This window comes from Pseudopodoces humilis, chromosome 1, assembly GCF_049639895.1.
Source record: "Pseudopodoces humilis isolate 2021_Gansu_Grassland_sample_001 chromosome 1, ASM4963989v1, whole genome shotgun sequence".
NCBI lineage: Eukaryota > Metazoa > Chordata > Aves > Passeriformes > Paridae > Pseudopodoces > Pseudopodoces humilis.
The window spans coordinates 63499983-63571852 of record NC_142200.1 but is presented as its reverse complement, the minus strand read 5'-3'; the positions used below and the strand labels follow the sequence as shown (position 1 = coordinate 63571852).

The following is a 71870-nucleotide window of genomic DNA, read 5'->3' as shown; positions in this document are numbered from 1 at the left end:
CCTCTGAACATCAGGAAGCATGGTGAGGGTGAGCAGGCACTGGCACAGCCTGCCCAGGGAGGTTGTGGAGTCTCCAGCCTCAGAGATACTCAAAGTCTGCCTGGACATGGTCCTGGGCAACCAGCTTTGGGTGGCTGGGCTCGAGCAGGGGGTTGGACCAGGTGACCTCCAGAGATGCCTTCCAACCTCAACCACACACTTGAAAGGAAAGAAACAGGACTGCTTTGGCATCCACTGCATTTGTAAATCAGTTACAAAAGATAATTGTTCATTGCATCTGGAATTTTTCAAGATTCTTTAGAACCTAAGAGCTCTCAGGAGCTAATGATTAGCATTTACTGTCTGCCAGAGAAGTCATCAGAGGTTGATTACTTGGGAACAGGCAGAGGAGGACAGATACCAGTGTGAATTCTGTACCTGGTCACAGCCTGTGCCTCCTGGCAGCCATCCAACACCACCTCTGCTGACCTTTGCAGGGACATTGTGGAAGATGGAGATATTTCAGTCTCATTTAATCAAAATCCCAAGTCAGCTGAGCTTCACGTGTCCAGCATCCCAAACTGCCTGGATATCAGCTGGCAAAGCTGTGAACCAGACTGTGTGGTGTCTGTAGAGAGTCTTCTCATAAAGTTGGCTCCTAAGTGGGCATCACCTTCAGTCTCAGAGAGGTTTTAGGATGTAACTCTATGTAGAACTCACCTGTCCAACCTTTAGGCAACAAATTCACAGTAATAAATCTACATCCAAGATGTACCAGGGGAGGAAGGAAAGGTTGAGTTTGATGCCATGTACTTGGATATATCTTGAAGACAAGAGTGTTGCAGTTACACAGTGTTCTGATTTTTTTTTTTTTCCAGGCATAGCATCAATGTTTGTATCTTTCCTGGTGGGCTTATATTATAATACTATTATTGCCTGTGTGATGTGGTATTTCTTCAACTCCTTCCAAGAGCCCCTGCCTTGGAACAGCTGTCCTCTCAATGAGAACAGAACAGGTATGTTTTATAAAATACTGTATTTTGTTTCACAGCACAGATTTCTAACAGTTACCCTAGATAAGTCTATCTGTGAAATAGCAGTAAGGCATGGCAGTCCTGTCAGGCACATTGCACTATTTGATACCTGTGTCTTGTACAAATTCACATTAAATAAAATGTGGCCAGCACTTAATCTCTGAGACAAATTTTGGTTTTTTATATGAAACTTCATGGTAGATTTTGACAGATGTGTTCATATACAGAGTATTCACTAAGTGCAGATCTAGTATAAACATTAACGCAGGCAATGTGTTTCACCTGTCTCTTCACCAGCAACCCTCCATTAGCACATTGAAAAGGAAAAAAAATGCATAATCCATTTGAAACACCTGTATCTCCCAATATGACAAGTCTACAGCTCCTTGGAGACCGCTTGGTAACAGCAGCTTTGTTTTCCACAGTCAGCCCTGCATGACACTGTATGAAGCAGGTTTTTCTGCTGGGTCTGTGAACAGCTGCTCCTCTCCTCCCAGAAAAAGCATGGAAGGCCTCATTTAAGGACAGGCCAGGGCAGAATATTGCACAGGACAGTACAGTGCAGGGAGCTGAGGATTCAGCGTGAGCTGACAAGACCTTGAACATTGTCCCACAAAACAGAAGACAAAATATTGCTGAGGGAGGTGTGGGAGGGGAAGGTGTGGGAGGGGAAGAGCCGCTGTATTAAAATACCTGTTAAACGGCTGTCATTTAAATCTCTCATTTTGCCATGGAACTAGCCTCCAAAAACCTGAAAATTTGCCAACAACAGATCAATTGGCATTAAGTGGAACAATTTAAAACTCTGATGTTTATTATTTAGCTTCCTTTTTTTCCAGGTAAATAAAAGGCATACAGAATGACAACCATTTTGTGGTTACAGATTATGTGGAAGAGTGTGCCAAGAGCTCTCCTGTAGATTACTTCTGGTACAGAGAAACACTGAACATCTCCACTTCCATTGAGGATTCCGGCAGTATCCAGTGGTGGCTTTTGCTGTGTTTAACATGTGCATGGGGTGTGCTGTATGTGTGCACAATCAGAGGCATTGAAACAACAGGAAAGGTACTCACTCTGTCTTGGTGGGGCTTTTTATGAGATGAGATTAATCATGATACCTTATTTACATAGAATTAATAATGCTGTACAAGCTGTCTGGTTTTTGCGTGGAAGCATGTCCAAAATTTTCTGTCATCATCAGGACCACTTTTTGAAGAATGAAGGTGAATAAAATGGAATCTGACTTGATTTGATTTATGTGGAGATTTTTGTGACCAATTTTTTGTGAGTCGTCCTTACAGGTCCTAGTAATACATTTTTAGGCATTATCACTTTAACACTAATATTAATCTTTAATGCAAGATGAAGGGAATCTCTTGTTATTAGGGCTATTCTCTTCAAAACATAAAGATTTATCTGTGTTTGTGCAAGTCCTAAATGTTATCTCTACGAAAGAGTGATCAACGTTCTTCTGTGCAGCAAAGCCCTAAGAGTCCATCCTTGCATCAGTCTGGTCTCAGGGTGTAGATTATTTTTGATGCTGATTTTGAATTATCTGAGTTGAATTTCAACAATGACAATTTATTTTAAATAGACTACTATTGCTAAAAAAATGCTTATTATCAAAATGTACCACAAATGCTATTTCGTTGAACATTTATTACTGTAGTATGCTAATTGTGACTCACTTGGAACTTGCCATTACTGTTAGTCACCACACTTTATTTTCTTCACTTTTTTTTTTTATTCAAGTGTTTTATTTGAGTGGTTTATTTACATTTCTTTGGGGTGCAGGCTGTGTATGTGACATCAACTCTCCCATACGTGGTGCTTACCATTTTCCTGATCCGTGGCTTGACGCTGAAAGGATCAACCAATGGAATTGTGTATCTCTTCACCCCTAATGTAAGTCACTGCTAGGGCCATTGCTCAATGAAACATGGTGTAGTTCTCTCTGTAATTAACAACTGATTGAAAATTAGTCCTCCCCACTGGTGCTTTTCTAAGTATCCCTCAGACAACTTAAAAATCTTGATTCTCTGAGGTGAATCCTCTGCACTGGACATAACAACTGTACATATACACAAATATTTTCTCTCTCTCTCCATCATTAATAAAAATCTGTTCTAACAGATTGAATGATCATCCCGGTGCAGTAGGGTTGTCATTTATTTGGCTTGATTTATTTTCCTGTATTCTACCTAATAACCAGCCTAAATTTAAAGCATAAATTATGTATTTGGGAGTAGAACCCACCTAATTGCCACATGAACAAAAAAACCTAAGAGAATGGCTTTATTATATGACAGTATTTAAAAAGAGGGATCATTTTCCATAAGCAGATCTCTGAATGATCATAATTAATGCAAAGTAGTAAACACCTTCTCTGAAAACAGGCATGGCAGCTGTCAGCTATGCAAAGCATTTTTTAAATCAATTTTCAAAATACTTATATAAAAACTTCAGATAAGTTTTCTTTTATTTAATAAAAAAGTTTGACAAAAATATTGACCTCTTTGTTGAAACTCTTCAAGAACAGTGAGTTTTACATGGTTAATGTTCTTGTTTTAATTGTTGTTTTAAATCTCTCATATTCAGTTTAAATAGCAATGTTGGATGTGCTTAAAGCTGTATGTCTGATGCTTCAGGTTACTGAGCTGGCAAACCCAGTGACGTGGCTGGATGCAGGAGCTCAGGTGTTTTACTCCTTCTCCCTGGCCTTTGGAGGCCTCATTTCATTCTCCAGTTACAACTCTGTTCAGTAAGTAGCCAGGCAAAACCCAAATTTTATGTGAATATTTCATTCTTTCAAAAGAAACATCTCTATTTTGCCCTACTATTGTGCTACTTGGGAGTGGGACAGCAGCCTCCCCTCAGAAATGTTAAGTGCATCTCCTCTGACTGCTCCTAGCTCTGCCAAACCAAGATCTCAGGTCCCTGTTCTGGCTAACTTCCTAGAGAAAGATGTGGTGATGCAAGACAGAAGCAGGGGACTGGCTGCTCACCACCAGCTGAGGAGCAGGAGCTTCCTCTGTGGGAGTGCTCAGTGCATGGTGATGCCCTTGGTCTCAGCAGGTGGTAAAGCACATATTTCAAATCAGTCCACAGAACACGGTTTAGAACTTTAGCTTTGAGATGAAGATATACATCTAATCTTGAAATTTAAATTCAATTCCTTTACATGTGTGCTATAGGGTCAGGGAGTGAGAAATCCCATCACCCAGAGACTGACTCAGCCTGCAAATTATGATGCAGTACTATATTCTACACCCTCCCTCATAAAATATTGGAGCAACCTCTTGGTGCCTGCCATCCCTTCAGCATTCTTGAAAGGAAAACTGTGTGGCATTCGCTAAACCTAATATTTTTGATAGACATCTCTGAATTAAGTTTGGATATGTGGTTTGGTCATGCATTCAGAAATCAGTGTTTCAGTTTTGGTTTGGGTTTGATTACACCACTGCAGCATTTCAGTCGCTGAAGAAGTTCCTTGCCACCACTCTTGAGTTCAGGTGTTTTTGAAAGGATCACCTGGAATTATTGGTGCCTGCAGGTCTCAGTGTGAAGTGTCAAGCCCTGCTTAAGGTCCAAGTCAATGTCCCACAGCCATGGGGTCAGAACTGAGAGCATCCACCTTTCCAAAAGACACAAAGGAAAGGAGCAGCATCCTCTGGATTTTCCAACACACAGGGCAGTTGCATTCAGGCGATGTTCTTTCAAAGCTCAGTGATTCATGACTTATGGAGGAAACTGAACAAAGTTATTAAACTCCCAAGGAATATAGGTAAAAAAATACCCATGCAAATTCCAGTGTTACTCTGTGGTGTTGGGCCTGCTGCAATCCAGCACCAGCTGAACCAGGTGGCAGTGACTCTGCCCCTGCATGGTTTGGGAGTACAAAAACATCAGAAAATACAATAAGGTTTCAATGCCATCAAGGATTCACTAACTCATAATGAGAAGGAGCTTAAGCATCTTACTTTCTCTAAAAGGAAGAAATGTTTTTCAAGCCTGTCGCTGAGAATCTTGTCTAACATTGCAAAAACTGACACAAGACTACAGCAAGGAATTTCCATTCAATGCCCTACAGCCAGCAGAATCCCATTTGCAATGCTATAAATGGGGAAAGAACACAGTGTGGTAGGTCTCGGTTGGACAGGTTTGTCTCTTCTCTTGAACATGCTCAGAAAATTAAATATGACAACATCAGGTTAATCTCAATACCCCTCCCTTGCCCAGGAGAAATAAGATATCTACTGTTTTACAGCCTTCTCTTAAAACCATTAACTAATTTAATATTGATATTTTATCTTGTCCCTCAGATGAAAGTCTGTTTCTGGCTCTGCAAATTCTTTGTATTAGCACATGCACACTGGCAAGAAGTGCATGAAGCAGAGGTGTTTCTACAAAGAGTTTTTCTGTCCTATCTTATCAGCATAAGGTTCACTGTTCTTCCAAAACTTGAGAACATTTTGAACCATCTTTTATTCAACAAACTGTTGAATAAAACAGTCAAAACTGTTCCCAAGTGCTCTTGGCTACTGCAATTTTACCATACTTCGGCGCTTCTGAAGAGTGAACTTCTGCTCACTTTTCCTGTCTGAGTATTTGAATTCAAGCCCAAATCTCTCACCTTGCAGCACAATACACCAGCAGCGAAGGCACAGCCCATAGCAATGTGTTTCTGCACACATCCACGACAAACTTGAAAAGGAGAGGAGTCTTTTGCCCCTCGTACTCCCCACAAGCCAAACATGAAAACACGTCAGAAAATTATTCCTTGTGAACAGGGTTATTTGAGAGGGAAAAAAACCCCAAAAGAAACCAAAACCACAGCTATTAAATTGCTCAAGGCACCAAGTTTTAGTTTACTAAATCTAACAGCATTATTTGTGTGCTTTTAGAGGGTACACTGATGTACCTATGCATCCTAGGCTACTTTTTTCCAAGTCTTGGTAGCCAGTTCTACTATTTATTTTGGGAATGTGATTGACATCCATTGTTTCTTGTCTTTGAATTGCAGCAACAACTGTGAGAGAGATGCTGTGATTGTTTCAGTGATCAATGGTTTCACATCCATCTACGCTGCAACCGTCATATATTCCATCATTGGATTCAGAGCCACAGCAAGATATGATGACTGTTTTGACAAGTGAGTTATTGGGAAAAAATCCCCACAGATTGTTTAGCTGAGGCAGCTCTGTTAGCCTACTGATAATGGATTTATCATTTATGAATAATTGCAGCTCTTCACCCACGTGGCATCAGAACCACTCATTGCTCATAAAAATACGGAGTTTTGTGGAACAAATCCCATAGAAAGTGATAATTGTTTAAGTCACCTTATCACCTACATAAATGTTGCATAAACAGCTATATTTTACATTATCCTCCATGCTGACATACGGCATGAATGTAATATTCCCTGGTTCCTGTGTTAGCTCCGTGTTTAGGTTTCCTCCTGGAGAGCTCAAAAGCTTAGCTCTCATTGGAGATGCTTCACTTTACCATCAGACTCTGTGGCTTCCAGTCTAGTTTCTCCACATTCAGCTGTGAAACTACATGATTCACAGCTGCAGACAACTCAGACATGCCATGTTTAGTCTGCAATGCTAAGACACCTAACTCCTGTGCAGGTTCCTGGAGTGTCCATCCATCTAGAGTCATCCATGCCATGAAAGACAGTGTTATATTCACCTTGGAAGAAGAATTGTGCGTGCACCTCTGCTGGACTTTCCAATGTCAAATCTGATCTTGCCATTGTACTCTTAACGACTTGTTTGATGATGTAAACGAATCCTGATGATGCTTAAAAATCAATAATTTCAAATTACTTATATTTCACTTTTTTCAGAAATATTCTTACTCTGATGAATGCATTTGATTTGCCAGAAGGTAACGTAACCCAAGATAACTTTAAACAAATGCAGCAGCTGTGCAACACGACCGATCCAGAAACTTTTGCAAGCCTCAAGTTTGAAACCTGTGACCTGGAAACTTTTCTGAATGATGTAAGTTTAATACCCTAACACATATTGGTACCTTAAATATAGAAATAGAATAAATAAATAAATGGAAATGTATAGCAACAATATAATTGCCAAGTCTAGTGACTACCAATGTAAATTTAAGTGCTGTGTGATGTTAATGAACCTTAATCTTCCCCAGGGAGCTGAAGGAACTGGCCTAGCCTTTATTGTCTTCACTGAAGCTATCACCAAAATGCCTGTCTCACCTTTATGGTCCATTCTTTTCTTCATCATGCTCTTCTGCTTGGGTTTGTCATCTATGTTTGGAAATATGGAAGGTGTGCTTGTACCGTTACAAGATCTCAAGATTATACCCTCCAGAGTGCCTAAGGAACTTGTTACTGGTAAGTGCTTGTTTAGAGACAAATTGATCTCCCCACCCCCCCAGGAGAGCAGCTTGTGTGCTGAAAAAGCAGCCCACCCTGCTTCTACCTTCAGATCTGGAATGGTCTTAAGACTCCCAGATAACCTACTGAAGATTTTCTCATGTTCCCCAATGGAGCAGCTCATGTGAGGCTCCTTCTGAGCCTGCAGGCAGCTGTTAACCCTTAGGCTTGCCCATCAGCCTGCTCCTGGTGACCACTGTCTCTTCCTTTGGGAAGCTGGAGGATCTGAGTCCTTCACCCAGGCAGGATTTCTCTCAGAGCAACATTATCCCATCAGCTATGAGGAAGAGGACCTGTTTTCTCTCCTCAGCTTTCTCCCTTTTTGTTTGCAACATCTGCCACCTGTGTAATGTTAGGAGAGTTTTACCCAAATAGGAGCTGGCCTCCCCAGAGTGCCATTAAAAAATAAAGTGGTGGCCTTCAGGCTGCAAGAGTTACTTTTCAAGCTTTATAGCTACCGGGGAAATACTTTTCTTTCTCATTTTGTTTTTGCTTTCTTTGCCTAAGAGTGCTGTTGTTTTGGTTTTTTCCCACAGGTCTCATTTGTTTGGTGTGTTATTTGATAGCTTTCATTTTTGTGCTGAATTCTGGTAATTACTGGCTGACTCTATTTGATGGTTTTGCTGGCTCTATTCCCCTCCTGATAATTGCATTTTGTGAGATGTTTTCAGTCGTCTACATATATGGAATAGACAGGTATGAAACACAGCTTAACCATCACTTGATATCAAGGTATAAAGGGATTATCCTTGTATAGATACAATCTTGCTGCATCTCTGTGCACAGAATTTCTGTTACAGAAATCAAGTAAATGATACAGCTGTAATTTAGGGTTGCTTCTACGTTTCAGGTTTCTTACAGAGTTCTCAGCAAAAAGAAATAATGCTTGTTAAGAATTTGTATATGAAAGATTTCCACTTCATTAATACGTTATAATAGATAATTATATTAATATTAATAGTATTTTATTTATTCTAATTATATTATTTTTAATTATCCTAATTAATTATAGCATATAATTCCCTTTAACAACCAGTTCAAATATCCCTGAGATATTGCAAGAATATATTAGGCATCAACAAGAGCCCTGGAGTGCAATAATGTGAATGAAAATAATTTATTTTTCTAATAGGCATCAGAATGTAGATATTTGCAACAGTTACAGAAGAGCCACTATAGCTCATTTGCCTTTCAAATATGGTGACATTTATAATAACTCTTCTTTAGGATAGTTGCATTAAACATTTAATTAGCAGAAGCAAAGTACAAGCACCTTGGCACTGAGCTGGAAGTTTAACACAGAGGTATATCCCAGGATTACAGGCAGTGTTTACAGGCAGTGCTAAATGATTCTGTCCAGCACAGGGATCTCCAGGCAGGCTGCAGATATTAGTTTACAGCAGCCTGCAAATCCAAAGCTCCTGAGATTTGTTCTTAGCTGATAAATCCAGGACTTTATCTGTTGTAGCAGTGAGTAATAATACTCTCAACTTTCTAGAGATGTAATAAACCAAGTATCAACATCTTCATGTTTATAATTAATACATAAGAAATGTGAAATAAAGGACAGGGAATTCAATCACCCACAACTTTTGCTTGAACTTGTGCCAGATTCAGCTGCTGCTCCTGGCAATGGGGTGAATGCCCTTGTGGCCCATTTTCCCATACTTTTATACTACTTGAGGAAGCATGAGTCAGGCAAATTAGATGGCATACCCTTGAAAAAGAATGTTTATTTTAATTTGATAAGGACAGAAAGGTCTATGTTGTTTCTTTCCCTTTAAGAACTCAGAACTCCTTACAAAGTAAATTAAAATTATTCCCAGGACAAAATATGGGGTGATGATAAAATAAATTTACACAGTAATTGAGATTCAAGTGGATTCAGAGTGCTGTTCAGTGTGTTGTTCATAGTTGAAGTTCATGACTGAATAGTCCCCTGAGGTTTATCCCCATAGGATATGCAGGAAATCCAGACAAAAGGACTAAAGCAGAAACTCCAAACTAGCTGGTTTTTAAGAAGTGTGAGCACAAGGTGTTGCATTATATGGAGAGGCCATAAATTGGTTCAGGACTGATGCAGGCAGTACCACTGTCAATGCAGGGCTTGTTTCTTCTTGTGGAAATATTTTTGGCCACTGACCACTGCATGTTCTTTGAATAATCCAAATAACGCAATTGTAGGTGTTTTTAAGAATGTGTAGTTACATATGGTTTCATTATTCAGCCCAAGAAAACTGGAAGATACCCAAATTAGGCAAACATTATATTATGATCTAATTATTAAATTACTTCTATTTGCTCTTTTTCTTTTTCAATATTGTGTCACTCTCTTAAATTTATGCAGTACTGAGATACTTATCAAAAAATTGTGAAGCAATACTGCAATATGTTCTGAGGGAAATCCATCTGCACTGACTCTTTCCTGTTGAAACTATTTCACATATGCCTCACAGACATCTTCAAGATAGTACATTTCCAAAAAATATTTTTCCGGACTTGCAATGTGTGCCTTAATTTGAACTAATGAGATCTAACTCCTGATGTTGTTGATTCTAGTCTCAAACTAACATTAGCAAATTCCTAGGAACCACAGTTAGGGGTAGTTTGGACTTCCCTGTTTATGAGCAGGCATTCTTTGATCCTGGCCAGCCTTTAAGTCTAGACTTCCTGTTTTTGTTTCTAGGTTTAACAAGGATATTGAGTTTATGATTGGACACAAGCCAAACATTTTCTGGCAGGTTACCTGGAGACTCATCAGTCCTCTCATTATGTTAGTTATCTTCTTCTTTTATTTTGTGGTGAAAGTCAACCAAGAACTGCTCTACAGTGTTTGGGACCCTAGCTATGTAAGTGTGCAAACCAAAATATTTATTTTTAATTAAGTATTCTTATTTAACGTAAGAGTCATTGTCAGTTATATTCATCTTCCATCTGAAACAGTTTTCTGGCAAACTTGCCACAAGACATGGAAATAGGACTGCCTTATTTTCTCCTCCTTTGCAACCTCACTTCCCCCTTAATAATGTTTCAGCCCTCCCTCACCCTTTGAATTCAGCCTTCCCACAAAAAGGCTGGTTATGCATAAGGCCCTGGTGTCCTGTCAGGTCCCCCGTTCCCACATTCCTTTGTGCTAAGGAAGCGTTCCAGTCCCCCAGTCACCCTTCCTGGCTCCTACTGCTTTCACACCATTTTCTTTACACCATTTCTAAGCAAACACAAGCCCAAAACAGCTGAGGCTGGAAACCCTTGAGCTGAAAGCTGCTGTGGAATTGCCAAACAGTTGTGCCATTATGGCCAGTCAGCGCTCTGATTACATTTTTGATCTGTTGAATTATTGAGTGTGTGCATGTTCCCAGGTATTTGCTCCTCATGACTTTCTACAACTTGGTTGTTTGCTCTTTCAGGAGGAGTTCCCCAAAACAGAGAAGGTTGAATATCCCCCCTGGGTGTACGCTGTCATTGTAATCCTTGCCGGAGTACCCAGTTTGGCCATCCCTACCTTTGCCATCTACAAAGCCATCAGGAACCGCTGTCAGAAAAAAAATGATCGTGCTGGCCTTATCACTACATCTGAGACTTCCATTAATGGAAACTTAAAGAATTCATCATAAAACCATTTTTTTTTTTTCAAATGTGGAAGAATGCTCTGTCAGTGAGGAAAGTAAAAAACAATATTTTTTTTAAGAATCCAGAGTTAATTTCATTTTCATGAAAAATGAAAAACCATGTATTGTTTCCAGGTAAACATTTCCTTAACAATGCCATGCACTGTGAAGAGTTGATGACCTGGCTCCTGGAAGCAAAACAGTGACATTTGCAAGTGATTGGGGCACCAGGCCATATCATGTGTCCTCTTTCTTTTTCTGAAGCCAGCTTATTTGAAACTGGCTTCCATCCCCTCTGCTTGGGGATGCACTGTGCATGAAACGCCATAAGTGACTCTTACATGTGTAATCATTCTGGCTGGGTGGTCACTATGAAGGGTAACTTAATGCTGTCCTCTCTTGCAAGTAAAATTGTTTTTACTTTACATGCCACTGTGTTGCACAAAGCCACTAATATTATTTGTCTCGTAGAGAAGTTTAAAATATTTAATAAAAACATTTCTAAGTATGAGAATGACAGCTTGCTTCATTCAGAATTTTATATATTTTATAAATTGCCTATAACTTCCAAGTTCCTACCAGATAGTGCTGCTTCTGCTGATGACAGCAGAGGTAATCTTGCAATGGGGCAGCAGCAGTTCAGGAAACAGCAAAATCTGCCTTCTGTGGCACCCATGAGCAAGGGGTGCACCACTTGCCTGGGGGATCCGTGCTGATGGGAAATCCAAGGTACACGAAGATGCAAATCTTGCAAATCTCCTCTGTTGCCATCAAGGTAGGTGGCTCTGGTTCACGTACACACACACACACACACACACACACACACACCTTACAACTATTTGAATTTTTTAACTTCCACATGGAGCTCAGTGAGGAGTCCCATTCCTCATGTAGCCACCAAAAAGGGAAAGGGGCAGAACGCCTGGAGCAGACAGTGTCCATGTCCCCTCTGGATGGGTGATCCTCTTCATCCACCTGCCTGTGTATATGGACAGTGGCACACTGGTATCGCCCACAGCAGTTCCTACACCCACCTTTTGAAATGAGAATGGACCCAATTTAGACCCTCATACTGGTTGTAATCGAAACAATCTCATAAAAGAAACTGGTACAATTAGGGTATATTTACTCCAGAATTTAGAGCAGTCTGTCTCCTCTAAACTGAGACTAAAGTGACAGACATCGCATGTGTGCTTCATGGAATCACAGAATCAATGGTTTGGGTTGGAAAAGACCTTGGAGATCATCCAGTTCCAAACACCCTGCCATGGGCAGGGACACCTTCCACTTGGCCAGGTTTCTCCAAGCCCCTGAACATGAAGATTTGCAGGGATGGGGCATCCACAGCTTCTCTGGGCAATCCATTCCAGAGAATCTGAATGATTAAATTAATTTACACTCCATTTTCAAATTTTTAAAATTATATTAATGTAAGTAACTATTTAAACTACTTGAAGATGTTGCTCTTTAATGGGAAGAATATTTCTTTGTCAGATTTTTCTGCTGATAGAAAGCTCACCCACCAGGTATGAGTAACACCACGCCTGAAGTGGCTGGCTGCAGATTCCAGGTGTGGAATTCAGGGTGTTGCTGGGAGGGCCCAAGCGCAGCCCAAGGCAACTCCTGATCAGAAGAGCAGCAGGGGAAGGAGCGATGGTGGTGTGTGCCCTTGTAACTGCTGACGTACTGCAAGTGCTGCCAAACCACCCCGTGTGTCCAGCTCGTGTGTGTGCCCTCTGAGACAACCCCGATAAGACACTGGGACGTTGAGTTGCTCCATCTGTGAGTCTGGATATTTGTAGAGGTGTAAGCAGATGAGCTGTGACAGCCCAGAGAGGAGGGGGGGGGGAAAATTGACCTTCACTTAGAAGCTCTTCCCATTTAGAGAGGGGAATCCAGGCATAAACTCTGATTTACTGAAGCAAGCAAGCTGACTGGCTGCTCTGTTTAGTGTGGAGTGAACTGATTTGGCATGCACACCAGTAAAACCCTGATATGACTGAAAGAAAACAGAACTCACATACTTTCAATTGAAGGAAAGCATGAAGCTCTTGCATTCATCAGTAACTATTTAATGAATAATAAAAATATTCACTGGGGATTCATTGACAAGTGGGAAGTGATTAACTTCTAGCACCTATTGTGAAAATGGACCAAATTCTAATGTCTGAACATACAAGGTCTAATTTTTCTTGGCTTTTATTCTTATTTACTTTTTGCATTTGGAAAAGATGCCTTCATTTATTTACTTCTATTAATAAACTAGGAAAGGAAATTCCAACGTTTTATTCACAGATTTTTACAGGTATTTTTCAATTTTAATTAGTCTGCTGCAAAGGTTTCTTTTTAATTATATTCAGTGTCACACTTCTCTGACAGAGTCTGAGAACATAAGGAGAACAGAAAATAAAAACCTGTTTGCTCCTGAGTTACCTATTAACAACATATTCCCAAGCTGTCTAACTATGGAAGGAGCTGCAAAAAAGGCAAGAGTGGTAACTTTCTATATAATAATAATTCCTGGTTTTGTCTTTAAACTGCAGCCTTGGCAATGACACGACCCTTTGCATTGGATAACAAGAAAGCTCCACCTCCCTTCCAAGATCCTTCTGTCACCCTGCATAAAACCTGTAGGAGAGACAGGTTTTGAAGCACCTTCCCATTTTTAGGGAAAGGGGCTAAGGAGCCACGGATATTTCATTAAAATGTCAAAAGATTTGTCAGCAACACCTGAAATGTCTAAAGAAGATGACAGACCCAAGTGGGACAATAAGTTCCAGTATATTTTAAGCTGTATCGGATTTGCCGTTGGCCTGGGGAACGTGTGGCGATTTCCATACTTGTGTCAGACACATGGAGGCGGTAAGATTGGAATGGGACTTTGCCAAAATACTGAACTGCAATTCTCATACAACTATACTAACTTCTGATGGGCATAGAAATTACATCATTTGTATCAGTTATATCCCTTTTTAAAAAACACTAATTGTCACTGATGTTTTGCACTGGTTAATTAGCTCTTTCTGTAGAAGCATATTTAATTATAAGATGATACGTTTGCTTAGGAAGACCAGACTGATGCTGACCAGACTGATGATAGAACAAATCTTGTTGAAGTTTTTATACTGCTACCACAGTCCCAATGGAAGCAGGAAACTGAATCTGCAGTTGGCTACCTTAAGGAGAAATGAGAAATCCTGGGGAGGCCTGAGGGAACTGGCCCCTAGACAAATGGCCACTGAATTTCCCTTTGGGTTGGTGAGTGAGTCATTCCCCTCTTTTGATACTCTTAGGAGCTACCTCATCATCTGGAATTGCCCCTGCACAAAACTAAATGGTGCTGTTGGTTGTCTGTGAGGCTGCTGAAAATGCTCAGCTGGTGCAGCAGCAACAGGAGCCTGCCAGGTGTCATGGACAGCTGCCTAAGCCTGTGCCTGGGCATCAGTTCCACAAAGAATTGCTGTAGAAGCAGACAATTTGGTAAATACAAATGGATCTGGAAAGAGTACTTGGTAACTCACCATTCACAGAAGCTTTTGAAATCTGCCACAGTAAGCTGTCTAAAGAAGAGTGAGTAAATTGTTTCAGACCCATATTATTTGTTATCTTTCAATTAATTGGAGAAACCAAAAATTCACACCTGGAGAAACCATCAAATGACAGAAAATATTGTCACAACCAAGTTTGTTTTACTGAGGTGTCTGTATTACTTGATGAACTATATATATTTCAATCAGCCAAGGAGACAAGAACGAATGTAGCCTGTAATGTAAGGTGTTTCAGAGAGAAGTAACCATTTAGGGACTATGGTAAGTGGCTCAATGAATGAGCTATAGCAGGCTGTATCAAGAGAATGAACCTTAGAAGATGTAAGCAGAACACTAGGAAGTAGGTAGAGATATTGCTGCCTATAGTAAGACAACTTCTGAATCTCTGACTTTTTCTGAAAATTCACTTTTCAAAGTCAACTTAAAAAATTAGACAAAATGCAGAGAAGCCCCAGCAATTTTTCAAGGGTTAGAAAGCTTCTGGGACAAGAAACAACTTAAGAATTCAATCTATTTTGGTCTTGAAGTTGAAAATTAAAGAGTTTGTTTATCATAGCCTATAAACAAAAAAATGGAAATTATTTTGCTGGCAAGGAGCTTTTTAAGGCTGAATATGCAACAGCTGAGAGTTGCAGTTACACAAATAGAAATAAGACAAGAAGCAGTAGGTTAGATTCCTCCCAGGACACTTGATGGTTTCCATTATTTATTTTAAAAATGTGACACCCAGTGAAACTCCTGCAGAAAAGTACCCTCACTGGGTAGCTAGGAAGCCAGGAGCACACACTGTTTGTGTTTGTCCATGGGAATTATTGGGAAAAAACCCTGTCAATTCAGTTAACGATATTGGCATTAATGAGATACAATGAACATCTTTAGAGAGACATCCCCATAGCAGATATGGCATGAGACCTGCAAGGAAAAGATTCTTATGGATCAGGAACTGTAGGTCAAATCCTCTACAGCATCTCAGGTGGCCTTTCTATCTTGGAAAGCAAGGGAAAAAGCATTCAGGATTAACAAATAACATAATAAAGCAAACATAATATGATGTTTTTGTAATGTAGTGAATGATTAACATAAAGTGCTCAGTGGAAAATTTGAAAATTCCAGGCAGGGCCATAGCAAGATGCAGGTCCTCCACACATTTCATTGCATAGAGAAGATTTTGCAGCCACCAGCTTCAAGAAGCTGCACAAAGTTTTTGCAAAATTGGGATTAAGATGAAATATTGTTCTACTGGCCATAAAAAGGCTCTCACACTTTCCTGTGAAACACCAGTTGTTGCTTCTCTGTGCCCAGCTGTGGCCAGAGGTTCAACATCTTCAGATTCCAGCCTCACTTCAGAAGACAGCAATGCTCATCTGCTCCTGAGGTTTGATCTCTCTCCCTCCATCTTCCCTTCTGGGGTCCCCTGCATCCCTACCCTCATCTCCCCAAGAGAAGCATGAGACTGACTGCAAGGAGGTCACTAATCTTATGGAGTTAACCATGCTCAGAAAGTCTGCTTGCTTTTGCATCCAGCTCCAGAACTCCACTATTTCCCACAGGAACTTCTATGGACAAAAAAGACAGGGGTACAACAGGTTCAAACAGAGTAAAAACAGGAAAATGCTGCAAGGGCTGAGTTGCTCTGTTGCTCCTTGAGTAGTAATGCTGCCAGTGAAAAACCAGCTTAAAATAGCCACCACACTCAGTAATGGCAAACAGCTACTTTGCATCACCACCAACAGTGGCACAAGGCAGTGGTGAATTAAGGTCAATGTATGGATGTGCAGCCTGTGTTTGGTCACTTGACTTCAATAAAGGGCTCCAAGAGCTCAATAGCAGGATGGACACTGTAAGAGTGCGCTGTGCGGTTTGTAAATAACTTATCCTAGAAAGCTGGTATTGGAAAAGTTGAGTGAGTTATGATGACCACTGAGAAGACAGAGCTCTTGCATTTACATCTGTGTGTAAGGTTGCTGTATTTTTCTTCTGTTAATTTAAAGCAGTGATGTGGTTTGGACTTGCATTTTCAAAAGCAAACAACTCAGATGCAAAAGCCCAGTAGATTTTCAGGGATACTGGAGCATGAATTCTGCACGTGTGCATGTGAAAATGTGCAAATGGGAGAGACCAGCAGCACTGTGTTTAACTGGGAGCCCTGAGAGGTGCCATGGCTTTCTGCCTGCAGCCACAATCACAAGCATGGAGAAACCAGGTATGGATGTGGCATGGACATGCTTGAAGGCTGAATGGCTTCTGGAGTAGTCTTACAGCTGGTTCAGGCAATATGCTCGTTTCTGCATCTTTTCAAAAACAAGAGATGAAAACAAGTGCTTGTACACTTCTCATGTCAGCTGTTCCCGTCAGACCTCCGGCCCTGATTCATCCCACATTAGCGTTACTCAGTAACTCATATCTAATATAATATCAGTTGTGCTGACATTTATCACCTGCTGCCGTTACTGATTATTTGGATTTATTGCCTGAGTTAAGTTAGTTATTTACTTTTCATGACTAATGGGTATGAAGGTTGTTTGGCATAGTTGGTGGAGACAAACACAAATGTACCCAGGCAACTGGGATTGAAAAGAAGTCTCTAAGTAGCCCAGTATAGAGTTTGTCACTTAAAATGGAGACACTAACAAGTGATGCATCTGTATGTGTACACACGGAGTCATCTGAGTATACTTAAGGAAACCAACCCAGTTCTAGCTAGAACTGAGTGCAGTGGTTTACTTTTGATTATAGCTAGTGTATATATATACATGCTTGCTAAACCCATGAGTATTCAAAATATGTATAGTGCCTGAGCCTAAAAAATGACTGAAAAATATCTTTAATATAAAATACAGTTTCCTTCTAGGAAAATAAATACACATGAATACTACAGTCATGCTATAAAGGGAGAACTGTTTACTTCTGGGACAACCATTTATAGACTTTCATAACTCATGGCCTACTTGACCTTTTACTCAAATTTGAACTACAGTGTGCTGTGAAATGCCTGGTTCACTGTGACCTCAAAAGAAAACAAAATGTAAGAGGAACAAATTGCACAACTGGAAAATACTATTTAAAAAAAACCAAACCAAACCAAACTAAAATCCTTAAAACAAACAAAAACCAGTAGCAACAAGAAAAAAACAAAACCAACCCAAACAAGCATAGCATGTTGGGAAGAGCAGAACTGTTCACTCTCTGGCAGAAAAATTGGGTCACAGCAAGTAACAAAATTCATTTTCTTGTTTGTTGCCATGCCTTGCTTAAACCCTTGGTGAAAAGCTGTGACATGCAGAGTCAATTCTTTCATAATTTGTTATATTTGATTGCCCTTTACAGCTCAGGTTGATGTATGCTTGTATTTGAAAACTGCCTGCTTGCACCCTTCACATTTCACAGGGAAGTTCACCAAGCTTATTTTATGAGTTATATGTGGGTGTTACCCATCTTCATGTGAAATGGCCATTGTCCCTTTGGTTTTTTGGGCATGGCCTTAGCTCCACCACTTGTTACTCAAGGACATATAGTCATTTAAGTGGGAAGTTGAACCCTGCCAAGTTTCAGTCAGTAAGATGTGTAATGTGGCCTGCAAGGCAGTGTCGGTGCCATCATATGGGTGCTGCACAAATACAGTCCTTAGAGTAGCCCATACCTTTCATCTGGATTGAAGCAAGTGCAGAAGACATAAAAGATGCCATGAAGTGCTATTTTCTAGAGAGAGGCCTGAGTGTGATTACGTTACTTTTCTTCCTATCTGATGTCTTGATGTGATTCCTTGCTGTGTTGACTATACCACACTGCTTAGCTGAACTGCCATGGTGAGAGTTGGGACAGGTCTGAAAATCCCCTTTCAATAGCTAATATCTTCTTCTCTGTATCTGAACAAGTAGTTCCCACCTATTGCATAACATTGCATAACTTATCACAGGTAATTAAATTCTTAGTCTTTTGGAAAAGTGCACCCATTGCCATTTCTCCTGTGCACCAACAGAATGGATGAAGTGGATCTCCAAATGCTTGCTGCATTTTATCACATTGAGATGTGCTTTCTGAATTTTTCAGACTCTACAGATGCATTTCCTTCAAAATCACTATTTTTCCACTTTCCAGGTAATTTCAGTCATTATCATAATTATTTTTTCTACTCTTAAATCTCTACTTGAAGGAAAAGTATTATTCATGTTCTGGCCTTCCAAATGCTGTTGTGTCTTTAAATCAACATTTCAAGTCACTAGCTTTTCTTCTGCTAGTTGATCCACAGGCACTGGTGAGATGCAAAATTGAACACATGGATCAGTCCTTCTAAGTTTTTCTCCACCATTTAGGAAGTCTTAGTATCCCAGTATCAAGCAAACCTACTGGGTCTTCTTCTCTGCTCCTCACTGTGGCGCATCAATTTCTGCTAGTCTTTGGTACACGTAGATTAGGAGGTTGCCTGGCTGATACTTCAAACTGCTTTACACTTCCCCTAGTCTGGTCTGTTGGTCCCTCTTTCCAAGTGACAAACTCCATTTGGTTGTTTCACTCTGCTCTGCTGGTTGCTAAGAACCAACTTTTGACTACACTCCTTCAGGAGGATCCAGGTCTCTGTGTCCTGTGGAGCACTGGCGGCTCTCCCCAGGCTGCCTAGCACTTCATGCACTTCCCAGCCAGACTGTCATGTGCAGGTGCTGTAGCAAAGGTTGTGCTCATCCAGTGTCATTTCGCTGGATATGGTCAGGCAGTTGCTATTCTGACCTGACTTGCCCGTGCATTGCAATGGAGGGGTCAGGTTTTAAAAAGCCTCTGTGTACCACGAGTGCACCTGCTCCTTTCTTTCCTACTGCTATGGCTGTGGAGCTGCCTCCACTACACTAGTTCTTCAGCAATCTTGTTACACACTGGTGTTCCTTGTCACTTGGGACTCCCTTGTTAATGACACCAGCTTACAGGTAGTGCAGTAGTTGCAGCTGTTGATAGCCTGATTTGAAAAAGCTCTTGCAGGCCTTCCATGGCTTCTCATGTGCACAGAGATTGTTCCATGGCTTTGTGATATCCTTGTGCAGGATTCCTTCCAAAAGAACTTTTGACTCTTGTAAGTTTTGAAGAGTTTGGGTTTTTTTTTTTCCTTTGACCTCCTTTTAGTACCGCATGTATCTACTTGCAGGATGGATGCTTTATGAATCTTCAGTGTCTTTCTGACAGAAGGAATGTTGTAGACTAAAACTTTCCTAAGTCACACCCCAGGGATGCAACTAAATCACACTTTGGCAATACTTTTGATTTTTATGGGCATTTCTCCAGGCTTTTAAAGTATTAAAAAATGTTTCAACCAGTATAATTTTCCTTTTTCACTTTTTGAGAGGAAAAAACTACTAAACATTTTTTTTTTTCTTTAGTAGAATGTGCAGATAGCAGATAATTTATTACTTGTGCTTTATGATTTTTTCTGCTAAAGTTTCCTTTTCCCATGCCCCATGGAAGCCAAAAGTTTTGCTGTGCCTGTGCTAAACATCGTATGGGTTCTGCTGGGGTTTTGCTATGCCTGTGTTTGAATGGTCTGGTTTGTGATACTTGCTGTGTCTTGAATTTTCTGCTTGCTTTCTCCATGGTTAGATTTCTCATGGCATTTTTAAAAAAAGGTACTTATATTTGGCCTTCTGGCACATCCTCCTTTATCTATTAATCAGAGCCCTCGACTATACAGTGTTAGAGGGTCCCTACTCACTATTCTGTAACTGATAGCTTACTGTCAATGTTTTTCCATGCTTTTCTACAGGCAGGGGATTTTATTGTGGAAAAGAGTAAGCTTCAACAGGCTGTCTGTTCTTTTCCTCTTTCTGTTTTGCCTAAAAGTATTGTAATGCAAAGGAATGAATAACTAAAAACTTATTTTACACTACAAGCCATTTACTTGAATTATGTTTGAGAAAGATTAGCTTCATAAACTATTTCTTGTTAACCCATTCTTTTGCCATATTTTCGTAGTTGCAGATTGATTATTTTATATCATTCTCATGGAAAACCAGTATTCTTTTTCCAATTGTGACATTATGTTTTGCCATGCTGTAAATATGCCTGAAGATACACACAAGCCAGCACAAAGTAAACATGCTTTTATCAGCAGAATGTCTAAACATGCTCTGCTGCCAGTGGTTCAACTAGCAAACAGAAAAGGGGAGAGAGATAACAGTTTGCACTAATTATTACGCAGTTATTTCCCAGGAGATATGATACGGGAGATAGGCTGGTCTCTTATGGAGTGCTCTGCTAGTGAGGGCTCAGCATGGATGGCAGAGAGACAGCTGCTGCCCAGAGCTGGTGGAGGGCCAGGCAGATGGATGAAGGAGTAGAGCGCTCCACACTGCAGTGCTCTGGTCACTTGCCTCAATGTTTTGCTCTTCCCAGGAGACAGCCCAAGGCATCAGACTGTCAGAAGGGCTGGGCTGGCACCCTCAGATGTGCTGTGGGAGAGGGATACTGCAGCAGGTGTGAAACAGACCACAGGACTGAGCATGGCAAGAGATTACTTCTGGAAGGAACCTCAAACTGAAGATTTATCATACTGGGAACTAACTGTGAGGTTCCTTTTTCAAATCTGCTTCTCAGTTAAAAACATTTTAAGAATAGAGATCTTAAGGTGAGACGTTTATTTCCAAGTTCGGCAGTTTACAAACAGTTCTTTGCTGCGAAGAGCTCTGTGATTTTTGTTCCTATGCATACCTTGATAAAAAGCTAAACCATCCAACGGCACACCTTCTCTGGGTGTCGTATGTATTTATTGCAGCGCCTAGCAAGAGGTAGCAAAGTTACTGCAATACAACACTAGCTCAAGAGATTAGATTTTATCTGCCCAGCCTTTTTAAACAGCCAGTGATTGCAGAACCCAGGCGCCATTCCAGGTGGAGACCAGAAATCCTCATGCATTCCCCCCACCTCTCTCTCAGGGTCTAAGACAGAGCATAAAGAAAATTTCCAGAGCTGTGAGAGCAGAGCTGAGCAGATCCAGATATGAGGTCTGGAGGCAAAGCAGAAATGGTAGAAAAAGGCACAGGTTTATTGACAAAGCTATGAGGAGCACAGAAGCTGTTCACATTTGTAGGAGGATTGGGAGGTGGCTGAGGCAGGACTCCTGTCTTTGTTTCCCTGGGGAAAAGAGACTTTGTGGTCACAGTGGTTGTTGGTCATGGCAATAAGCATCAATATATTTCAATTTAATTGGACATTTGGGCAGGTGGTACAAACATACTGATGAAACTTCTTGTTTCATCATTCAGTTCATACTGATGAGCTCTCAAAAATCAGCATAGGTGAAAAAAGGAGGGAGACCCAAATGTGTGTCCCTTCTGAGGGAGGGTGGAGGAAGTTAGGCATTACACACAGTTTAGCAGGAATTATCAAGGCTTCCTACAGGCAACCAACAGGACACGCTGCTTCTGGCCCAAGGGAGATGTTGTGAGGAAAATGGAAAAGATGTAAAGGATACAAACTGAGAAGAAATGAAGTTTCATGGCTCACACGTCTCAGAGAACTTTCAGTTGCTTTCAGTTTTTCATTAGAGCTTTTGTGGTCTGAGCAGAGCTTCATGCAATAAAATAGCCTGATTTCTTGGGGGTATGCAGCACAAAATCCTGCTATTTCAGTGCAGGATGGAGGAGCACAGGTCTGAAAGCTTTAAGAAAAGAAACGAGGTAATGCACTGAAGGGAAAACATGGTATAGGGGACAGTCAAACCCTTGTGCTTTACCAGAAGAGGGACAAAAGAAGATGCTTAAAAGAAAGGGAAACGGATGAAATCATGAGGCTACATACAATGGGCTGTAGCAATGCCTGAGAGAAGTGACCTGCAGCACTAAAGCATCCCAGTCCCTCCTCCTCCATCTTCACTACCAAAATTGCCAGCAACAGATATTACTTGGTAGGCGTCCCTAGCAATGATCCCTCTCTCAACACATCCTACAAGGACTTCACTAGGCTCATAAAGCAGATTAATTATAAACCAGTAATTTCAGTGAGATGCAGATAAACATGTGGTTTAATCACACTTAAATGTCTTTTCAGGGGCTTTCCTCATCCCATACTTCATCGCTCTTCTCTTCGAAGGAATCCCACTGTTACATCTCGAGCTGGCCCTAGGGCAGTGCCTGAGGAAAGGCAGCATCAGAGCCTGGAACACCATTTCTCCTTACCTTGGAGGCGTTGGTACATCTCTTCAGTCCCAGCTCAAGGAACTGCAGACAGCTCCCACCCAGCACTCACTTCCTACAGACCTGAGCCTGGTGCTTTTAAGGATATAAAAAGAAATCAGTGTTAGGATTCAAAAGAAATATTTTGCAGCGAGGGTGGTGAGATATTGAGGGGTGGTTTCCCTGGAAACATTCAAGGCCATGTTGGATGGGCTTCTGAGCAGCCTGGTCTAGTTGAAATGTCCCTGTCTATGGCAGGGGCACGGCACTAGATGACCTTTTAATGTCCCTTTCAACCCAAAACATTCTGTGATTTTGGAATTCTGTATCGCTCTCATCAGGCATTACTCCAGGCACATTTTAGGAGCCTGAAATGCAAACCTAATAACTTTTGTTGTGGGGAGCATATTGAACATGGGCTCTGCTATTTAATTCTTCCCCATTCCAACCATACCCTGGTGCTCAACAAGAGCTGCCTGTCCACAATGCTTCTTGCTACTCCCTCACAGCCCCTCCAGGACCCAGTCTTCTCTGTCCATGAATAGTCAGACTCAAGGAAGCACAGAAAGACAGGAAATCAAGGATCCTGGTACCTCCCAATGAGTCCAAAGCACATGGGAAGGCTCCCCTCCACAAGAGGGTGGAGCTACTTAAGGGGATTTATCAACACAGCTGGGCAGGAGGGACAGTCCATATGGTAGTGTGCATCAGACTGGTGTGCAGTCCTGTACTGCCTGTTCCTTTCCATTTATTGAACATATGAAAAAACACATCAGGTGCCCTGTGTATGTTGTTAGGCTGCAAAAAGTGATCCAGAATAGCCACCATGAGGAGGTTAAGGCACTGACTCTACTGGGTACTTGAGATAACACCCTTGTGCCTACAGAGCAAGGGGAATCTCCCGGATGCTTCAGCCAGCCCTGCTGGACCATGACCTGCTTTAAGCAGGTGCCTGAAATGGGCTTGGCACCGACAGCCCTGCCTGTGGGCCTGCATGGGAGAAGAAAGGGTGGGTAGGAGGAGTCATCAGAGGGCAACAAGGAAGAAATAGCAAGCAGCAGGTTGTGCTTCCAGATAAACCCATCTCCTACAATCAGGCACACTCATACTCCCTTTGCAAAAACACAAGCAAGCAGAAACTGTAGTGTTGATTTTCTTCCCTCCTCATCACAGGAGTAAAACAATTACTAATTTAGGGTATACATGAATGGTTTGGGACAAGAGTCGCCTTGTGCAGCTACAGCACACTATAAAACTTTGGTCTCCTTTGCTCTCTGCTATTAAAGTTGTCCTGTATTATAGAAAACAATGAATTACATACTAGAGCAAAGATTTTAGCCCTAACCTGTTGTGTAAGTAGAGAGCCTCAGCATTCCTGGAGCAGGGCTGTTGATCTGGGGGATTGTGCACAAGTGTTTGGCTACTGAAGACACAAATGCCCATCTTTTGTGGGAAAATCTCAGGATGAGCCTGGGGGTTGAAGAAAATATTGAAAAAATAGGAAATGCAAGCTTCTTAGAGCTAGTGCTGTGACTGACTAATAACTTTTTCCAAAGCTTTTCTGAAGTGAGACCTTGTGCTTTCTGCAGGAGTTGGCTCATGGATGGTGTCAGTTCTGGTGAGCTTATACTACAATACTGTTTTAACTTGGGTGATGTGGTATTTCATAAACTCCTTCCAAGAACCTCTTCCTTGGAGTGTTTGTCCTCTAAATAGAAACAGAACAGGTAAGTACACCTTCATGACCACTGCTAGCACAAGAAGGATCAGAAACATCAGATTCTGGGCTAATCAAGAAACCACACTTTATTTGGCCCTGAGTTGTGCACAAGTCCTGGTTTGATTTCCTTTTAAAAAGGTACAAGAGTCATACTAGCCTACTCAAATTCATCATCCTCACAGAAACAATAGCCAGAAAGTCCACAAGTCCTTTTGCTTGACTTTAGAATGGGAAACAAAATAAAGAACAAGTCCTGTTACCCATTACAAAACTAAAGAGAGACAGTGTACATAAGCAGGATAAGGAAGAATATGCTCAGATTTTTAAAACTACTTTTCAGCTTCCTTTTTTTCTCAGAGCATGAGAGAAAACAAGTTCCAGGGTACAGCAAGAAATATCACCTGAGTAAAAGACTAAGAAAAAAGACAAAACATAGCAGAATTAAACTTTCTTTTGGAGGCCTTAGGACTGTTCTAAAGTAGAAAGACAAATAGACACCACAGGTTGTGGTGTACACCATGTTCCCAGTTCCCTTTTCTTCAGGCACAGAGCCTAGCTAGGTAATGCCCACTCCCTTGCATGTGAATGCCTGAAGTTCCTGTTCACAGAAGTCCTGGAAACTCACACCAAAGAGGTCAGTGCCTGGGTCTTGCACCACTGCAGGGCCATGACATAGCCAGGGAAGCCTGGACTTAGATGTATCCGCAGGTGCCTGAAGTTTGTTATGGCTCCATCAACTTGTAGCTATTCAGCAAAATAAATTCATTTTCACTACAATTAGTTTAGATTTTACCTTACTCTGAGTACAACACTGTTTCTAATTAGGAAGTTATCCCCTGTATAAAATGCTGGTGAAGGTCTCACATAAGTCACATAGTCTCAGCCTGCTGTGAGTGTTTGTCTTGCTGCACATTACAGAATGCAGAAAGTCCATCTCTGTATTCGATTTTGCAGCCCACAATTTATTCTAACACTTGCCACTTTTTTTTTCAGGGTTCAATGAAGAATGTTATGAGAGCACCGCAGTAAATTATTTTTGGTACAGGAAAACTTTGAACATAACACCTGATATTGCTGAGAGTGGCACGTTACAGTGGTGGCTCATTTTGTGCTTAGCAGCTTGCTGGGCAATTGTCTATCTCTGCACCATCCGAGGAATTGAAACCACAGGGAAGGTATGGAAGGGGTAGAGATGTGATTATCCCACAGTTTGAAATCTTGCCCTCCAGACACTGAGTTTTTACCACACTGGCACCATTCAGTGTGCTCCTTGTCCAACAAACCGAGAACAGCAGTACAAGTGGTTTAAAATTATGCTTCTCTTCCATTGCAAACACTTCTGCCCTACAAGCCTTCCCTCACACAGTTTTAAGAGCCATTTTGTTACAAATATATTCTGCAGAAGTACACCCTGCTTATCTGAAAGATGGCCATACTCATCTGTAGCTGTATGACCTAATATCATTATGATTGTATATTGAAATAATTTAAATAGGATTTAGTGAACTTATTGACAGTAACTGTCTGTCTTCTGACCTCCTTACTTTAGGCAATTTATGTAACAGCAATATTTCCATATCTGGTCCTGACTATATTCCTTATTCAAGGACTCACTCTACCAGGAGCTACTGAAGGTCTGATTTACCTTTTCACCCCTAATGTAAGTATTAGTAATATTTTTCCTTTTACTCCCCCTCAGATTTCACACTGTATACCCATTTTCCAACAACTCCTGTTTTAGATGTCTATCCAAGAGCTCAGCAATGCTCTTTTTCTGAGATGAAGTGATTCAAGTGTTTTAATATATTTTCACAAGAAAAGAAGCAGCAAAGAATTTAACAGTTCAATAGTAAGCATATCAGAAAACACTGGAAATTTAAGTTTAAGAATGTTATGGGTACCTCAGTCTTGAATGTGTAAGTGAAACTGATGTAAAGTATATGAGAAAGATGGGATTTCCCTGTCACTACTATAGAATTTACACAGCTTTAATATTTTAAGAATTCCCAAAAAGAACGACTGAGGAATTACACTGTAAAGTGATATTTTTGGAAGATTGAAAGTAATTTTCTCCTGCCCCTGTTTCTTCGTAGCATTTCTCTCCTCCCCCATATCTCTTCCTAAAAGAGAGAACTGCTGGAGAACAGCCCCTCTCCCATTTTTCTAAACTTCTCATATGGACAGGAGTTCCAGATCCCTCCACATTCTGGCCATTTCAGAAGCACCTTTTCTACACTGTCCTTGCCAGCATTCTGAAATGCAAAGTCAAACTGTCTCTCTAAGTGGTTGCTATCCACTGGAGGCTCCTCACAACTCTGCCTTCATGCAAAAAACTCCATGGAGTGATGAGTGTAGAGGAGGAAAAGCAGCACTCACTGACACATTCTCAAGCATCTGCTGCCTCCACACCCGCAGCAGTGTTTCAAACTCAGGAGCACTGGGTCTTTCCTTTCTTTGCCTTTGCCTTTGCCCTTGCCCTGCCTTCAACAAGAACACAGACATTAAGAAAAACATAAGCCCGAAGCTCAGAGATACTTTATATCCCAGGCTGGAAAGGGACAGGAGCAAGAGCAAGAGAAAGCTCAGATGAAACACCAGTTTATCCCTCCTTCTACAAGCCCAGTCGCACAGACACCCATCTAAATGCAGTCAGAGTTCAAGGACAAGCTCGGTTTTTACAGAAGATCAGGACACACACTTACATTTTCGAAGGGTCCAGAGAGGACTGCAAGAGATTGGTGCAATGTCTTAGAGAAGAAAGCAGCTTAGACAACACCAACAAAACACACCTTGGCCTGTCATCACTTGGTCTCAGCTGGGCTGTGAGGTTTCTCTGGAAGAGCTCAGGTATTTTTGGGATTTAGTTTGCAATGATCCTGAACTGAATGCAGAAAACTAGATTTGTGTGTACTCACAAAGTCTGGAGATATTGCAGTGCTGAGAAGGAGCAGATCATCATAAGAGAGCTGGATGGATTTGTACACTGGCAACAGAAGTCAGAATGAAAATCCACCTGCAACCACCAGTTTGAGGAAGAAGATCCTGGGGACACCCTTGGAAAGTAATCTGAAGATGGTTTTAGTGATGTTCTTATCTACAAATGTGGAAAAGCTGATGCAACAGCCTGGTAAGTGATAGCTGCTGTCGGTGTTGCCATTGCACAGAAAGTTAGTGTAAGACAGATGGCTTTGTTAAACTAACCTACCAATTGCTACACAGGGTTGTGCCACTTCAAGGACTTCAAACGGAGAGTAAAAACACAGCTTCAACATTACCCTTCTCTCTCTGTGTCCCCTTACCCCACAACTGCAGTACCAGTATTGCCTTTGCTGTTAGGCTATTCCCACCCCCAGTGGGAGCAAACACCAGTTTTTCTTTTACAGTTCTCCACAAGGACGCCCCAAAGTGAGTTGTACAGGAGGGCTGTTAGGTGTTGTGGCAGTTTTACTTCGTCACCCAGGCCACAGCACTTTACAAAACTGTAAAGCATATTTCTTAAATGTGTGCTATTTTCTTCTTCTTTTCCTGTCTTTTTGCAGAAAAAGTTTTAGCAAAATAAAGTAAGAATTAAATCATCCACTGTCTGTTTCAGCTTCTTTTATAATAAATAAAATCAACCTTCTTGACATTCTTCCCTGATTGGAGGCAATATTTTCCAACTTCTTTCCAACTTTGCAGGGCTGCTACATCCATTATCTCATAACTGTGACACTTCAGTGTTGTTTTTGAAAGTCTATTAAAGTAATACCTAGCACAAAAAGTCTCATCTTACCCAGTTTCAACATCATAATCACCCAACTAAATTTTATTATTTTTCTAAACCACAATTTTTAAAGTTTATTCACTTTCCAAATTTATTCGCTTTGCAAGTTTGTATTTTAGTTCTTGTTAATAAATACCACAAATAATAAAAGCATGCATATGGATTTTAATTATGCAAGGCTGTGTTTTTATTTTCATGGAAAAATACATAATCAGCTTTTGCCATCTGACAGACTTTCTACCCTAAATTTCCAAGCAAATATTGACTACTTCTCTTCATTCACTTTCAGACATAGAGAAGTCTGATGATTCACTCACCTTCTTGAAATTCTTGGCTACTTGGAAAATGAAGCTGCCAAGAAAACAAAAAAGTACCCTGCAGTGACACCCAAGGGGAAAGCAGATGTTGTGCAACAATGAAGCCACACAGTAGCTGGAACAGATTTTTGGAAAGGTTTTTGGAAAAATAAATAACCAGAGGTAGCAGAAACAATATTCCATCATGCATCAGCAACAGTCTGCATGGTTCAGCTTCAGGGGACACCTCTGTCACCTAAGAAATACAAATGTCTCCTTCTTCAGTCTCTTTCACATTTGAAAGAGCTTAGAGATGAACTGAACAATTCCAAGAACTTGGCTGGGCAACTGTTGCCTGTGCCCAGAACTCAGCAGCTATTTAACAAGCAATGAGAATGGCCAAAAAAAAAAAAAAAATTAAAGGTAGCACAGGCCCCAAATCCTCTACTCACAAAACCATTAGCTGTTTTTACACCAAAATCAAACATCACACATCTTTCCTCCCTACTCCCCTGTTCATTCATTAACACTGATTGTATATCTTCATCCACATGTTTCTGGCATCAGCACATTTTTTCTTCTGAAGATATGCTTATAAAACTGTATGGCATATAAATATAAAATAACACTTTCAATAACTTGCTGAAGATCAGATAATGACATTGCCATGGCATGCTTGCCTACCCATTATCTTTTCAAGTCTGGGGGTTGATTAGTACCTTTTGGAGTCAAAAAATGCACTGCACCTAGTACCAGCCTAAACTATCTCCAGACTCATTTGCCAAAGTTCCCAGTCAGAAAGCCAGACTTTTAGGAGTTGCATCTGTCAGCACCAACAACTGACCTGGCAGCACTTAATCAAAGTGTGAAGGCCACAGAGCCATGTGAGTGCCAAGTTTCTGCATTGCAACAGCACCTGCACAAGGTCCTGCCAGTGAGCACTCTGGCCTTTGAGGGCTTGACTATCATCTTTCAAAATAAACCTCTAGAAGGGTGTTTGCCTTTGCTGCAGCATTTCAGCCAGCAAGGTTCCACCAATCTGCTCTGTGTTGCGTTGTACTAAAGGCGGTACCAGTCTGCTGTGGCCAAAGCACCGGCCTCCCTGTAGAGAGAGCACCTGCAGTAATGGCATTGCCTGAATCCACCCACACTGAGGTGGACCCATTACCCTTGCCCTTCAAGCTCAGACCAGCTTCAGAGAAACCAAAAATGCTATGCAGGGTCTTTTGGCATACTTACCTCTCACTCCTACATATGTTCCCAGTCAAGGACTTGGATCACTAGCACAGGTACACAGACACAAAACACACAAGTTGTCCTGCCTGACTGGGATACAGATCTGACTCAGACTGTTGTAAAATTAAGTGAAATAGTCCACAGCCCCAGCATTACTTTTGAACTATCTGGCTTTTAAAACATTCTTAGCAAAACATTCTTCTATTCCCCCTCCTTGATCATGGGTCAGAAAGCAATTCACATGGTTTGGTGTAACAGACCACTTTGTAGTTTCTGCAGGAAAGTAATGTTTACTGATCACTTTTACATTTTGCACATTACTTAGGTTTTATCTCTTCCTTTTATATGGGTTTCAATGTCAAGATTCCTTAGTGCAGCTATTTTAAACTGCTTAACATTCTCTGTAATTCACCAATCATTGCTTTTTAATTTACCTTCCTGTATCACATTGCCCTGAAACAGAAAAATTCAAATTTCATTGTCAGTTTCTCCTATTTCTTTATATTTCCTATGCTGACCTTCTATCTTTCATTGCTGTTTTCACAGCACTTTGAATTGCAGATGCTGTTTTTAATAACTGTTCTCTTCTTGTCTGCTTGTACTTTTAGTTGCTTCTACTAAATTATTTTGAAGCAAATTTGAAAAGCTACAGAATCACTTTTCATCTTAAAACAATGAATTTTTAATATGAATTATATATATATATAAATATATAAAATATATAAATATATATAAATATATAAAATTATATTTTATATTAATTTGATATATATTATGAATTATAAGCAAATGTATTTGTTTATATAGTTTTAGGAGACAACATTCTTTAACTGCAGGTTAAGTATGTGAATATAAAATAAAAAAGAAAGTAATTGAGGAAAAATGTATTTTCCCTATTGTGTTCCTAGTGTCTATCATTTAGAACCACATTTTTATCATCAGATAGATGAAGTGCACAATAAAGAAGATTCTATAATTGTTGCACACATTTAAATAACCTCAACGATACTCTTGACAACACCTGTTTTACTGACCTGTTTAGTACCTATTCCCATTTTCATAGTATTTAGATGGCAACACAGATCAAAATTTCAGAAGTGAAATAACAGATGAGCAGTAAGAACTGCAAGAGAAAAAGAAATTTTAATTTAAGCCCAATATGTACATTTCTTCCAACTATTTCAGCTGAACACTTTGAAAAATCCCCGTGTATGGCTTGATGCAGCTACACAGATTTTCTTCTCTCTCTCTTTGGCTTTTGGAGGGCTTATTGCATTTGCGAGCTACAATCCAACAAAGTGAGTAGAACTACAACCTTTATTAGCTGGCTGAATTCTTGCTGCATTTTGTGCACTTTCTTAAAGTTTTCAAAATGCTTTCCTTGATTCTTCTAGAAGATCTTTAGGAAATTATCTGTCTTTCTAAAAGACCCAGTAGATTTTCTAACAGAAGGGGAAGGGGAGGGAGGGAAGAAATTTAAAAAAAAAAGTTTGCAGAAATAATTCAATCACAGATAAAAAACCCTGCCTTTTTAATTGCTTCACTTGTTTGAATGCTATCTCTAGAAATGATTGTGAGAAGGATGCTGTGACAGTAGCAATTGTGAACAGCATGACATCACTCTACGCTTCCATCCCAGTCTTTTCTGTTTTGGGGTTTAAAGCAACCACAGCCTACTGGGACTGCTTGGACAGGTGAGAAAGCTGTGTTCCCAAAATTATACTGTGGTTTCTGTGCCTAAGTAGATAATGTGAGAATGTGCTATTTGAAAGATGTATTTAGAGAATTTATTTTCACTAGAAGGGAAAAGCATCTGTATGGAGAAGTTTAACATATGGGACTGAGTCAAGGATGATAATTTTTAAGAAGCATGACAAATTATAGAACAACCCATTTCAAGTAGTGCATCAAGGTTTGCACCTTACTCTCAGGCTAGCATTAGAAGTAGTAAAAATCCCCACCTTTTTCTATTTCACAAGAAATTTATTTCACTAAATTGTTAAACACAAGTAGTGGGAACAATCAGGAGACCTGATAAAACTAAAATATTTTAGAGACCACATCTGTAAAAAGTACTGAGATTTTGTCTGAGACAACATTAAATAGTCTGAATATTTTCTACTATTTTATATATAAGCTGTCAATTGATATTGTCCTTTATATTGTAAATAGCAGCACAGACAGTAAACACAACGTTGGAGTAGCATCTGAATACAAAGAATAGCATTTCCAGACACATCATCTGCGAACTTTTAAACTAAAGTTTAAATATGTTGGCTTCTCTGGCAGGAACATTATCAGTATCATCAATGAATTTGATCTTCCAGAAGAAAGCATCATGCGACAGAACTATACATCCTGGATTAGTTTTTTGAATTCATCATATCCAGAAAAAATTGCTGGACTCAAACTGAAAAGCTGTGATCTTCAAGAATTTCTTGATCAGGTATACCATAACTGCTTTCAACAAGTAATCCTTAAACAAAGTTATGTAGAAGGATTGGTATTTCCCTTTTTCGTGTAAGTACACATGCATGCAATGATATATTACATGTAAGCAGGCAACAAATCAATCTTTCAACATTTGAAAAAACAACGCTGCTGTAGGGTAGCCTGAATGTATAGCTGTGTTATGACAAACAAAACTACACATTATTATCACAAAACTAATCTTCCAGGGTCTTCCCACCAGAAGTCTACAAGAGACACTATATTCAGTCCTAGATCAGTTTATAGAAGTAAGTATAATGGGGGAACACATCTAGATGAAGGATTATAGGAAAAGGATGCTGAATGGGAATTTCCTAAATCTGTATTTAGGAAAGTATCAAAAAAATGTATTACAAAGTACACTGTTCACCACCAAAATACATAATGAACCTCTTCCTCTCCTTATTTTCCAGCCCTCCTAAAACATTTCCCTTACCACTAAACATAGATGTTTCTTCTCTGTTTTCTTGTCCTACCTCATTCCCCTTGCTCCAGGTATCCTGACTGGCACAGTCAGTGTGTGCTAATGCATGGCAGGCCCAACATACAATAATGGTAAAGTAGGCTATTTTACTCATGTGATGGAGAAGTCCAAGGACAACATTCCAGCCCTGGTACAAGTCAGTTTCTTTCATCTCACTTCTGACAGCACCCATTTCTGATTTACAGTTTGAAATATTTTACTTCCAAATTATAGCAACACTAGCATTTTTCAATGCTTAGATTTAAATATCCTTGTCCTTGGGAGGCAAAATCAAAAGAAATTTGGTTGAAATTGGCTTTTTCCCCTATTAGTATTTTCTGCCTTGGCCATTATAGGGGGTTTTGTGATCAATGATTCACCAGTTCTCTTGTAAGAGTGGTAATCATATCCTTATTTACACCTTTCTTCCCAGAAGTTACTACATCATAGATTTTTAAAAAGCACATTTAAGAAGGTATTAGCAAAACAAATTGCTACTACAATTATAGCTCTCCAGTCTGCTTTACTCTGAACCCATCTCACTGTGCAGGCTAAAATTCTGCTCCATGATTGTCTGGATATCTCTAGTAGAATACTTAAAATATTAACTCACAACTGCCCATTTTCTCAACTGCTGGCTGCAACAGAGGCTGACCAGCAACCTTGACTCCAGAGAAGGACAGCAGTGTGTTATAATTACTTTATGCACAAGAAGTGACATTGTAATGTATATCTTTATCTATCTGTTTGTGAATTCTGCAGAGTGTCTCAGGAACTGGCTTGGCTTTCATCGTTTTCACTCAAGCTATCATCCTCATGCCAGGCTCCCAAGCCTGGGCCATCCTGTTTTTCATAATGCTGTTCAGCTTGGGCCTTTCTTCGATGTTTGGAAACATTGAGGGTGTCTTCACTCCTCTTCTGGAGCTTCAAATTATACCTAAATCAGCACCTAAAGAGCTATTATCTGGTAAGGTATTTGCTTTGTTCAAAGAAGGTGGCTTACTTACAAAGGCACGAACTACTAACTGCTTAATTAACATCACAGAGAAATTAATAATTTGTAGTATTAATTTAGCTGAATCTCACAGCGTAAGTAAGGGCAGTGGATTGTGTTTGCAGAAGATAAGCAGAAAGATGAGGTAGCAGTTATGGCAGAAGCTCCCAGGTGACAACATTATACTGCCTTTGCCAGTTTTTTCTTAGTTTGCAAGTTAAGCTGTTCCAGTCTGAGAAAGCTTGTTAAATTGCTATTCCTGGAGTCAAGTTCACTTTGAGCTGTTACAGTCATCAGTAAGAGCCTTGTCTTCCCTTAAACCTTTGGCACCGATACAAATCACTTTAAGGCACCCAGTGACATCAGCTGGTCTGCCATAACCACCTGCACTTGAAATTACTGCTATAAGAGAGGTAATTCACCCCTATTTTACCCAGGTTTGTGCTGCTACAGATTGTTTCACATTTACTGTGAACATGTCAATTACCACTTGAAAAATGAGGAATGAAGGTGTGTGATCTTGTTCTGGCACCAAAACTGGAATATTTTCAACCAGAGACGGTTACCGAACAAAGCCTGCTCCTTAAGAACCAGATTCAAAGAGAGCCTAAGATATCCTAATGTGAAATTAGTCCAGAAAAATCTATGGCAGTTGCAAGTAATGGATTAGTATTTCTGCAATGTGCCCTTTTAAATTCTTATGGGAAATATTGCTTTCATGCCTTTTGCAGTCTTCCTGCAGCATCTAAATTGTATCCCTAATTTTACAATTTTTTGTGTAGACAATATTATTTTTAAATTGATTTTCCAATTGTGAACTTCACAAAAAAAAAAAAAAATGAAGTCTGGAGCCATCATTTTACAGAATTGAATCAAAGGCCATCTCAGAGTTAGAAGCAATTAGCAACACATTAGAAAGACATACAAACTGATTTGTTGCCCATGTCTGTGTCCAGCAATACCTTTATTCCCTCTTTTCCTTCCCACTTTTTCTGCCAATTATCTCAAATCTAAATCTTGGCTAAAGGGGAACTGACTGTACAGAACCATGCTGAAACCCAAATGATACATGCTGGAATATAAGGGACACACATATTTGTAGCTCTGGGCTCTTTGAGGAAATGGAGGCAGAAATCCAGGGAGTCCTTACACTACCAAGGTGCCACCTGCCCATGATTTAAGCATATGGCTGCATGGAAATGAGGCACTTCAGACTCACTACAGCAGTCAAAAATTAACACTGGGTCACAACACAACCCAGGCTGTCTGATGGAAGTAAGTATGAACAACTGAAGGATGCTGTGAGTCACATGAATGCATCCCTCCTGCAACAGTGGTGCTCTTGGCCAACACACAGGGGAAAACTGAGTTTGGGAAGTGGTATTAGCTCCCTTAAGGTGAAAACAGCTTGTATTAACACCATAGAGGGAGAGAAAATAAAAAATATTGTAAGAAGCAATTATGAACAAAAATAAACCTACCAAGTTCAGTAACAAAGATATCTTTTTTTCTTCAGGTATAATATGTCTAATTAGCTTCCTCATTGCTCTGTGTTTTACACTGGGTTCAGGGAGTTACTGGATTGACATTTTTGACAGATATACAGGATCAGTACCTCTTCTAGTCATTGCTTTCTTTGAAGTGATTGGAGTTGTGTACATCTATAAAATTAAAAGGTATGTTGCAAAGAGATGGATTTTTTTTCGTGTAAGACATAAATGCAGCTCAAGTTGCAGTAAATTTGGCCCTGGCCTGATTTGATTTGGTGCTGATTAAATGAGACTTCTTCCTAGAATGCTCTGTTTGTTCCCTTGGCAATTTTGTCTTTTCATTTTAAATATCTGAATAGTTTACAGAACTGCTGCAATTTTATCATCATTTATTTATGCTTAGAAACCTTACACTAGGTGCTCAGGTAATTAAACTGACTGTGTAAATTGGTCATTTCATCTCTGGTATGGATCAATAAAGACCTACTTGAATGATATTATTATTTATTCAAGTGAGTAATAAGTTATTAAAGAATGGTGTGGAATAGAAAAGATTTATAGTGCTGTACTCTGTGTCTCCAACTTACAGGAAAATATAAAAAAGGGAAACTGTTACCACTCTAGAAATGACATCATCATAAACATGCCTTCTTTTACAAGGTTCAGTGAAGATGTGGAAAGGATGACTGGACGAGAACTCAATTTCTACTGGCAGATCACATGGAGGTTTATTAGCCCTCTGCTTCTCCTAATTGTCTTCATGGCCTTTGTTACTCTTCAGATGCAGAAGCCGCCAAGCTACACAGCATGGAACCCTAAATATGTATGCTCTCAAATATTTTCAGAACTTCTAATAAAAGGAAGAATTATCTATTTTCTTCCCTTACCAGATCCTTTAAGATCATTGTTATCTACTGCTCACCCACTGAATACAGCCTGAAGTGATGTAGTGCTCAGAATGAGAAGACTTCAGTGTGCAAACAGGTTACACATACTAAAATGTGTCTCTTCCTGAGGTGTCCTGCTTATTCCATGCTCCATCTTTATTATAGATGTGTCTAATGCTCAGAAGTGTTGAAGTGAAACGTCACAGACATTCCAGGGGATTCAGATATAGAACAAATGCCTGAGCAAAGCTTTAGAGCTGCACAACTAATGTCAGGGATTAAGGCACTTCTCAGTGAGAACTATCAGTATCACTGGGGTCCTGGTGAATATATGAATATGTACTTTTGAAAGGCAGACAGGGAGGCAGTGGTCTGAGAACAGTGTTGGTTAATTCAGCAACAAAGACATGTCCACGCTGAGAACATTTGATCTGGATGTCACTGTCTCACGTCAACTGCAGTTTCTTTGACCCTCTCAAATACACCCTGTGTAGGGGCTTGAAGATCAATTCTGGCCTTAAACTATATGAGAATTACACAGCAGCAGTGCCTCCTCCAAATGCCATCAATGCTATCATCCCAAATAAAACTTATAACCACAGACTTGCAGAAATTGCTTTATCATCATTCCCTCAAAATCTCTGATATACATCCTTCCTATTTAACAAAGAACACTCTCAGTAATTGCTGAAACCAGGTAAGCTTTGAATACAACAAAAATGAACAGTTTAACCAATGGAGGGTGAAGGTTTGCCAACACTTTGGGCACTTCCCATATCCCTAGGAATGTGTCACAATTCCAGTTACACGTCTTTGAAACTGTAAAACATTTACAGCTGTCTCTAGACCCACATGAAGGGTTTGCAGAGGACACAGCCACTGAATGCTACTGTAGACAGAGAAAAACTTTCACTATCCTTACTAAAGCAGTGTAAGAAAATAAAAATAGAAATCATAGCAAAATCTGTGTGTACCTACAAATGATTTCTTTTGCTTGCTCTTTTATCTCCACAGGAAGGCTTCCCCATGAAAGAGGAGAAAGTTTATCCACCTTGGGTACAGGCCATTTGTGTGCTGTTGGCTGCCCTTCCTTGCGTGTGCGTGCCTCTGGTAGCGCTCTTCCACCTAGTCAAGCAAAAGCGCAGGAACAAGGACCCAAGCTTTGTACCACCAGAAGTCTTCTCCTGTCAGGGGGCTAACAGCAACTTTTCTCATCCAAAAGAATAAATATCCACTGTACCAGTCTGTAAACAAAAATAAGACAGCCTTTTTTAGACAATATTAGCTGTCATTTGGTATCATCCGACCAACCTTGTATATACAGCAATCACTACACTCTGTAAACAGTGCTGTTGTGTTTCCTTTAATTTCAACCAATTCCACAGCTTCATGTATGTCTCCAGCCAGAATTTAAACTCGGAAAGCCTGTTAAGTATTGCTGCTGGCTTCTGTATTTCTTCACTTTTACAAAAACTGGTCTGTTCCTAAGGATCAGCAACATAAATTGGAACACAAGCACCTACAGTATCATCCACTACTGTGGCCTCCTGCTCTGAGAGATGCAGAATGGGAGGTCTCTAAGAATAAGGACTGCTGTTTTCCACTACTATCTGATTTGTGTAAATCCCTATACACACTTCAACAGGAATCATTTTGTGGTTTTTTTCATATTCTCAAGCACTGCAAGGAGCAAAGATAAAGCATCAGCAGATAAAAGAATACAGGTTAAGTAAATTTGACCAATTAATTCTGCACAAATCTCTTATCTTAGCAAATTCCAGAATTTATTGTAGTGGAAAATAATGTTAAAAAAAAAAAGAAGTCCCCATTTTTTCCCCTTTATTTCTCATACTGAACACAATAGCTGAATAGCATAAGAATAATGCAGAGGTAGAGCAGCCTTTCAGTGAGCTGCAACCTTACAGGACATAACAATGAAATTAATCTTTACTGAAAACCAGGATTTCCTGTACTTGGCTGCAGATCTTGGCCACTCTGTAGTGCTGGGAGATGAGGATTCCTCTTGTCAAGACACTTGAGGAACCAGCAGTCTCTGAAAAAATATGGGGAAAGTATGTGAGGATAAGGTATGACAATGTCTTCAGGCTGAGTAATTGAGTCAAGGAAGAGAAAGGATTAAGGTTATAAAATTGTACATACATAAATAAGAATTTTTAACTAATTATAGCATCCATTTTATATTCACATTTCTGGCTACAGACAGATAAATGTTCATTAAAATACTGTAGGCAACTATAGGAAGCTTAAATAGTCCGAGTTCTGCTCCTAAACAAAAATACATCCAACTAATACAGACAGAAGCTGAGAAAATAATTAAACTAGATTTAAAAGACTTTCAAGTCTATAAATCCATCTTGAGTCACTGTCATGGTATCCAGACTCGACTTTTGAGCTGTCCCTTCCATTCACTACAAGGGAGACTTTATGGATCACCGGACATGCAGTTCAGCCCAGGACAGGACTCTGAGGAAGAACAATTTTCAGCTCCAGTAACTACAAATGATGTCTGGGAAACACAAGCTGAGGTTACTGTTTAGCTCAAGTAGGCATGTAGAAAAATGTGTTGAGTAACTCCTGCATGAACACTGCTTTTCAGTTGTCAGTGCACTTCTGATGTTACCTCTACCAAAATTCCTGTGTCAAAACTGTAGCCTTATTCCAATAAACTTAGAGCTTCAAGTTCTCCTTCTTATTCATGAAGAAGATGATGATATCCTACAGGTACGTTTTTTCCTGAACAGCTCGACTGTGTTACTTGAGGGAACATGTGTATGCAAACACCTTCTGTTCATTCTTTTTCCAATCTTTTATCTCCATATTCCATCAGATCTTTCCTCGAATATGCTGCCGTGAACTCATAACGTTCTGACAGGAAAGACTTTCCTAGAAGTGCCTAGGCTGCAAGAACCACCTGGGTTCTTTGGGAGTATATCAGTAAAAGACACAAACACAGCCATGGTGATGTTTAGCCTTAACCAGAATCAACAGCCCTAAAACAAGGAGATCAATTGCCTATTAAAGGAAGAAGCCTCAGAAGGAGTCTTGGAACAGCACAATAAATAAGGACACATCCAAATTATCATAATACAAAAATCAGAAAACAGATGCAGAAAGAAAAGCACAATCCTTCTGGAACACAGGCAGTTTTGTAGGACATTGTGAAATTTGATACCTACCTCAAACTGAGATTTTCAGTCTCTATTTCCTTCCCAAAAGGAAACAGTGGGGAGAGTAGAATGTGCCTGATGGATGTATCCAAGATACTGATCTCCCTTAAAGGGGCTTCTGTCAAATTCCTTCCTTACAGCTCTGCAGACATACTAAAAACAATGTTCAGTCCTATTTCTCCCCTTCCCCGTTTAAACCCTCCAGCAAACTCAACTTCCTGAGTGGTTTGCAACACTTGCAGCACAGGTTGCGCAGGGAGTTAAGTTAAACCACTTCAGTGGTTTAGCTCTCAATCCCTCTACTTACCTTCTCTTAAATACTGAGACCTTAACCTTCACCACAACTCTCAAATCTCTTGAAATTTTCCCAGCTGTACAATGATTGTTGAAAATCCACATTACAGATTCAGAATGCTCCTAAGGTAATTCCTTTAATATTTCAAGATTCAAGTTATTCACTCTACCCAAACATTTCCTGTCAGCAGTTGCTGTTTAACGCATTGCCTTGCTACCAATTAAGTAGAATATATCTTACCAGCATAATGGATCACACTATTTCTTTTAGAACAGTTCTGTGCTGGAATAACTTTATGGGATATTTCCACTTTCCCAACATTATAAATATCTATTTTTAGAGCAAAAACTGTATGCCCTGCCATGATTAATCTATTCCTTCCACATATACTCATAGTATTTTCTTTCCAATTACCATAACCCACAGAAGCAACTTCAAGTTTCCAAGTTCTCCACTTGCTAAAACACATACCAGTTTCAGCTTTACTTTCACTTGCCTTTTTGAGGGAAGGATATTTTAAATTAAATAATCTTCTCTTGTGATTTCTACACCATATTTGTATCTGTTTACAAACACCTACTGTTTAAAACTGCTGACTCAGGCAGTAATTCTTGGGAAAGGCAAACATCAGCTCAGAGAATTGCAAGCATTACACTTATATTCATTTTTATAAAATTACACCTTCAGCTGAGACCACAACATAAGTTTATATTCTCAGAGAAAAATGGGTTAACCAAGCCATTGGTGAAGTTTACATTCCCTCCATTCTTCATTTTGGAGCATCTTGCTCTCGCTCACTGCCACGTGATCCCATAAAATAAAGCATTCTGCACTGCCAGGCATCTCTTATGCAATGCTTTCCCAGATAGTGCTCCCTCATCCAGTATCACTGCAGACCACAGAGGGGCATGGGGGTGTTTAAATGTTTGAGCTGCTGACTGGAGAGCAAAAAGTGTTGTTGTTCTTCATCTCCAGTAGGAGCAACTGTTCTGTGACTTTTTTTGAAATATACTTTAAGGGTGCCACTTCACAGACAGAAAAAAACCCAAACCTGTGAGACTGACCATGCATTTTGAACTGAGTTATGATGTTAATGGACAGACTGCAATACTGCAAATCAATCACCGGTCTCCGGGTGGTAGGGATTTGCCAGGTATGAACCAACCATGACTCCTCTGGGCAACCTCTTCCTGCATCTCAACACCCTCACAGTAAAGAATTTCTTCCTTATACTGAATGTAAACCAACTCCCTCTATAAAATAATTTTCCCTTTTTCTATCACTATATGTCCTTATAAAAAAAATTGTTTTTACAGCACCGAATATATGCAAATAGAAAAGCAATATACTTGGCATATTATCTAATCAAGAACTTTTGTTTTGCAGGTATAAATGCAACAATATCATTCTGTACAACACTGTATTAAAAATATCACAGAGTATTCAAAATAAATAAAACAAACACTAAAAATAATCAGCTTGGACAGCGACATTTTGGCATATATTAGTCGTGATCTGCAAAGCATAAAACTTCTAGCCTCTGCATCTTGCCATGAAATGAATTTGCCCTGTGCAGATAACTGCTTTTTGTGACATAAACCAGCATATTACAGATTACTATAAAATAAAGTCTGTGGAAACAAATACGTGGTATTGCAATTAACCAGACAATTTATTATAAAATAGTCTACAACACAGATAAGTAAAAAACACCTCTTCAAGACAACTCACTGAAACAAAAAAATAAATAATTTTATACAGAACATAGTTTAATGATTCCTCCATCAAGAAGATGGGAATCATGGAACATAGCCAAGTAAATTACTTCAAACAGCCTGTGAATTTACAAAAATAACCCCACAAACAAAAACCCAAACAAGAAGGTATTAACAAAACTGTCTGCTCTTTTTGTGTCTTCTAAGAAGCAAACACATAAAACTTCTGAGTGAACTTGCTTTTGGGCCACTCTACCAAAATAAACTACAGAGAAGTCACCCAAAGACACAGTATTTATTTTCAAATGTGGGAAAATTATGAACTAAACCTCAATCAGTTAGTCCAGGATAGCTTTGAAATCTTGACGAAGAGATGGTTCTGTCACTGCCCGCAGTAGTGCCACAGTATCCTCTGGGACATTCCTGATTAGCCTCCTCTTACCTACCAAAATATCAGAAACAACTCATTACAACTGCAAATTACTATTAATTCTGGTTTAAGGAAAATGCTAATGAAGCAATTAAATCAGTACTAGCTAAAACCAACTAAAAAGTTGAAACACCTGGAATATGAGGACAAAAAAAAAAAGCTCTAATAAAATATGCTACTGCTCTTCCACACATAAATCAGGCTAATAAATAAAAAAAAAAGTTCAAAATTGTATATGAAAATATTAACAAAGAAAATCAAGGAGCAAATTCCTCCTACTTTCTGTTTTTATGACTTTTTTGTTCAGATTTGAGAACTTCATTAAATTTTGAAAAGCATAAGCCCATTTGTTCAACAACTTTACCAATCAGATAAGGCCTTCTGTTAAACCATAGTTACTTTGAAAGCCTGAATGTCCCATCAATAGAAATACAGACAGTAAAAAGGACTTTTTACAGATTAGGAAGAACATGTAAAATCCTAGCAACAGTTCAAGTCCATCACTAAACAGAGTCAGCAAAATTATCAATGGTGCAGAAAGCCAGGAGTACTCAATAAACATTTGCCCTGTATCTGGAAAGGAGACAGATGATGTATTTATATCTTATCATGATAAGGAAAGACTCTTGCTCCTTTCCCTGCTGGTAATAACAGGAGGGATGTTAAACAATAACTGTGTTTTAAATACTTAACTCTGAAGAATGATGACAACTCATGACAAGTCCCTGATGTTGATATTTAAGAGGTTTGGGAATAGTGGGAAGAACTTCCTCCCCAAAACCTATGAGCTTGATATCAATTCCCACAGAGACTAATGGGAAGGCATGTGCAGGGGCACAAGAGGAAACCACATTTATACCAATTCCTGTCAACAAAATGGTCTTACAGATGTAATAGGATTTATACAGGCAATACAAATTCCAAAATGACAACAAAAATTGCAGCTGTTAAGTCAACACGGGCTTTTACTAGCCTTGTTTATCTCTGTGCTACAGATTACTACAGTCAGTCTATAGAGATACTGAGCTAACTTCACAGGATCCAACCTGAAAGTCAGTGACTTCCCTGTCATGACTACTGACATCCACACATGCTACTTGATTTCCAGGAAGACAAAACTTAAAATACCATCTTTAGAATTAGCTCTGATAGCTCTACATAATGCTTAGTTCTCTAAGTAACCTTCTCTACAAGATGATTCTTGATGCTTCTGATTACAATAACATTGCCCAGGACTAGGTCTGGTGCAGGGCAAACAAAACTAACTTGTAACTGCATAGAAAACTATCAGTATCTCTGTAAATGGATTTTAGTGTATGCCCAAAGGATGGGGACACTTAGTATTGTACTGAATTCAGAAGAATATAAACCATGTACAATCAGAAACTGAAAAACATCCTTCATCCATGACCAGAGACCTTGGGGATACAGAGATAATGATGCCCACTCACACCAAGGGTATACATGTGACTTGTTACCACAAAGTATCTTTGTACAGCTCCACCAATTACTCCATCTACCCTTGCTGCATCGGTGGAACAGGACTAGTGGAAGTGCAGGTAAGATTTCAGGTGGCTATAATCAAATGGAGAGATAGCACTTGAATTACTTGGACCCCAGTGATCTGTCATCCAATCACAGTGAAAGTTTCCATCTTGAAAGTTTCATAGTAAAGTCACAGCCTGCTAATTGTTCATGCAGCTGTTAAGTAAAGGTTTCTGAAGCCTTGATCTCTCCATAGTGTACTAGAAGTCTCAGATATTTCCAAAAGAAACTGGACTCTGTAGATAAAAAGAGTGGGCTGTCTTAACACTATGGATGTGAAGAACAGATTCTGCCTCAGAGAAGGTAACGTTTTTGAAGGAATAGCTGAAAAGTACTCTTTTCAAGGGAACATCACCACTGACTTTCTACAGACCCTTGGACTTTTCCTGCTCCATCTCCACAATACTCAGGAAATATGTTAATAGGCTTCCCCAGGAATTTAGGAAGAAAGATTATTCCCTTTCTCAAGGGTAATTCTCACTGGCAGAGAAGCCTGCTGACAGGTGGTCAGCTTTCCCTTCCTGGGTTAGAAACTGTGCACAGAGTTATGCCTGGACCACATGAAAGTTTCAGATCAGCATTGCAGTTAAGCAAGCAGCTCTATGGGTACAGCAGAAGGAACCTAGTGACAATTGCTATTCAAACTAGGAAAACTTCACCTCTACTTCCCAGCCAGTTTTCCCTGGCATCTGTGGTGGTGTGCCTTTGTGGACAGCAGAGACCACTTTTATGGCTGATGCGTGCAGCCACAGAAGGTGAGATTCTGTTGAGCAATAAAGCTGCCAGGTGCTGTGTCTCCACCCTGAAAGTACTGTCAGAATAAACAGCAAAGCAAGCACAGAGAAGGATGAAGAAGGTTTGCCCTGGATTGTGGTCTGCCAGTCAAAGATCCCAAGAGCAAAACCATCACCATTAGAGATGAAAACTCAAATGTGCCCTATATGGATCTTGGAGAAGTGAGGCAGCTCCCAGAGAAGCCACTGTCCTACTGGTTGTGTCTACTGCATTCTCTGCTTAGTTCTTCAGTCCCAGTTCTCTCCAAGTGAAGAAAGCAGCCCTGCCCTGGTTTCTCAGCAGCAGAGGGTGGCTTTGGTGTCACTGAGCAACTCAGAGAAAGGAGTTCCTCTGGGAAAGGCTGTTGGAATTCTGCTCCATACAGAAAGTCCATAGCGCTCAAGGATGTGGCAGACAAAACCCCAATCATCAGTTTGTTTCTCTTAACAGTGTAAATGTTGTCTTGTTGTCCCATATTGAATGCTGCAAGCCTTCAATACGGGAAGGAAATGCTTCCTTCTAAAAGAAGAGATGCATTTTTTTTGGGGCACTGGACCTCAGTGCAGCTATCAAAGGAAGTTTATGATATATTTGAAATCAAATAGGTGTTACCCTAGAATGAGACCCAAGGATTTCTTGGTCTTATATAACAAAACTGCCTAAGCAATGAGCCCTTCAGAGTGCAAATTACAGAGTCAGCATCCACAGTCTGGACATCACTGCAGCTAAATTCATCAACAGTACTGGCTGCTTCAGGAAAACCTCTTGCTGTCCACTTTTAATATCTTAAAACTGAAAATTCTGTTATTTATGGGGCTGGCCTGCAAACAGACTGCACAACTGTTTAAGGAAAGAGCTGCCCAGGGACACAGCTTATTTCACCAAATGAAAATGTCAGAGATACACCAACACCACAACTCTACACAAATACACATGCAGTGGAGCCAGTGCTTCTGTTTCCAAGTGACCCTGGTGACACTTTTTTGGGTAGGAGTTTAAATTGTGGGAGGAGCTTATTTAGTTGCCAGTTAATCTACATTTTTTAAAATAGAAGCTTGAACACTTGTATTTCATTTAGTTAAACCTGCTGAGAATACCAACATGATTAACACAGTTTCATTAAGCTTTCTGAACCGTATAAGCTTACTGAGTGCCAAGCATCAACTGTTCTGTGAAAATAAGGCTCTAGAAAATGCAGTGCTGAAAAACATCTTAATCTGCCTACTTACACTTAGTAAATTTGAATAAAACCAGTAAGATCGTTAATGTACATCTGAGAAAAATATTATAGGATTAGAAAACTTTAAAAATCCATTAGTTTTTAAGTTTTATTACAATTAACATAGACAAAACTGTAAAAATAGCTACATACTTACAGACTTTTAAGGGTTTAAGCAGACATTCGTAAAAAGCTTTGTGATTTGACAGTTTGACAATGAAGGCATGGTAGCAGAGCCATTCTGCTACCTGAATAGGGAATATGCCAGATACATCTTTGTTACCTTCAGCAATCCCTAGAGATATAAAAGGAAAATAATATAACTGAAAATGATGAGCATTAAGAAGCATGTCTGGTCTCTCCTCTCTTTATATAAAATCACCCCAGGATTTTTTACTAGAAAACTGTATAGTCAGTGAAGCCCTGCACATTAGCAGAAAACTAAAAACTAGTGCCTGAAACACAATCTTCAAAAAACTGAATTTAAGAAGAAAAATGCACTGTGATTCTCATCATACACTTCACAATATTCATTCCTGATCTTTATCCCAAAATTACACCATCGGACTGCATAGTCAAGACGTTCTATTTGTCCAAAAAAACCCCAAACAAATCGAAGCCCACTACTTCATTCCCATTAACACCCTATACCTGCATTTAATGTTTTCAGGATAGCATAGCAGCATGATGCAGTCTGAGAAACAATCCTTAGGAAGAAACGAGGATTTTTTCTAACTTGCTGGTTGAATGGAAATTGAATAACACAGGCATGGAACCTGTTCACAAAAACAGCCTATTTAATCAAAAGTCATTTACAATTTCAAGTGAAACTATGACTACATAGCTTAGGCACCATACAACATCTAAAAGCACACAACAGTCTTTAGCTGTATCAACACTTAACTTCATGACACCTCTCCCATATATACACAATCCTGGAATGTCAGACATAGATAACATTTATTTCTAAGTTTTATAATGAAAGTAGATCTCTAAGCCATCTGCCTTGGTAACAGACTTCTCCTCTGAGGACAGTGTAACTGTGTTATGTGCAGGGAAAATTAAACTACCCATTGTCACCAATTCCATATCACAAACCATGACACCAGAGAACACCCACATGAGAGAGTAGGAGAGGAAGAAAAAACAAAGCAAAACCCCACAATAAATTCTGTTCAGGTATTCAGGAAAATAAACTTCCAAATGATTCCGCAGACCAAGACACTCACTCCTTTGCCTATCTGGAAGCCAGCTCTATTGAAGTTATTTGTACTTTATGCTTCCTAACACCTGTTTGAAATTATTTTCAAACTGCTGACTTTTTTTACCTTCAGACTCTGGCATTACAATCCTGCTTATGATGAATATAGCCAATTACAATGTTTATTTTTAATTAATCAACAATGTACATACTTGTTTATTAAATTAACCCAGCATATTGCAATCACTTAAAAAAACCTGTGACATTTTCAGTATTTCAGGGGCACACCCTAGTACCATGCTGCATCACAGGTCTTTGGCTGAATTAACCGGACAGTTATCACGGTGGACAGTCTTTTAATTATAAAGGCCACTGTTATAGTGTTACCAAAAAACCAAACAGAAGTCACTAAGTGAACATCTCTATCAGAGAAAAATCTTAAATCACCCACAACACCAAAGTTTAAAAGCTGGACACGAGTGCTGTACTAAACAAACCCAATTACACTTCTTGGACAAAGAATACAGCTTGAATGTGGATCAAGATGAATTTAAGAACAGAACCAAAATGTCCCTTCTTAACAAGTGTGAGCAGAGCAACATTTGATTTTTGTGAAGAGAACTTCTTGCACATTTTCTGTGTTAAAACAATAAAAACCCAATTACTTGCTGCTGCAAATCATTCAAAGTTTTCAATGTACATAGCTTAGTATTTTCTTCAAACTTGCTTATCAGTTTTGATTTCTTTCCCTTATCTTTGCAAATATAAACTGGCTAATATTTAACTGATCTTAATATAAAATGGTTAATAAGGCTTCTTATCATACTCCTGAAGCAAAACAGACTATTTATCTTGAGGTCAGCTGTCAAAACCAAGACACTAAGAATCCATTTGGTGAAGTATCACTTAAACATACACATGAAATATATTCTTGTATCCTAAACCTAACAGTATTACTTAAGCACAGTGCTGAAACTTGACCTACTACTGACATTTACTACTGTACACATTGTACAGAAATATATAAATGCTGCACACTTATATGGCACACTTTTTTCTAATTCATAGCTCCTCCATGTGTTAAGAAAAAGTAATGAAATATTGACACTTACTTCAGAAGACAGTGACCTACCTGTAAGCCTGGAGTAAAAATATCTTGTAGATGTTAATGAGAACTGTTCTAAGGCTGTTGATCTAACAGAATAGAAACAGAGCAATAAGAATATTTTAGTGTCATAATAGGATTTGTTGAAGATCTAGACAAAAACCATTTTATGCTAAACTTCAAAGATTTCTTTTATATAACTAAGTTAACAATGTTGTGAAGGATCACTTCTGGAACCCTACATTTTATCTGATGTCAACATTTACAGATTATACGGACTTCCTCTCAAAAAATCAGTTTTAATGCTCATCACTAATCACAATATTGCCAAACATCCATTTTCATATTCCCACCTGTAAATCAAGAAATAAACTATGACATTTCAGTTTGAGGACTGCACTCAGTTTGTATTTCATGTTTTTCCCAGCTGTTATATTTGAATTGAAGGAAAGACTTGATCTGATAGAAGTACAGGTGTAACTAGGAAAAAAAAGTAAAAAACGTAGTTAAACTCCATGGGCTAATAGACTAAATTAAATTCTCTAAAGTAAGCCTCATTTAACTTCCCGTTTTACAGAGATTTCCTGCTAATCAATGAGCCAGTAGCTAAAAGATGACCATTATTAAATTCAGTGTTGAAAGAGACTAGGCCCTGTGGAATTAAGGGTATTAGCAAAGGGCTGAATTCAATGCCTCAGAGCTGAAAAATTCACTCTGCTAAAAATGGTGAATCAATAACCTTAGAAATAAACTAAATGTATTTCTTAAACATACTGTCTAGCCAGAACACTATTAATTACTCCAGTGACAATCATCTTCTCTGTATCTATGATCCATGCAATGCAGGACCTTAGGCTTGAAGCCACCTTAGTTACTGGAACAACCCTGATTGTTCTAGCTACTTAAGCTTATAAAGCTTAGCAAAGCCTTGAAACAAATACTGTGGTGGGCTTGGCAGTGCTGGGTTAATGGCTGGACTTGATCTTAAAGGTCTTTTCCAAAATAAACAATTCTATGGTTTTATGATTCTGATTGATGTCTCCCAACCCTGCAGCATCAATACCCTTTTCAACATAAACTGTTTTTTTCAAGAACTCAGCTAGTGAATAAATCTCTGACTGTTGAAAAAATTCCGAAAATGACCAAACTTTTCTGCTTAGGAAGACTACTCAGGAACTTTACTATCAGTGGAAAACCTCCTCCTAATGTTCCACTTAAATGCTTAAGGGCTGTTTATATTAAAAATGGTCAGTAATGAAGCTAATGGAACAATATTATCCTTGAGTTTAAACAGCTCTTTCTTTTCCATCTTTAGCAAATGTCTAATGCCATCTCTAGTAGTCCATGTAAAGGGTCTACAGAACCTTTCAGTAGGATACATTATCCTGTCCCGAGTTTTATGCCACTTCAGACTGTTTTGTGTAAATGGTCAAGGTTGCTAGTTTAAAGAGAAGTTCTCTTCCCCCACACATTCTTTCCCATCTGAAGTGTACCAGAAGAAACACCTCTGATGTTGAAAAGATTGTTTGTCCCTTTAGTCTATACCAAATTAATCCAAATCCGTTTTGCAATCAATTCAACTACATCATTCCCAACGTACCCTTGTGCTTCTCCCACTATGTACGAGACACTGTAAAGCTGAGCCTGGAGTGTACAACTCTATTTACCTGGAGTAATCGCAGTAAACCTCGAGTGTTTTTATATCTAGTAACAAACCACACCACGGGATCAAACGACAATCTGGCAGCTGTTTAAATTTGGAACATCCTGGGATATCATCAACAGGAAAATTCACCACTGTCTTATTTGGGTTTATTAAAAGGCCGTACTCAGGAATACCTGTTGCTAGAGTCCTAAAACAAATATAAACAGTTAGGCTAAGCCCCCCCCCAGCAAAGCAGACAAAAACTGGCACCATGCTGCAAGACATCAGATCTTGAACAAAAGGGCAGAAAACTAAGAATAAAGGGAACCACAGCCAACTCTTGAGGTTAAGGAACACAGCTAGAAATAAAGTGAAGACATTAGAGGTAAATAAATACATTAAATAAATAAACTTGAGGACAATGGAGAAAAAATTCTACAGATTAATGCAAATTAAGCACATCAGCCATGTAACACTTGAGATAAGATTTATGAACCACAGAAACCTCTGAAATAAAAATCACTCAAAAAAGACAGATGACAAGTTATTGTTTCTGGAAGTTAACAAAACCAAGAAGACACCATATAACAAGAATCTCAGTTATCTGATGAAAAGTTTTGAACTTTGATGGGAACATTTTCCCTAAGAATGTTTTCACTGCCAGAATGCCTGCTGATTACCTGCTACATACTGGATCAGCAGTGTCATGGACAAGAAGCAGTCTTGTCCTACTTGACAACATACTTATGCGCAGGCTTCATCCTTTTAAAGAGAGGAAGAGGTAGGCTCTTCTTCTTGGGGAGTCATAGTTGTAATGCTGTCTCCTCAAAACTAATTTACTGAGTCCCCCAGCTCGAATACTACATTAGGAAAAACTGATATTACTCTATTTGTGGCAGAGAGATCATAGGATCTGATCTGTAAACAGTTCTGGAAATCTCTCACAGAAAAGCTACTTCTCTACAGAAAATCAACATAGGTGGTACAGAAGTTGGTACAGAATAAACATGCAGACAACTTTAAAGGGTAAGCAGGACAATATCTTCACTGCTACTCAAGTGACATTGTGCTGAACAGATTTTTTAAGAGATTAAAGCTTGAGGCCCCTCACTGTTAGTTTGATTTATCGTTTCCAGAACTGTAAACCCACAGATCCCTACATATTTCTTCCTGTCCTGGTAAGGAAATGGGGACAAATGAAGTCTTCAAAATACACTATCCACTATTTCATACAATTTATACTTCAAACTGTACTTAATTGATTGTTCCATCACCTTTCAGGTTCACAACAGAGCTGCATCTTTCTTACTATTGAAAAGCATGATACAACTGACTACACTGTAGATACTAAGCTTTTCTTCCTTTAAATTGATTTCGGCATCAGCAGAACTCCTCTACGACTGACTGTACACTCCCTATCCGCAGTAATCAGGAGCTTTTGGGATTCAATTTTTAAAGAAAAGGTAGCACTGAAGCACAGTAAAGAGTAAGTGTTTTAAAACTTCCATGTGAACTGCATACTACCATGCTATTGGTATCTTTGATACTCATCATGGAATGTTAATGACCAGAAAATTCTTAGAAATACTGGATCAGACCAGAGCTGCATTCTTTCTCAGAATGCAAACAGAAAGCAGCAGCATGAGTGCCCAATAAAAACATTTTGAGAATGTAAATAAGACATCTTAAAAATTTAAGAGAAAATGGTTTTAAAAGACAACTGTCAGCTGCTTTGGTTAGGCTGCAATACTAATTTTTGCTTGAAGCTCCACCAGGGTTAGTAGGCAGGTCCCTAATTCAAACTTAAGCAGGAATTGCCTACCACATGAACTGCAACAAATCCTTAACTGGCTATCAAGAATGCAGTTTTAGGATTCTTCCCAAGCACAGGCTACTACCAAGGCCTCCAAAATAACCCTTGACTGTTAACTTTTAAATACATTTATGTGCATAAAGATGAAAAAGAATTACGTAAAAGGTAATAATGCTTACTACTTTGAAGACTATGTCTCTGACAGCATACCTTACAAAAGTTCTTGCCTTCATTAAATGTGGTGTAAGCAGCAAAAAATCATCAATGAGACGTATTAGGACTCTATAATCAAGAAGAAACCGATTTTTTAATACATAATCCTTTCAAAGCTTTTTCATACACTTCAGAGCAACAAGGTGCCTGCCTATTTTAATTCACAAGATGGTAGAGGCTGATACAAACTCCAAATTGAGACTCATGAAGAAATTCTCAATTTTGCTTCTTTCTTAAACATAAATGAAAAAAATAAATAAAAAAGCAATGAGACTGGCTAGATGAAAAATGAAGGAATTTACAACATAAAAACTATTCCCCTGGATCCAGTGTTTCCCTGGATACACTTTTCCAAGGGAGAATATGCAGTATCTTTCTCTACAAGACAAGGAAAAGGGGTGCCAGACCAGGCAGACAAGTAGATTCTTGGTTTCCAACTCTGTTTACCATGTAATAAGCTGTTTATGAAGCTATCGCTTCATGTAAAACAGAATTCCATCTACCACTGTAAAGGCTGAAATTTTCCAACAGAATTCAGACCCCAAGCATGCCCATATTTTTCTGGTAAATCCTGCCTAGCAGATCACAGAGAAGTAACTCTGGAGATGATGATGTACAGTCTCATCTTCAAAGCAAGCGTACTGCCATCACTATGATCAGATCAGAAGCACCTTGGCCCAGCCAAGTCAAAAACCACCTTATTCTTCTGACTTAAAGGACAAATTAAATTATCAAGATCATTCAACAGACATATAAGCAACGTTCTCTAAAATCTGCTGTACATAAAGGCAGCTGTTACATTAACGAGTGCATTCTTCTGAATCAGTTTCATAATTTCTGTTTCGTAAACAACACCCTTTGAAAGCAACAGACAGCTTTTCAGACTCACATCAGAGCATCCTCAAGCCTGTGAGAACTACTGCTTTTGTAGAGAAATGTTTAAAATTCTGACACCCAACAAGCCTCCCAAGAAGAAACACCAGTGAGATGCACTTATCTGGAGTATTCCCACAGTTCTTTTTCATTTTTGGGAGGAGGAATTCACAGCAATGAAGGGAGATGTCTGAACACAAACAAGTTTCAGGGTCCAGCTCATGACTAAATACCCTAAGCCAGAATTCTGCTGGGGATCTGTTCATACAAAGGTAATAGGAACCTCAAAATTTTTACAGCTAATAAAGAGTTAAAGCTTTTAGCAGGCTAGCTTTCTGTCAAGCTCCTAAGGAACAAGCACATGCAGGGCACAAAGACTGAGAAGATTTACCAAAAATCACACCCTGTTTCAAACAAGAACCAACATACCCCATAAAAAATCTGCTATAAAGCTCTGACCTTGATAAAATGTTAAGATTTACTGACAGTAGATTGGAAAGCCCTCAGGCAGAAGCCAGGAGTATCAGAAAGTCTGTAACAAACATCTCATCTTGTCTGAAGTGAAAAGACACAGATGATGTGGGAATGAGGCATAGCCATAAACTTCTCACAAGTACAAGAGCAGCTAGAGATGCTGTAAGAAGCCTTACAAAGTACAGTGCTCTTTCTAAGAATAAATCTCCAACCAAAGATATAGGACAGCTTTTCTGCATTTTCTTCTCAATCTTGTAATAGGGAAATTCTCCCAAAAAAAACAACCACAATTTCACTGAAGCTGCAAAGATGTTTGTGCGTCACACTCCTAATGAAGTTGGAAATCCTTGAAATTCAAAACTAAATGTCAGAGAAAATGACTAACATATATATTACATACTATGAATTACTGTAACAGAGCAAAGCATCCTTACCCGTCCTTCTGTATTCCAGAGAGCAATCTGTTTTCCATATCTCCATAGAATAAGCTGCAAAGTAAGCTTGACAAAATGGAGCCTTGTGGAATTCCACAGCACTGTAAGTAGAACCTTCCAAAGAATAAAAGAAAACAAAAAAATCAAAACATGCAACAAGATTGCAATAGCTGTTAAGTATTTTTTTCCAAGTATAATGTAAGAAATATAGTATATGTTTGCCAGTTAGCCCTATTTAATTTTTTTTTCTTTTAAGAATCTACATAGAGATCTAGAAGTTTTAACTTTTAACAGTGAAAAAAACCCCACTAATAAACATATTCCTTTCATATTAACAAATTCCAGGAGACAACTGCTGTTAAATTAAAGAAATTGTATAAGTGATCTCAAACCACAAGGCCTCCTCCTGCTGCAGACACATCCCTCATTGAAGTTTCTTAATTCTTTATGTTACATCTTAATGCGACAGCTTCAAGAGAAGTGTTCCTCACACAAAACAAAGTGCACTGGGAGAATTTTCTATGCTGGCATGAAACAAATGGGTACGGCTCACAAACCCCAAGGGACTTATTTTCACAACACTTCTTTGAAGCAGTGAGATACTATAATGTCCATTTCACTGCTATTACATGAATGACTTGGTGAAGCTGAAGAGAATAAATTCAGACCACATACTACTTTTGAGGACTGATCCTACCTGTATTTTCAGTCAGCTGAAAATATTCCTTGCAGTAATTTTATTTTGTATACAGACTTTTGTATCAAACGGTATTAAAAGATTCCTTGGAGGTCCCCAGCTCAATAATCAGCATTTTTCTCAAAACATCAAGTTAATGTTGACTGTGTTTTTTTTAACGAGAAAAAGAGTCTATTTATTTACTGAATATATGGGGGTTTTTTTTGGACAAACAAGAACAAGCTACTTAAAAGGGGTAAGTTAATTTCATGACAAACATTTTTTCAGTCAAGCTGTGAATGAATTTGAAAGTGTGAAGCTGGTTTTGTCAGGGTGTACTTTCTCTGAAACCATTAAAATTCCATAAAATATACTCACATTGGTTAGTCATTATTAAAGTATGCCACAAGAGCATTCTTATGATCCTGCCAAAGGCAGTGTAAGGAATGCTAGGAGAAAATATAAACATGTTTCTATGTGACTCCTTGAGAGCATTTCTCACTCTCCCTCAATCCTCTGAGATTCTAAAATAAGTATTCTAAAACAAAGGCATTTTTTTCCAGAGCAAGAAGCTATTCATTCTAATGTAATTCACTCCAAATTTACAAATAACAATCATGTAAGTATTTCCTTTCTTAAACATGGTACACATTTGCCACCTAGAGGCAAAATATAAGTACCAAGTCAGTATCTCTACCAACACAAGAAGGAATCTGCATTACTACCTTCTGTAACATTTGATTATTAATTTTAAATTTTTAACTAATTTCTAACAGTTGCTACTGCCTTTTATTTTTATTGCAACTTGCCAGATAGGAAAACCATTGTACTACAGGGAAATGACTAACAAGACTTTTGCATAACTGTTTGGATGTTACTCTTGCTTTTGCTCACCACAATGGATCCCACCATTTTAAAGTATATTCCTCTAGAATTACATTTGCAGTTTTAAAGGAAGGTTATTCCATATTCTATGGAATAATGCATTGTAAATAGTTAACATCATCCAGGTAGGGAAGAGAAATATTATTTAAAATAAAGTTGACTCCACACTCTTCATGCTTTTTTGGAGCTTAAACTGATACATAAATTTCTCATTAATATGAAATAAAAGATCTTTAAAAGACAGCTATCAAAAGTCCCCAGAGTCAATTAAGGAAAACAAACAAACAAACCAAGCATGCCATACAACAAGAAAGTGATTTCTTTTTTACCTGTTCCTAATCTTCAGGATGCTGTTATGTATCATTTGAAGGAAAAAATTAAACAGGCTGGAACTTGTCTCATGGAACGTTAAGCTCTAGAAATGTGACAAAACAAAACAAGATTTGAAATGAAAAGTAAACTGTAACTTTGAAGTTTAAATCTTTAAAAAAGTAGACTGCAGTAGCTCAAACCCCCATGTGAAAAGATAAAACCTAAACCCAAGATCTGAACATATGTACTAAAAAAATGCTCACATCAGGCAAGTTAATTTTTGTTGGATGTCGGCGGTTTTTTTGTTTTGTGAAATCAAATATAACATCTAAACCCACTGTTTAAAGTGCTGACATAATATACTGGATTATTACCAGGTGTAAAACCTTGCTCTTTTGGCCACTTTCTATCCTGTAGGACAATTTCTGTACATCACAATCTTTATGATTTACAAAGTCTTGATACATACACTTGCCCGTTCTGCTGAAAAGCACACACTTCTCCAGGTATTACCAACACTTCCATTCATTGCTGTGCACCCACTATTTAAGGAGCATCTTGTTAAAAATTGCAAGATAAAAAATCCATTTACAACAATTTAAATACCCTTAACAATGACTTAATTAAAATTAAAATAAAATTACTACTTGCATAGATTAGACAAATTGCAAACAAATGCATCCATCTTTTGATAGAGCCATGCAAGATCACGATTACTTGCATTAAAAAGATAATGCGATGTACCAGTGGTACAGACACTCAGCCTGACATGACACTTTTCTCAAAATACTTCATTCTTTTAAGATAATGACACACAAATTGTTTTCAAATGTAAAATATTTTTAAATAAAATGCTGCTGCTAATGCAATATCTAGCACAGTTTCCTAAATCAGTTTGAAAAAGGTAACAAAATGTACTTATACATCAGAGATCCAGCTAGTTTCTATTTTCATCCAGGTACTCATTAAAATTTTTTATTTTTGTAGGATCCTGGAACTGTACACCAGCCACACCATATATTCTACTCCTACGTCCACAGATCCCCAAGATAATTTCACTTATATGTTAGAAATCAGCTTTTGCCAACCTTGTAATTTTCCAGTGAAAAATGCCAGTGGAAGTGCCAGATTTAGAGAAGAAAAATTTAAAGAGGAATTACCTGTCTGCTCATTTGATGTTCAGGAAATCTTGTAGGTTGTTATTATGGAATATCATGATTCCAAGTAAGGAAATGCATGAAGAAACTGTCTGAGCCTATCACCTACTCCTATGCCTTCGTAATGCTCCTTGCACAAAACAAAGTCTTGAGAACAAACACTTGTATCACAAGAATTAAAACAGAAGGATGCTTGCTTCTTGCAACAAAGCATCAGTTGGAGTAAATTTAAAATACATGTAATTTTTAACCATACTTTAATTCACTGGAAACAAGAAATGTCTTTAAACAAAAGAGCTGATCTTGTTTGTGTTGCACTTAACTCCCCTAAAGAACAGTTCATTCTCATCAACCTTGACAGGTAATCCTTAAAATCAGCCTTTTTATTTTTAATTTGGCATAAAATAAGATTTTAAAACAAAACAAAAAAAAAGCTCTGCAGTTTGCTAATCAAGATGCCACATCCTTAACTACTTGACTTATAACACATTTTGCTTGTTCTTACTTCCATATATTTTGGAGATAGGAAGTGTTGACGCCCGCTTTTACTAGACAGTTAATTTCTCACTTGAGGACTGTTGCAAGAAACAATTGAATTAGGAAAGAAAAAAGAAAAATGGTTAAAATAAAAGTTTGATAAAATAATGAGAAAATCTGGAAAAACTCTAGAAGGACTTTTTGTCAGATTTCCTGCCTGGTGCACTCCTCCCACTAAACACTCAGAGCCTGTTAGAAATATTAAAGAGATGACAAAAGTCTTTCTACAGAACTTGCTGGTTTATTAGATGAGAAGTAATGTCACCACATAATATGCACATACAAGTGAAAATCCCAATCTTCCTCTAAATTCTTCTATAGCTTTCTTTTTCAGTTGAAAAGAAGCCTCACAATACTTACCTGTTCAACTACTATTGCATTCTGCAATGAGACATTCTCCTGAAGCTGGGACACAAACTGCTTCATGTCTGGCATAAAGTCCTTGAAGGTAGAAACCTGTATAATTGTTTAAATTGTAAAGAAACAAATGATAAAAGCAATAGAAAATGCATTAACTAACTTTTCTATGCTGTGGAGGCCAAAGGACCAGCCTTATTGTATTGTTTTAATCCAACAGTTCTTCTACCACTAAAATGAAATGTCTCACCCACAAATCTCTATTTCCACAATATATTCATCTTTCTTTTTACTAATAGTGAGTAAAAACTTTAAAGGGTATGGACTAAAAACAAGCTTTTCTACCCCAGGAAAATATCTAACAGTATTAAAAAAGGGGTTATTAAGTACTTAACCAATTCAAATTGTGACTAAAGAAAGCTGTAAAGGAAAGCTTTTCCTTGGACCAAAAATTTGTTTACAACAGCAAACAGAAGAAATCAGGAAGTCATACATGTCTCTTATAGAGCCTCTTGGCTCTTCCACTTGGGGTTATCATAATCACAGCATAGCGCCGTATGCAGTACACGGTTCTCTTCTCAGGCTTCAGGACCCGCGAAATCACTTCCACAAGTTTATTGTGAGGGATGGTATCATAAGCCCTGGACACATCAGCCTGAAATAGAAGAAATATCTTCCACAACATATGCAGCAGTATCACTGTAAACATTGTGGTAGTATAGAAGTATTGCTGTAGTACCTAAGCAAGGCTGAAGGATAGATCACATGGGAGTAAAATTATTGCATCATTCAGGCCAAATTAGTGACAAAAATAAAACCTCACTGCTTATCTGAAAAACCTTTCCCCGCTCATCAAGTATTCCCTTAGAAAGCAGTATCAGTTTTAACACAATTCTTAACAGAAGATTATACTATATACCACCTTAAATCTAACACTGAACCCTCCATCATTTAAGTTAATAGCTGATATTTTAATGTTTAAATACTTTAAGAAACCTTCCTCACCATATGGCCATGGAGACATTTTAGACTTTTGGAAAGCTGCAAACCTATATATTTTACCTTTCCCTTCCTTTTCTTTTCATATTGGAAACTCACCTCTGCTTTTACTTGTCACAGTAAAAACAGAAAACCTGCTGTAGAAGCAACAATCTTAGGATTATTGTAACACAAATTATGTCAATGACATAATTGACCCTTTGGCTCAAAAGACCAAATTACGGAAGTTATTTCAGGGCAGATGACAAGCGCCATGAGAGATGAGAACAGAGCCGCCCCATGATATACATAAATCTGTGTAATTTACATATTTTTGTATACATTGCCCCAATTTAAAGCTATGAAATGAAATCAAACACAAAATGTTGCCTGCTAGACTGAACTGACTTCACACTGACAGTGTGAAGATAAAGAAGAAACTCCTTTAAATAGTGGGCTACCACAAACACCAATTTTTTCAAAGTAGGAGAAGAAACCTTTTGGAAAGACACCAACCAGAATATGTTCACTTTTATCCAAAACTAATGATACTGAGACAGAATATACAAATTTTTTAAGAAACTGAATTTATTCAAATTTACCCAGAACTTTTTTTGTGGTTTTCATATGGCTCAAAATCCTATCTGAGCTTCCATCTTTCTCCCACTTTCATACCAGCTCAATGTAACCGTAAAAAAATTCATTGCATGTATAGAAGCAGGAAATCCTGCACGCCAGAAAAACACCCAAGTAAAGGAAGCTCTACTGCAGGGACACCCAAATCACCCCATCAAAAAACTAACCAGAGTCTGTAAAGTACACAAAATTTTATTAAGAAAAATAAATAATTATGCAGCTTACAGCTAATACAGCTATAAAAGTATCTGCACAAGCTGGTTTTGAAAAGCTATTTTGAAAATGTAATCAAAAACACATACCTTTACACAGTAGAAATGAGGAATTTCACCACCAGATTCAAGAATCTTTTTAACAAATTGCTTCCATGTCTTGTAGATATCATCCTTCCCAAACACTGAAGAGCCTATAAAACTGGTGTTTATAGTCCGTTCATAATTTAACACACTAAACAGATTTTTTAGCTGAGTGTTGTAACAATTCATCTAAAGAGACCAAAGAGAATCACCTTAAATTATGCTGAAACATATTAAATTCTTCGCAATACAAAGACTACAAATTTACATGAAGTTTGAGATTAAATTTATTTAATATATAATTATTTATATATTTTATATAAATATATCAGTATTATATATATAATATATAAATATATCAGTATTATATTTATAGATTATAATTATATTATAATAATTATAATAATAATTTTATTTAATATTTACCATATTATTTTGTTCAACTAAAGCTTTCAGAAAGCCTGAATACCACTGCAGTAACTACTTTAAAGTGACCAAATAGTCTCAGAGATTTTTTTTTTTCTAGTACAGTTAAATCCTATGGAAAATGGATTTGCTCCTATCCTTGACTCTTGGAAATTAAGGTCTAATAGTTACACTGATAAACAGATGAATGCCAGCAAATAAAATCACCATCAACCTGAAAATAACTTCTTAAATATCATTCATTCTCTCTGCTGGAGATAATGACAGCAACAAGAACAACAAAGAGAAGGTGTGCTCTGAGATTTTATGCTAACTCCACCTGCATCATCACTGGGCTTCTTGAGATACTTCATTCAAGTAACTGAGCAAATATTTAACTCAGCTGTGGGGATAGTCAAGTACATCAAAGCAGCACTGAAGTCATGCAGGTTGCTTAACTCTATAAACACCATAATGTGGAATATTATGTGAAATAACACTTCACAGATCAGAACAGCTTTTGGCTGATGTTCTTTTCATCTGTCCGGGATCACATGGTCTGAACAGCTAGTCCTAAAAAGCTGTTGACACGTCACCCATTTGGGGAACACTCCATCTTGTGAATGAGACTCAGCCTTAAGGAAAAGCAATTAATGAAGCTGTGCAAGACAGTGAAACTCGGCTGCCACTATGTCTTCTGGTTAAATGCCCTGTTAAATAGATTATTCTGTGCACTGAATGCTCAATCTCTGTTCCCACACTGCAACTACTCTCAGCTTCCTTCCTATCTCTCTACTGTGCTTGCTCCAGCTTCCTTGCTCTTCCTTAGACCCTGTTCTGTAATGCACTCAGCTCATCACTGTTCACTGGCTCCACAGGCAACTTCACAGATCAACATGCACCACCAGTATTCATGCAAATCCCAATAGGCCAGACACCCATATCAAAAAAATGGGATTACCTTACAAGATATGTCATTCTAATGGGCTCATTTCCTTAAAATAGGTTAGCAAACAGAAGTTTGTGATTCTGGAACTGGAGGCTTGTGGTAATTGAGCACTGGAAAGGGAGAAGCTAAGCTGCAACAGACCCATTCAGCCATTCTGATCAGAATGTTACAGTCCACCAAGTTAAAACTAGCTTTATGTGACAAAAGTCCTTACTACATTTATTAGTTACCTACATCAAATGCACATAAAACAATGAAGTAAATAAAAACCTTTTTTTCTCTGCTTTCCTTGCTGAGTGCTCGTGGTTCGACAACACCGCTCACTTTTACTATAGGTCTCAACCCATTTCGTTTGGGAATAAACCGGAGCTTTGATGCCATTGGAACAAATTTTTTTTGACGGATAGTTTCAATCTCCTCTGAAGACAGAGGCCGTAGCTGTAGTTTGACAAAATGGTTTCTAAAATACAAATACACACTTAGTGTAAGCAATAGGAAAGGCAGAAAAGTAAAACATTTAATGCCTTTATGATAACTAAAGCCAAATATTTTTCTAAGATAATACAAATACTAACCTCTACAGAAAGTGACATGAAATTCTGAATTTCAGAACAGTATCACAGTATCTTAATGACAATGTAATACAGTAGGAGACCACACATTTCTGCTTGATGCAAATAAAAACCCCTCTTAACACAAATTAAAATTTAAGCACAGATTAGTGGAATACATATGAACATTATGAAATATGTTTTATGCAAGAAACAAGAAGTTGGATATTTCTCATAGTTTCAGAAGTTTGAAAGGCATTAACAAAGTTGAAAAGAACCTTCTAAAAACTATTCTAAGAGACCTCCTGGGAAGGACTTACAAACTGTAATGGCTGTTCTACTGCCAACAGTTAGGGGATCTACCACTTCTTAGGAGTTATAGTTAATTCAGGTGCTGGGAGACACAGACAGCATAAGGGCTTTGGGTGTCCAGGACTGATGAGCAGGTGTCAGGTGAAGCAAACAGCAGAAAATAACGAAGAACCAAACGCATCTAAGTCACAAGTTCTGGGCTTCCCAAGTTCACCTTAATGGGAAATGTGTTTTCCTCTCAGATCCCTTCTCAGGATTTACAGTTCCACGAACCTTTGTCAAAATCAATACTTTTCCATACAATGAATCAGGACATGGTGGTGGAGCAAAAGCCCTTGGTTTTACTTAAGATGCAGATTTAAAGTACCCTGCCTGCAACATAGAAGACCTGAATCGATCTTCTGCACAGCTTGTATTGTTAAGATGGATAAAATGTGCCCTACAATGACTAATGGTTATATTATCCTGGGAAGTAAGTGAGGCAATTCAAGTCCTCACAAAAGACTGGACATCAATCTAAATTTGCAAGAGGACTTCTTTACATCCCACACAGTCCAAGAGGTTGGTTTAGCAAAAGAAGGCCACACTATTGCAAAAGGCAGTGGATGAATGGTGGAAGCCTGGTAAAGATGCCCTAGGACACACCTAAGAAGCCAAGAACATAGGTAAGAGAGGCACACAAATACTTATTTTGTATGCCCATACAACTCAAATACAAGCTCATGATCCAGCTGCTTGGGACTCTTGCAGTCTGAGGGATACAATGCATGACACCTAGAAGTATAGTGGCATGCAGAGCCACTATACTCATGTGAGTTGAGATACTGAAAAGAGTTTCGAGGATTTATAGTCAAAACTCCTGATACGGATGCTGCCCAAAAGAAAGCAAAAATTACTGCTTTTCCACAGTGAGGGACCACTATTCTTTATAGAATTACATTCTTTGCTGAACACAACATCTACTGCACTATTAGACAGATAACCAGGACAAAATAAGTAACTCCAGTTCAACAGAAAAAACTTAATCATCAGGTTTCCATTCCTTTACAGCTCATATTCAAGACTGTGGGAAAAACAAAACAAAACCAATGAACCTCTATCACTATATTAAAAAATACAGCTTCCTTTGAAAGTGATGACAAAGGCCAGTTACTGGCAGATCTTCATGACTACCTCTGGCCAGCTGGAGAACTGGATGCCATTTTGCCTGCAGCAACATTCATTGCTAATTTCATGGCATTTATAGCAGCGCTAATGATTTTGAACGTGCACTAATCCAGCAGCCACTGAACCATGCTGCTCTCACTGAGACTCACAACACTGTTAACTGAAATTTGAAGGAACTTGACTGGATGGTCCTGTTGTCTTTTGATATCTCAGCACAATCTGATGGGGAAGGTTCAGAATTTCTGCAGTGTTTTTAATCCTCGGTAGCCCCTGTGTGTGGCAGGGGCAGGGAAAACATGAGCTTCAGGAAAACAGGCACTCTCACCACAACACTGGGTTCATCATTTTTAAAACACAACTTTACATTCTGCAGGCTATGTAACTTGAATCAATTGTATCACAAAATACTGTTTTTTTCTTAGTAAATCCTGCTTTCAACTTGGGCAATTAAATTTGGTATAGCTTCAAAAATTAATACAAAGTTGTCTGTGTACAATGACAGCACACTCTGATCTCCACCAATATAGAAAGGCTAATATAGAGATCCAGGACCCCTCTCAGAACCGTGCTCCGTATCCTTGAGTGGGATTCTGTCCCAGGATGAGCTACTCAAAAGGACAGTCTTTCAAGATGAGGATCTACTCCCTAATGACAATGCAGTCTCTGCAAAGGTAAACACACAAGTAAGGTCCAGGTCTACTCAGTCCAGCTTGTTTCATCAATTCTCTTCCTCCAAAGGAGGATGCAGAACTCAACGGGAATCAGTAGCTACCAATGCCTTCCTGTGAACGCGTTCAGAGCAACTGCCTTGAGCGGCTCCACCTGAGGAGAACCAGAACAACCATAGAACATGCATTAGGGCATGAGGTCACCAGATACTTTTCCTCCAGAGAAGATGGAAGCAGCTCAACAGCCTTTGGCACTGCTTCACCAGCAGTGCCTGGCTGGTTAAGAGCAGACAGTGTCTGAACACCCTCAAAATGGGCAAGGCTGCCCTAAACACCTGTATCCCAATTTCTATCCTCCTATGAGAAGTTGGCAACTGGCTACCTGTATGAATGCAGGAAGCTGGATTTGTGGCAGACCTCATGTAACAGATCACAATTGAAAGAGCAGCGCTGAAAAGCCCTGTCAGTGAAGCTTAACTGCAGCTGCTGATTTCAGAGTCAAAGTCCTTATAAAATATGACTCCTGAAGCCAAGAGTAAACATTCTGTTCTCAGAACACGCCTTTGGCACGCACACAGCAGCCATTTCCTTGGGATGTTTCTCCAGCTTCCAACAACCTGAAGTTTAAAGACCTTCCAAGCCAAAGGTGAGAAGGGGTTTCCTGCATGATAAGGAAATATGTCGGGAGGAAATCAAAAGAAACAAGATCCTAGATTAGCGTCTTTAGAGTTCAAAGCACCTTGTCCTTACACATTGGGCTTTTCTGGGCAATTGGGAACATGAACAATAGAGCTAAATCCCAAGTTATTTGTTTTCTTCTAACCATTAACCCCACAAAAAAGCTATTGTTTACTACTTCTATTATTCCTTTATTGTATCTCTATTATGTTAAAGTCAGTACTTGATTATATTTTGTGCCAAAAAATGGTCTTTAAGTACATTAAAACTGCATAAAAACATTAATTGCAACACTACAGCTATCAGTTTGAAGACAAGACAAACAGAATGTGTGGGACTGAAAAATCACATTCTACTACTCCTACTATTCAAAGTGCATTTTTGTGCTACAACTGCAAACAAGATCGAGACCCCATTAAGTGCAAACACAAATGCAAAGACTGGCACTGGAGATATCAACGCTGAAATCAGGAAGTGACGGGGCAGGAGGGCAAAAATCACACCTGTGGACCAAGAAATCAGAGCAAAAGCAAAACATTCACCATACAAAACAGCAAGACATGAAGTATGCTAATTTTTCACAGTTCCAAAGTTCTCTCAGATACCAGCAATTTATAATGAAAACCTGAAAGATGTGAACTAAGGAGATGAGTGCACAACACTGTTTATTAAAACTGCCTTTCCTATTTTCTCACTTAATTGTTTAAAATTTTATCTTAAATAATGCCCTAACTTAAATACATGCATGCATTTTTAAGACAAAAAAAAACCAGCATGGAATTCCAACCATACTAAAAAAGGAGCTGTGGCTTCAAAAACCCTTGATTTTTTAAAAAGCCCTCCCAAACCCACTAGGCTACTGTCTGATTTTTACGGATAGAGTATTACAACTTTTCAGCAGAGTCCTGGTTTTGTTTTTGTTGTTCCTACATTAAAGTAGTTAAAGCAAATGGAGTATTTTTAAAATGAACTTTCACAAGGTTACTTTGTGGTTCTATCACTATGCTTTAACTCACTGTTAGAAGGTATAAAAATGGACTTATCATAACAAAATTCTCTTCATACTGGATTTTATTATTGTAAAGATTTCTCTTCTAATAAATAATCTAAATTTGAATTAGTTTTCTCACACAAAGTATTTCTGAAAGTACAAACTGCATGCTACAATCACAGGTTGTAATTTCCTCTGGGAAATGAAGCAAATAAAATGAAAAAAAATAGGCAATAAATTAAAGCAGAAACCTTTACACAACCTTTACAATACAAAACACATGATTTCTCCATATCCATTAATGCTTAATTAGTTTTCTAGTGTTACCTAATTCCAATGTTCTGTAACTTGCCCCAAATAAACTTTCGGTAGTAGAAGAGCATGTTTTTCTGGAACATGGTCTCGGTGACATAGAAAAACGATCTGAGCAACTCAACAACATAGGTACCCATCATCCAGTACAGGAATTTGGCCAGAAGTTCTTCACGGAAGCAATGTTCATCGGCAGGAACAAAGTGATCACCTTAAATAAATAATTCAAAGGTAGTTATAGTAACTATCAATTCTTAGCACGATCAAAGAAACTGAACACACGCACAAAAAAACCACAAACCTGTACAACATTCTTGCCTTAGCTTGAGGTCACGAGAAAGAAAAAAGCTAAGTACAAACAATTACACAGATGCCACTCCAAATTTTCAGGGCATTAAATAATGCAACTGACCCAAGCTTAAAGCATAAACATAGGAACTAATCTGCAGTGACAAACTGACACAGAGGATACAAATACATGCCACAGTAGCCCAAAGGCTTACTTTCTTCCCCCAACACTGATTGTGCAAGATCTTTAATGCACAAAGGCAAGATTATTGTGAAAGGAGAGGTAAAATAAAAGAAATAAATCTACTACAATATAAAACTTTTTAAAAAAATGAAGCAAAACCTGAAAACAACATAGGTAGACTGTAAAAATTAACAAAATTAAACTGGGATGATTTGGAGACAAGAATGATATTCAGATTTCCCAATTACATGAAAATTAATTAATTACAGGGTTAGGCATCATTTCAGACATCCTATATAAAACTTATTGCTGCAGTCAAATAAAAACAAAGAAAAAATTCGAATCACCCAAAGCCCATCGGTACTTCCAACATTTAGGTGGGACAACAATTACAGACCCAGAGCATTCCTAATTACTGTCAAATTTAAGGTCACATAGATCTGTAATTATGACTAAATACAGATGAACAGGGAATAAGATTGTGGACTACAATACTAATGTTTTGGCCAACTTCCAATAATATTTTTTCTAATTACATTTAAAGCGCAGAATTTAGCCCAAATGCAACAGGATTCTTAAAGAAACTGCACATAAATATTAATTTAGCTCCTTAGCAGAAATCATGGTTGTGGCACGAATGTGTTAAAAACAGCTTAATTTTGATGCAACAGACCTGACAGTAAAATTTATAAAATGGAAATAAATTTTCAGTTTTCTACTCTGTTTAGTTTTTGCTTGCTTCAGGGAAGAGCCATTTTCATATATATATAGACCACTTAAAAAAGGACTATTACTACATCAACAGAAGCCAGTTAACATCATGGAAAAATCTCCCTTTTGGCAAATTTTTGAAAACTCTTCTCTAACTGATGCAGTTGTAATATGCCAATTGAAGCAGGATTCTGATAGATAGCTGCCCTGGAAATAGATTATTTCTTTTCTAAGTTCTTGACAACAGATGTAAACAATGATTACAATTCAGAAAATTATCAAGAAAACACTACTACTTCTGGGGTAGTATGTAATATAGTCTATATAATGTTTTGCATGGAATATGACCAGACACGAAGAGGGCATTACATTTTTCAAAGATAAGATGTCCCAAATTACTATGAATCAAACATATATTTTATAATAAAGCCTTTTAAATATTTAACTCCTCAGCATTTTGGAAAGTGTGGTTTTGAACCACAGTTTCTGAATAAAGAAATACTGTTTCCTAGAATTAAGATCTTCTTATGAAAGTGTAACCTCCCTTATTTTTGACATCAGTTCTCAAACATCAGACTTTTGATTTTCCTCCTACACTTGAAAGAACTTATAACAGTTTCAGAACTTACTGCACCTTTTAACAAAAAAATACCATTTTCAGATCACATTACTGCAGGATCTAAGTACAATACCACATAAGAATAAACACTGTAAGCATGCAATTTGGATTTGTGCAATCCAAATTGTATATATGAAGAACAGGAAAATGAAAATGTGCTAGGTCCTACAGCAATCAACCCCAGAACCACGGCTTCAGCCTAGATTTAAATCCTAGGATAGTGTCTGAAGAACAAACTCGAGGAAAGGAGGATTTACCTGTCATTTGAAAAGAGGACTAACCAGAAATGGATTCATACACAACCTGGAGCAATCAGCTGTTGTCCTCATGAGAGCTTTTTAGCCAGAGACCGTTTGGCCTGGGGACTTCTGCACCATGATTAGCCAGACTGAAGCAGTGCTCAGTAAGGCTCTCTGGATCCTAGAGAGGGGCTCTAGAAAAGGTGATAGATGATGACAGCCCTTTTCACAAGGACATGCAATGACAGGACACGGGGGAAAGGTTTTAAACTTTAAGTAGGTTTAGATTAAATGTTAGGAAGAAATTCTTTACTGTGAGGTTGGTAAGGCACTGGAACAGATTGCGTGGAGTGGCTGTGTATGTCCCAGCCCCAGAAGCATTCAAGGACAGGCTGAATGGTGTTCTGAGAAACCTGATCTAGTGGAAGGTGTTCCTGCCCATGGCAGGGAGGCTGGAACTAGATCTTTAACGTCACTTCCAATCCAAACCATTCTGTTTGAATGGTTTGGATTGGAAGTAATGCTACAGCCCTGTATTGAATTGGTCTCATACTCACATCTTTCTCACAGGGTTGATGTGAGGGAGTAAAACAACCTGCTTTTTTTGAGGAACACGTCACTACGAGTGTCTTGATTTGCTTCTAGTTCTTTCTGAACTCTTAACAGTAACAAACAGGCAGATAGTGTTTATTCCTTACATGCTTAGGTCATATTTCAACGGATTTTCAGAGTTACTGCAATTTGTACTGCAATTTGCAATAGTAGGAGTGGATGGGAAAGGATGGGAAAGTGGATGGAGGGATGGGAAAGGTTTTTATTCAGCCCAGGTTCTGGCTTCATTTACGAAAACATCATTCTATTAAACAGCATAAATGCAAACAAGTTTTGGAAGGAAGACAAGCTGAAGTGTCCTTCCACCATCAGTTACAAACACTACTAGGTTTGCTCTCTCAGCTACGGTTATTACCAATGAACTCAGCAATTCTGAGTGCAGATTCAATATCCTCCCGTTCCCACCTAAACATGAACACCCATCATCTGACAGCCCCACCACTTATATTTAAGTTCTTTAATATAAGAAGTACCTTTGCCTAGACGAAGCCACATGCAGTCATTCACTCTCATCCTCCACATCAACTCCGGCAACGAAACCTTAGCAAACCTTCCCCCAGAAATGAACATTTTGACATTTTTTAGAAACCGGCACTTGTTGTGGTTTGAACCCCAAAGCTCAGAAGGGATGACCTTCTCCAGGCAATCCCTCACAAACATGTACACCTGCCAGTGGCTGCTGTGCTGCTTGAGGAGTTCCTTGAGGGCTGAATCATGTGTCTCTACCAGGTTTTGCTCCTCACTTGGTGGTGACTCCTCACACACAGATTCTGGAATGGGAGCATCTAAGTTGTCTGGTACATCAGTGTGACCAGACTGACATCTGCTGCTTTTCACACACTTAGCAGGCACTTTCCCAAACTGTTCTGCTTGCTTCTGAACCTCTGCTTCCCCAGGCAAGGCTGCCCGACAAGACAGCATGATTTTTCTCATGCTGATTTCAGATATCCGAATGGGGCAATTTTTTCTCAAGAGAGCTAGGTAAGCACACTTTCCATGGTTCTTTAGCAGGTTCTGAAATGTATGCCTCATTTGCCTGTAGCGCTTGGGCAACCTCTTCTTTCTCCGCTTGTGTTCTGGCAGACTTTGGTTATGCCTTTGCTGCACCTGATTTTGGCTTAAGAATATAGCTTCTATAAGCAGTCTTCCACCTGCCTGAGAGCCCTGCAAGCAATTCAATACAAATGATTTAGGAAAACATTCTTGGAGACTCCTGCAAGAATACAGAAGAGACTTCCTCTCAATGTATACTGCAGAACTCAGGAGTCTATTTGGTAACTTCTTCAATAATTGAGACTGGGGACTTTCTTGCCCTCTGCATTTTGAAGTACCCTCCATGGATTTGGTTTGTCCTGAAGACAACTGAGATTCATACATATGTATCTCTACTCTTTTCCTATGGGATTCTGCTTGCACTTCAGTGTTGGACTCTAAAGGCTTGTTAGTCTGAACTCTCTGCAGAAGAGAGCTTTTACCTGCCACAAACTTCCTCCTGCCACGAGATGTGTGAACCAAAGAACGACGAGACACGGTACTGCTACTTCTTTCAGAAATATGGGGGGTTTTAATGACACTTTCGGAAAAGGGTGCTACATACCCAGTTTCAGATCTCTTGGAACTACTTTGGTTTACATCAGCAACAAGACTACAAGCCTTTTCCTCTCTCACTTTCTCCCCTATTTTTACCCTCTTGGCTGCAACTTCAGGTTGTTCTCTGTGAATCTTCCTTTCCAGAGATGAAACTGTAGCTACGTACCCAGTTTCAGATCTCTTGGAACTACTTTGGTTTACATCAGCAACAAGACTACAAGCCTTTTCCTCTCTCACTTTCTCCCCTATTTTTGCCCTCTTGGCTGGAATTTCAGGCTGCCCTCTACAAATCTTCCTTTTTAGAGATGGAGCTGTAGCTACATACCCTGTTTCAGATCTCTTGGAACTACTTTGGTTTACATCAAGAACAAGACTACAAGCCTTTTCCTCTCTCACTTTCTCCCCTATTTTTGCTCTCTTGGCTGGAATTTCATGTTGTTCTCTATGAATCCTCCTTTTCAGAGATGGAGTTGTAGCTGAAACACGTGAACTGGAGCTACTCTGTTTTTCCTGATGTTCAGTAACTGTTCTGATCTGTTTGCTCACTTTAGAAACAGCTTTTGCAGAACACTGGTCAGTAGGCACTAGACTTTGTCTCTTCTTATTTCCTTCATTTCTCAATCTGAAGACACTATTTTCAAATCTTCGTCTGTATTTCCACACATATAGCTTTAGAAGATAATTTCTATGAAACATAAGCCTTTTCCGTATATATTTTATCAAGCTAGTATGTTTATGCCTTGAGAACCTTTGTCTAACAAACACCAGGGATGAGTCTACATTATGTGAAATAAGTTCATAAACCGGTTGCCCACAAACTTGGTAACAATTACTAGGGGGAACCATCATAAAGACTGCGCAGTGTTCCAATAAATACATCATCACATCATCCCCTATCCGGCTCAACAGTGTCTCCCAGAAGCCGCTGATACGAAGAGTTTCTGTGGCAGTATTGGGTAGGTAGCTGTGTATCTTTGAAAACGGAACAACTGGGAATTGAGAACTGTTTTCATCTGGTAAGGAGTATCCATACGCGAGGATGTTCTTCTTCTTTTTTTCACACAGTCTCTGAACGACTCTTGTGGTCACCTCACTCTGACTAGATAACTGAAGAAACAAAGAAAAAAGAAAATTAGCTTTCTTCACTTTATTTAATAAACCATAATATACACTTTAAATATAAACACACGCAAAGGTACACAGCCCTAGACATCAGATTTCAAAACAGTATTAATGATTCAGAAGCATCATACTCAAAAATTAAGATTTTCCAGGCGTAATGCAAAATGTTCACATGTAGCAACACAAGCTGACGACTTGAAGGAAGTCTTTTTAACATCTGCCCTTTTGATCCTGGCTTTTATGCCCAGGAAACGCCCTACACTATTCCTCTTGAGTCCCTCAGCAGCTCAGACTCCACAGCCTCCAATGAATCCTTGTTTGCAGATCCACGTTAGCAGGCACGCATCCGTACATACGTGCTCGCGCAGGCTCTAACCTCCAGGGAACTAACGCTAATTTTCTTGAGGCCTCCATTTCCTTTTATGTGAAGGAAAATTCAACTAAACGAATCGGCACACAATTCCAAAACCCATTTAACAAGCTGTCTTGGGTCTGCAACATCTGCTTCCTACCACAGCAGCTTCACTCATTCGGCGCTAAGAAAAAAGCGGTCTTCCCTCTCTGAAAAGCTTTTCCTCTGCTTAAACACCGACCCGCAGCCCGTTCTACCCGCCAGGATCTCTCAAGAGTGGGGCACTCTCCATCGCCAGTCGCTCCCCGGCCTCATTCGGCTTGTTCATCCCTACCCACATGGGCAGGCAGGGAGTCAGGGAGACCCACGCACAGACCTGCAGCGCTATCCGCCCGCCCTAGGCCGGCACCTGGCTTTTGCTCTCCCAGCCGCAAGCAGAGGCAGGGGCTGATTCCCAGCGCTCCCCGCTGGCTCTGGGGCCGGGATGGAGCGGCGGAGGGCTGTGCGAGCCGGCCAGGCCCGGCCGGCAGCAGCCGCGAGGGGCCAAGGCCGCCGCGCCGCCCCCGCGTACGCACGGAGCGCGGGAAGCGCCGACCCCGGGGAGCCCCAGCAGGGCTCTCGCTGCTCCTCGCAGCCCCTCGCCCCGGGCCCCCTCCTACCTGCTGGAAGGTGAAGGGCCGCGGGATGGCGCGGGCGCCGCGGGGGACGCACACGAGGCACTGCCCCACGAAGGTGCGGTAGCCGGGGACGTCGCCGGGCCGCAGCACCTCGGCGTCCCCGGCGCCGCCGTCCCCCAGCCGCCGGACGAAGGTCTCCAGCGGGACGGCCTCGGCGTAGCAGCGGCGCAGCGCGGACAGCACGGCCGTGAAGGGCTCCCAGCCCGCCATGTTGCGGCCAAAGAGGGCATGGGTCACCTGGAGCAGCCGCGGCGCCCCTCCGACCGCGCCGCTCGCCCGCCGGGCATCGCGGAGCAGCTGCTTAGCGCTGGGTAAATAAACAAATAAAAGCATTAACTGGAGAGGCGGGCGAAAAAGAAACCAGCCAAACCATCCTTTTAAAGCCGCGGCGCGGCCGCTGCATGCCGGTGCCCCCCGCGTGGCCGCGCAGAGGCGGCGGGCGGGGCCGGGCCGGGCCGGGCGGGGCGGGGCCGGAGGCCGCTGTCCAGCTCCGCCGGCGGGGAAACAGAGGGAAGATTCCTCTGCGAGGAACGATGTTTTTCCTCAGGATCAGCACTCCGTTGAGGGTCTGTCTGAAATAAGAGCAGCCGTAGAAGAGATTATGGTGGA

At 39.3% G+C, this 71870-nt stretch overlaps 3 protein-coding genes across 7 annotated transcripts in view; 2 read left to right on the top strand and 1 right to left on the bottom strand.

The window, feature by feature from the left end:
- Positions 1 to 11481, top strand: part of SLC6A19 (solute carrier family 6 member 19) — a 20468-nt gene extending 8987 nt beyond the window's left edge. The window contains exons 3-12 of the mRNA XM_005517360.3: positions 858 to 995; positions 1897 to 2078; positions 2808 to 2918; positions 3662 to 3774; positions 6037 to 6165; positions 6868 to 7024; positions 7182 to 7386; positions 7965 to 8124; positions 10115 to 10277; positions 10836 to 11481. Of these exons, the coding sequence (XP_005517417.2) occupies positions 858 to 995; positions 1897 to 2078; positions 2808 to 2918; positions 3662 to 3774; positions 6037 to 6165; positions 6868 to 7024; positions 7182 to 7386; positions 7965 to 8124; positions 10115 to 10277; positions 10836 to 11042 (1565 nt within the window). The 3' untranslated portion in view covers positions 11043 to 11481. The remainder of the gene's footprint in view (positions 1 to 857; positions 996 to 1896; positions 2079 to 2807; positions 2919 to 3661; positions 3775 to 6036; positions 6166 to 6867; positions 7025 to 7181; positions 7387 to 7964; positions 8125 to 10114; positions 10278 to 10835) is intronic.
- Positions 11482 to 13710: 2229 nt separating this feature from the next.
- LOC102108126 (sodium-dependent neutral amino acid transporter B(0)AT3) lies at positions 13711 to 38776 on the top strand. Of its 2 annotated transcripts, XM_005517359.2 has the most exons (12): positions 13711 to 13898; positions 22613 to 22753; positions 24327 to 24464; positions 25451 to 25632; positions 26007 to 26117; positions 30938 to 31050; positions 31318 to 31446; positions 32042 to 32198; positions 33468 to 33672; positions 35216 to 35375; positions 35850 to 36012; positions 37091 to 38776. In XM_005517359.2, the coding sequence occupies exons 1-12, from the start codon at positions 13742 to 13744 to the stop codon at positions 37301 to 37303; spliced, it is 1869 nt and encodes a 622-aa protein (XP_005517416.2). In that variant the 5' UTR covers positions 13711 to 13741; the 3' UTR covers positions 37304 to 38776. The 2 variants fall into 2 exon arrangements, with proteins under 2 accessions (XP_005517416.2, XP_087917556.1); XM_088061430.1 differs by lacking the exon at positions 37091 to 38776 and having other exon boundaries at positions 35779 to 35989.
- A 2431-nt stretch (positions 38777 to 41207) lies between these two features.
- TERT (telomerase reverse transcriptase) lies at positions 41208 to 71669 on the bottom strand. Of its 4 annotated transcripts, XM_088055333.1 has the most exons (16): positions 71244 to 71669; positions 67994 to 70217; positions 64883 to 65078; positions 60459 to 60648; positions 58841 to 59023; positions 57418 to 57579; positions 56928 to 57023; positions 54891 to 54976; positions 53001 to 53114; positions 51217 to 51288; positions 49216 to 49401; positions 47902 to 48028; positions 47576 to 47637; positions 45894 to 46018; positions 45400 to 45537; positions 41208 to 41716 (listed from the first exon to the last, which is right to left on the bottom strand). In XM_088055333.1, the coding sequence occupies exons 1-16, from the start codon at positions 71592 to 71594 to the stop codon at positions 41613 to 41615; spliced, it is 4416 nt and encodes a 1471-aa protein (XP_087911459.1). In that variant the 5' UTR covers positions 71595 to 71669; the 3' UTR covers positions 41208 to 41612. The 4 variants fall into 4 exon arrangements, 3 of the variants coding, with proteins under 3 accessions (XP_087911459.1, XP_087911461.1, XP_087911471.1); XM_088055335.1 differs by lacking the exon at positions 49216 to 49401; XR_015772507.1 differs by lacking the exons at positions 41208 to 41716; positions 47902 to 48028 and having other exon boundaries at positions 45405 to 45537.
- Positions 71670 to 71870: the final 201 nt, after the last annotated feature.

Excerpts from the sequence above, each read along its gene's own strand:
- TERT (XM_088055333.1), bottom strand. The coding sequence starts at position 71,594 with ATGCTTTTATTTGTTTATTTACCCAGCGCTAAGCAGCTGCTCCGCGAT. Across the intron at positions 70,218-71,243 it reads GGCCCTTCACCTTCCAGCAG|TTATCTAGTCAGAGTGAGGT; the intron begins GTAGGAGGGGGC and ends TTGTTTCTTCAG. Across the intron at positions 59,024-60,458 it reads AGGAAAGCAGAGAAAAAAAG|ATGAATTGTTACAACACTCA; the intron begins GTTTTTATTTAC and ends TGGTCTCTTTAG.
- LOC102108126 (XM_005517359.2), top strand. The coding sequence starts at position 13,742 with ATGTCAAAAGATTTGTCAGCAACACCTGAAATGTCTAAAGAAGATGAC. Across the intron at positions 22,754-24,326 it reads TCCTTACCTTGGAGGCGTTG|GAGTTGGCTCATGGATGGTG; the intron begins GTACATCTCTTC and ends TGCTTTCTGCAG. Across the intron at positions 36,013-37,090 it reads CAGCATGGAACCCTAAATAT|GAAGGCTTCCCCATGAAAGA; the intron begins GTATGCTCTCAA and ends TTATCTCCACAG.